The sequence below is a fragment of the Rutilus rutilus genome (assembly GCF_951802725.1).
Source record: "Rutilus rutilus genome assembly, chromosome: 6".
In the NCBI taxonomy this organism is placed as follows: domain Eukaryota; kingdom Metazoa; phylum Chordata; class Actinopteri; order Cypriniformes; family Leuciscidae; genus Rutilus; species Rutilus rutilus.
In genome coordinates, this window is record NC_140214.1 from 7753142 (window position 1) to 7825230 (window position 72089).

Here is a 72089-nt window from a genome sequence, read left to right on the forward strand (position 1 = left end):
TAAACATACAGGTAAAATGCAAATAATACCAGTTACAGTAATATTAGGAGACAATATTAAAGAAATACTCCCATACAATCCTAATGGGGTTAGATGTCATTATCAAACTTCATGACATGGTTTTAAAACTAAGATACCGGTGAATCCATGAAGGTTGTTTTTTTCCTCAGCGCCAGACTCACTGCTGTTTACCACATGTCAGCCCAAGCTGGCCCCCGTTCTCGCGATATTGGATGCATTTCTGTTAGCATAATCATTGTCTCGCGAGATCTCAACCAGTCATCCGCCATCGCTGTAGAGACAGAGGAAAAGAGTAAGCTACAGGGACTGAAACCTGGGGGGGAAAGAGGGCGAGATTTGTCCGTGTTTCCCCTCAAAACACCCACCCTAACATCTGTTGATGGCATCGCTCCCTAACCCAAACATGTCCAACCTCAAACCCGGCACCAAGAAGGACACCAAGATGCGGATCCGCGCCTTTCCCGTGAGTATCAGCCGGGTTGAACGTACCTCAAGCGGCCGCGGGGAGAACTCGAGAGCCGTGGATCGGGCAGAACAGCAGGCCACAGCGGGTTTAGATCTTTTGAGGCTGCGTTTGAGAGATTTACTGAGACTATGGAATAGAAAATACGTTACGTGTAATCGTGATAATATTAGCTCCGATGTTCTAGATATGTATAAATGACTCAGTTAATAGAGAGATGAGCGATTTGAATCAATAAAACAGCCAGTGTAGAAAGTGATCAAAACTCAGTGATTTTTTTTGTTTTGTTCAGTCCATATGTTTTGACCATAAAGCTGTAAATATGTTCAGCAGTGTAGATTCTGCAGAGAACATGGAGTCTTTCCTTATGATTTGCATGTTTTCTTTCAGTGTTTTGATCTGATTTGGGGTCTTGTGATGTCAGACTGGCGGTTGATAACGTGTGTTTTGTTGAAACTGATTGTCTGTGGTGTTGATGGTTGATTTTGTTGTTATTGGTGCTGTGCACATTTCCAAACTGACTGTTATGGCCGTGTTGCCTGGTTAATTTAGTTTCTAGTCATTGTTTGGTTTTGTGTGTTGTTGACATCCTGGTAGGTGTTTGTGTATTTTTTTGTTGTTGGAAATTGTGTATATTATTGTCACTCGGTGTAAATAAGGGGGTTTCAGGGACTCTCAGAATATGATCATCCTTAGGTGAGGGACCCCATTCTAAAATTTCAAATGCACCTAGGCCTATATATTTAGCCTATGTATGTCCATGTATAATAAAGACACAATTTATTCTGTGAAATTTATTTAAATATATAATTTATTTACTTTTTTAATGTTTATTTTTTAATTTTTTTATTTATTAATGTAACTTTTTTTCCCAGTGGTCTTCTCTAGCACTCCCAGTTTGAAACCCCCTGTATTATAGGTGTTGTCTAGATTGTCACACTGATGGTAGATGTCCTTTAGCAGCTCTGCTTTTGTTTCACAGTCACTGCAGCAGCATGACGTGCATCTCTGAAATTTTCTGCAATTTTCTGTTCTTTTATTAGCTCCACTCAGATCAAATTCTGTGCATCGCAGGATTGTTGGTGTGTTGGTGATGCTCTGATGGAATAAATTATGAATAATTTGATTTATATGCAGTTAAGTGAAAATGTTGGCATGCAATTATTGTCCTCTCTTGAAGGTCTGGAATACTCCTTAATCTTCTCAGAGTCTTGACACCTTTCAGCAAGTCCACAGGACTAAACGAATGTCGTTTTGGTTCAGATAAGTGGCAGTGAGATAAGAAAGACATTGCTCTCGTGCAGAAGCTGCGTTTGCTTGTGGAATCTGACATGTCTCGTCAAAGGAATTCATTAGAAATCTCACGGCTGGCTTTACTTCTTTCGTCATAGAATTACCTTCTCGGTGCGTGGACCATATTCTCATCACCTGTTGTGCTCTCGGCTCTCTTCTGCATTCAAACTGTCAAGTTTCTCTTTAGCTTTTTATAGTGTCAGTTGCGGTTTTGCTATTGTTGAACTGCAGTTCAGTCATGCAGGTCATTATTAAAGATCAGACTGGCACAGACATATTTTGGTCAGAAACAGAAGTGTAGGAAGTTCATTTTAAAAACCCTTTACTGCGCATCCCTCAGTTAATTCAGACCTAACCAGTGCAGTTATGATTCTCGTGATTGTTTTTGCTTTGTTCTTCTTCCAGAACTACTCTTACTGGAGATAGTCAGCTGTTATTGAGATGAGTTTCGTCATTTAGCTGTGTTGACCTTCCGCTTACAATCTCAATGGCTCACTGTTCCAGGATTCATCATTTTGTAGAAATGTGGAAAGTTGTTTTATAGTTTTTACACACTACCATTTGAAAGTCTGGGGTCAGTACAATTTGGTATAAAAAACAAAAAAAATTTATTCAGCTGTGATGCATTAAAGAAGCAGCACAACTGTTTTCAACATTGAAAATAACATGAAATATTTCTTGAGCAGCAAAACAGCATATTATTAAAATTTCTGAAGGATCTTGTAACACTGAAGACTGCTGAAAGTCTGCATTTTTTAAATATATTCGAACGCAGTCATTTAAATTGTAATATAAATAATGTACTGTATTCTTGATAAAATAAATGCAACCTTGATAAGCATAAGAGACTTCTTTCAAGAACATTGTAAAATCTTCTCCCCAAACTTTTGAGCGATAGTGTTAGTTTATATAGTATTTGAACCTGCTTTCAGATTAAAAGTGTTTTTTAGGGTTCCTTTAGCTGAAACGGTAGAGGACGTCTCTAGGAATGCCAAGGTCACGGGGTTTGATTCACATTGAATGCATGAGCTGATCAAATCTATACTTTGAATGCAAACTAAGTTGCTTTGGATACACTCAAGACTCACACATACATTTTTACTACGGGGGAAAATTCACCAAAGTGTTCATCTTGTCAGAATCCACTGTCCGTTAAACATATTTTGCTGGACTGAAATACTTCTACCCCTTTGAGGAGCTTGAAAAGGCATTTAACCAAGTAAATTTGAATTTAGTTGTAGTTTCTTTTTTTTTTAGGTTTTATTTAGGTTTATTTTTGAATAACTAAACCTGGCTTTCACCATGAACATAGCCATAGAAACTGGCGTTAAAAAGGAAAGAAAAAAAGTTGCTTCGGATAAACGCATCTGGCAAATTCATAGATGTTAAATGTGTTGATACTGATATGATTAGGGTTTACTGTTGTGGGTTAAATGTACGTCTCTCTGGTCTCGTCCCTCATCAGTGCTTTTGCATCGACGTGACCTGAGCCTACAGAAACCCAGTTTTGGAAACCTACTTGCTTGACACACATGCACACGTTTTGCTTTAGGGATTCCTGTTCATGGAAAAACTGGTTTCTCTTTGTCAGTTTAACTTTTCAAAAGTGAAACGGTCTTCTGCAGTATCCAATGATTGCCAAAGCAGGTGTGATTCAAGTAGCCTTTTAGCGACATGTTGCAAGAAGTCTACATTCCCACTCACACCTATTCCTACCAAGTCAGATTTAGCTACCTAAATGGCTTTAATCCACTGACTAGTCTGCACAGGTCCACGAGCATCAAGACCTGTCTGTCTGTAGGCTTAGTAGACGGAGAGAGACGGACAGGTGCGAGCGAGGCGTTCTCTACGTCTGAATCTACAACGTGTGTCAGTTTATCACATAGCAAGAGCTGTGTTACTAATATCGTGACAAGCATTATAATTAACGTGAGCTGTGCTGAAGTTTTGACATGCGTAATTAGTCACAGTTGTTTAAAAATGTAATTCAATCATATGATTAGCCATCAGCCTCTGCTGAGTCACTTGGAGCTATCAAAAGCTCTGAAGTTGTTGGACTGTTGGTTTGGTTGTAAAAGGAATTGATCTTCTTGCTCCAGTTTGTGCCAAAGCTTGAGTGTATGTGCGAATGATCTGCAGTCTCATTGGCACATTAAATGCAAATTAAAAAGTTGTAAGTGAGTTGTTTTACTTTTAATGGGCCCGTAACACATCCTGCGATTTCCCATGCTGAATAAATTAATATAGTCTCCTCTTTTGTAATTCCAACAAGGTTGTGATGTGTGCAGGGAGCAAAGTGTGTCACTCTAAAAGCTTCTGTCGATACACTACCATACATAAGTTTGGGGTCTGTACGATTTTTTTTTTTGTTTAGCAAGGATGCATTCAATTGAAAGTGACAGTAAAGGCATTTATAATGTTACATTCGATTTTTATTTTAAAAAAATGCTGCTCTTTTGAACTTTCTATTAATCAAAAACTCTTGAAAAACTATCACGGTTTCATTCCTAAAATAAATTACGCAGCCCGACTGTTTTCAACATTGATAATAACTAGATAAAAAAGTTTGTAGACATGTCAAATGGGCTTGCTGCTACTGTCTGTGTTGCCGGTGTTCAGCCGCAACTTGCCAACCGTGGCGGTGCCCCCATACCGTTGTTTTGATTTTTATAGTAAAATCATTTAGTTCAGTTAGAGAACAGACACTACAATTAAAAACTGAATCGCCTGCTCTATTCAGCGTGAGCCGAACAAGGTTCGCTGCACAGATGAGCAGCAGGAGTCAGATTTCATTTATCACAAGAGTGAGGAGCTGACTGACAAGACGTTGGCAGAAGTTTTGGTTTCAAAGCGAAATGTAAAAGCGCCAATTTAAGAGTACTGTTTTGTTTTGTTTTTTCATTAAGAATAAGAATGAACCAACCATTCAAGCGATTGGCGCTAATTCGAACGCGAAAGTAAAACGGTTTTGCTTTTTTTTTTTTTTTTTTTTTTGCAGTAATGGCGCAATCGTCAGCATGTTTATTAGACTGCTTCCCCTTTAAGACCGAGTGCAGATCTTGTTATAGGCTACTGATGCACCATATTTTCTCCCAACTATTTCCATTACTACATCCATTTAAGATATAAACTGTGTTTAAGTGAATCTCAGTAGCATTTTACAACAATCACCGATCGTGTTGATTCTGTCGTTAAGTTTGGGTTTTAGGGAGAGATGACAGCGTACTGCTGCGAAGGGAAGTTGCGCTAGACAGAATGCGGCTATAGTTTTTAATGGTTTTACCTCAATATATTATTTTTTTTATAATCTTTGGAAGCCGAAACTAAAATAAAATCAAACTAATATCACAGATCTAAAGTGTAACCAGGCTACATTTGAATGTTTAGTTCTGTCGTCCGTCGTCACTCATTAAGCAGGGCTGTCGTGCTGTGGCACCGCGTCATAGAGATCTCTCCACTGATCTATATAATGATGTCATTCTATATACATCAGTGGATCTCTCTCTCTCTTCGACTGTAAATAGTAAAAAATGCATCACTTACAAATGGTTTAATAATATTAGCCTATACATAGAAATTGCTGGCGAGATTAAAATAAAATATCGTCTTTATAGCAATAATAAATAGTATGTGTATTTTCTTCATTTCTCCAGTACCGACAACAGAACCGATAACGTCCGAGCTTATCGATACAGCCGTCTTTCAAAATTCAGCCCCGGGGGCCCGTTTAATACCGGTATTACCGGGTTTCGGTTCCCATCCCTATTTAAAAGCGAGGTGCAAAAGAGGGAAAAACTCCAGCTCACTCTGTGTCCTTCGCTATTTTCCATATGCGTTTTATCCATAGAATTGTGTTATTCACTACTGTAAAGCGGCTTGATTGGCTGATGGTTTCAGAGCACAAAGACGCGAATAATCAAATTCATTATCGATTATAATTGATTTGATCGATTAGTTGTTGCAACCCTACTTCAGTGTGTTTAAATTTGAGTTTTGACAGTTGGAGTTTGAACAGTCTTGGCTCATTTGAACAATCCTTCAATGTAAGAAAGCAATATTGGTCAATACTAGGGGTGTAACGGTTCACAAAATTCACGGTTCGGTTCAATACGATACACTTGTGTCACGGTTCGGTACGTTTTCGATACAGCAAAAAGAAAGAAATGCCAGAGATTTTTTTTTTTTTTTTAACTAACATAATAAAGTATGATATATATATATATTTTTTTACTTTGGGCAATGATGGAGCTATAATAGACTCTTCTTAGGAGCATATAAAACAAAACAGCTCCTTGGAAAAAATGAAATGTAGCCTAATATTGTAGGCCTAGTAGTTATAAACAAAGGTCTATTTTAGTTCAGATTAACATTTGAGGGCAGCAATTTTATTCATAATGTCAAAATAAAACCAACGTAATGTTACTTGAAAGCATTATAGCCTACTATTCCTGCCAAACTTCCATGGTTGCAGTTAGTGTTACTACAGTAAATCCATGGTAAATGTTGCAGATGGATAGTTCGTTCATGGTACAGTGTTTCTTCCTGGCTTCCACGCACTGTTTGATCCATTAATAATGGAGAAATGTGAATGTTTCTCACTAGATCTCGCAGCGATGTTATTACTTAAGTGGCGAACTCATATGATTTCTTTACTGGATCTCTTAGCGCTGTGTAGTAACAGTGTCGCTTGATCAAGATCGGCTCGCGCTGCTTTGGTCCAAACTGATAAACGGTCCGTCAACCACACAATAACGAGTAGCTCAGTTTCGTTCCGCTTACATTACGTTTGCCATTTGACGTTGGACAATGTTGTGACCCGCCTTCATTTGAAATAACTAAATTTTGGTCGGCAGGAAAAATGGTCCAACGAATCGTTCGGTTTGAAAATGTGTACCGAACACCGAACCGAAAGCCTCGTACCGAACGGTTCAATACGAATACGTGTACCGTTACACCCCTAGTCAATACTGATAAGTTGCATCCCTCCTAAAACGTTTTGTATCAAATTGTCATAATGTTTCTATGTTTATTTATTTGTTGATTTGTTTGTTTTTGCAGATGACCATGGATGAGAAGTATGTGAATAACATCTGGGATCTTCTGAAGAACGCCATCCAGGAGATCCAGCGGAAGAACAACAGTGGGCTGAGCTTCGAGGAGCTCTACAGGAACGCCTACACCATGGTGCTGCACAAACACGGGGAGAAGCTCTACACGGGCCTCCGAGAGGTGGTCACCGAACACCTCATCAACAAAGTATGAGCTCCTCTCTCGCTCTGAGATCTTTCTTGAAATACGTTAGAGAAAACCCATGAGGTCCTAGAGATTAAACTTCTCACAGGCTTTAGCAAGGAGTTGCTGAAGTTAAATGCCGTTTAATAAGCAGTGAGCCTCAAGAGATGGTGTTTTACGATAATATTGATTTAAAAGACCTCCTTAACTATTTTGATGGTGTAAGTGATGTGAATTTAAATTGGAACAGCTTGATTTGAATAGATCTGAAGGACGCTGTCTCACATCTTCACTATATATATATATATATTTATATGTAGCTTAATGAAGACTCTGGGGTTTTATCTCTGGTGCTGGCTGGTAATGATGTCAGTTCTGGAGATGAAGCAGATGGAAACATGCCCGTCCCAGTGGAGTTGTTCGCAGGGTGATGTCAATGTAGATACAGGTGGATGAAACCCATGTGCTTGAGCTGCTATCATAACAGCTTTGAATTTGTTTTTCCTGTCTTCAGGTGCGAGAAGACGTGCTTCTCTCGTTAAATAACAATTTCCTGCAGACGTTAAATCAGGCGTGGAATGATCATCAGACTGCCATGGTCATGATTAGAGATATCTTGATGTACATGGTAAGTTGTTTATTCAGACTTTCTTAAAGTGGTAATCGAGTGTGTGTGTGATAGATATCAAAGACTGAGTTGCAAGTTTACAAAAATGAGTCTGATGTCTTTCGTTCATGGTTCAGAACTTATGGATCGCACAACCAAAAAATAATAATTAATAATCCTTATCCTGTTAACTGACATGACCATAAAGTGCTGCAGTGATGTATTTTTGTAGCCCAATCCTGAAGTTAACGTAGTTTTCTCGACAAAAACCCAATGTTTTTTCTGTTTGCTTTTGGATAATTGCAGAAAATAAGTACTTTGACCAACAAAAATGTATGATTTTTACACGTTTTGTCCATTATGATAATCTTCACAAATTAACACATTACCAGGAATAAAAAGCTCAACATAGGCTATAAATGAACTACACCAAGGTTGCAAGCCTTTTCAGCATAACCACCATTCACACAGAATGCGTTTTTCCATTCCACTGCGCTACTTTTCCACAATTTTTCAATGTCAACACGCTATACGGACGTGTATGATCGTTGCGCTCGCGTCTTTTGCAGCGTCTCACGCATGCACGCGGCGCTCAAGCTCAACTCAAGTTGTTCAACTTTTACAAAATTGCATCTCAAGACCTTGCGTTTTTCCCCCATTCCACTGCCTGCATCAAAGCAATAACACGTTCTGTGTGAATGGCCTCTTAAGCTTCCAACTCTTTCAGTGTTTATTTAAAAAAAACATTTTCCCTGAAAGTTTGAGCAAGAATAGTTTGCAAGAGCGTTATTATATATACAACGAGGCTGTGAAAGTGGACTAGAGTGGATGAGTTCACTTGTTCAGCCTGATGATGTTTATTGTCCCAGTCAGACAACCTCTAGTCCCATTTAGCCACTTGTTAGCGACTGTCTTTTTGAAGACAAGTAAAAGCTTTAAAAAAAATCTCAGAAAGGGTATTACTGGTGTGTTTTATGTCATAGAATAAAAGGTGAAAATATCTTGAGCTTGTGTTCACCACAGACCTTATTTCAGGCATTTAACCAAAATCCCAGACGTGCTAAAATGCTAACTCGTTTTTGGATTTGGCCCTGCAGAAATTCGTCATCCCTGCAGCACTCTATTTCAAAATGTTGTTATTGTAATAAAAGGCATATCATTGTTTATAAAAAGGAGAAAATATGTTTGGAAAGCAGAAAGATGGGAGAATGGGATCGGGATGCAACAGAGTCTGGATTTGAACCTTGTGTTTAAACATTTTTCTTTCTCTCTCTGTCTAGGACCGTGTGTATGTTCAACAGAATAATGTGGAAAACGTCTACAATCTCGGCTTGATCATCTTCAGAGATCAGGTTGTGCGGTATGGCTGCATTAGAGACCATCTCAGACAAACTCTGCTGGACATGATCGCTCGAGAACGCAGGGGAGAGGTGGTCGACAGGTGTGTGACTTTTGTCCTTCGGTCTCTCTTTACAGTGTTTCAGTTAGGGTGTGTTCACACTTGTAGCTCAGTTCGCTTGGCTCGTTTGGTCCGGACCAAAAAAAGAAAAAGAAAAAAGTGTCCTGGCCCGATTAACGTTCACATTGGCATTTTAACACTAAACCTAAAAATACAGAAACCTCAAGGCATAGGGGTACGTTCACAACCTGATTGGTTGGCTTTTATTACGTATATTTCGCGACGGTACTTACTGAACTTCCAAAACAATGCTGTGTGCAAAATGCACTCGTTGTATGTGCGTAGCCTACATACATATGATGACATTTTGACCAGAGAACTAGTGAAGAGTTCAGAACAGCGGCAGGAATCCCACGCACACAAATGAAGATCTGCAGTGTGGAGATGTGGTTGTGATGCCTGTGTGATGCTTTCCGACCAAGTAGTTACAGGAACTTAGTTATAGGAACTGTCCACTTCTAAACAGTTCTATGAACTACTCTCCCCCTAACTCGGTTTTGCTGTTTGCGTTCGCACTGGTCAAGTGGCCATAGGAACTGGTAGGAGGGGTAAGAGAGTGACGCAAGCACGGCGACTTTTATTTTGACGGAGCGAAGGACCTTTATTTTGACGGCGCTGAGAACGCCAGAGCAAACAATGCTCGCATTCTCGGTGTTCATTAGTTAGCGATCTGTCTAACAGTACTGTTTAACATGTTATTAGATAGAATTGTTATAGCAAGTACACAGTATATGAAAAAAAAGTTATTAGCCTATGCCTTGTGGTTGATGTCCAGTGTTGCTAGCTGAGCAGAAATACATAATCATGTTTGACTTGGTCCCCTCAAAGTTGCGTTGGATTTTCTCCTCAGCATAGGCTAAAGGTTTAGAGGCCCATCTATCACTGTTTTCCATGTTTGTATCTAGTTTCTGGAGTAAATATATAGGCTATAATCTGTGTGTTTACATATAGCTGTTTTAAAAATGGCAGGTGATGGTGTTTTGCGTGCGTTCGGTCATCAGCGTATACTAACGTCACGGGTAGTTCCTATAGTGCTGGTTTAGACCCTACTCTGAAGTAGGAGCTAAATTAGTTCCTCCAAATGGAGTTCCTAGAACTAAAATCGTTCCTAGTTCCTGCGGTGCGAGCACGCCGACATCCGGGAACTTCCCACAATAGTTCTAGGAACTGTGAAAAGGTTCCTCCGGTCGGAAAGCGGCTTATGATGAGAAAAAACAGGTATGCTTGAGCATTCTGTCCTTTCTAGGGTCGCATCTTATGATGTCATTTTGGTTCGTTTAGATGTTTTTGGTCCGTGTTGCGTTCATATTTCAGTCGAGCCGTACCAGAGTTATTTTGGAATCGGACCGAGACCCATCTTTTCAGCGGTCTCGGTCCGCTTATTTGGTTCGGATGGCAGCATTCACACTTATTCAACTGAACCGCACTAACAGCAATCGCACCAGGGTTCATTTTTAATCAAACCAAACATGCCAAGTGTGAAACACCCTTAAAGAATGAAAGCTTTTTGCTGTAATTAGTTGAGGAATGCATTTTTATGTGGTTTGTGGTGTCATGTTTTGTGGCAGGGGGGCCATCAGGAATGCCTGTCAGATGCTGATGGTTTTGGGGTTAGAAGGTCGGTCCGTCTACGAGGAGGATTTTGAAATCCCGTTCTTAGACATGTCTGCTGAGTTCTTCCAGGTGGGTGCTGCTGTAATACTGCTTTTACTCTGTTTGCTTGTCATTTTGGATATTACAAAAACATTTCCTTGTCACTGCCATGGCCACAGATAAAATAGTAACGAAATCTTTCGTTTAGGTCTTCCATCACTATTGAGTTTATAATTTCAATCAGCTCCTTGATTGGTTGACTTGATGTGCAGTTGTGCGGTCATTTCACTAGGGTTAGCCAACGTTTTATAACATTATTGTTCAAACAGACACTGACACAAATTGACACATCCTTACAACTTCATAATCACACTCACAATGACATTTAAGCAACTAAATTGGGTGGGATGTAATTAAAGTATACATTACCGTTCAAAAGTTTGGGTATGATTTTTAAAAATGATTTTGAATAAAGTCTCTTATTTGATCAACAAATATTAAAAATATTCTTTTCTATTTTGTATATCCATTCTTCAGGGTCACATGATCCTTCAGAAATCAGTCTAAAATGCTGATTTGGTGCTCAAGAAAGTTCTTATTATTATCAATAATTTAATTTCTTTAAAATAAATTGACCCTAAACTTTTGAACTATAGTGTATTATGTAAATTATTCAAATGGCTAAAATGTTATAAATAATATTTTAATAAAATATCGATTTTCATATTCTATAAAAACATTTGCAGCTATTCTTACAAATTAAAAGCATAATTATTGTGAAAGTTTTTAATGAAAAATAAATGTGACACAAAAATCCACTACTAACCTGAAATAAACCCTCATTGTTAATAATTGAATTGATTGATTTGATCATTTATTCTTGACTGGCTGTCTTTAATTGTTGTTAAGTATAATATATTAATAAGTGTGTGTGTGTGTGTTTGTCTGTGCAGATGGAAAGTCAGAAGTTCTTAGCGGAGAACAGTGCCAGCGTCTACATCAAGAAAGTGGAGGCTCGGATAAACGAAGAGATTGAGCGCGTGATGCACTGCCTGGATAAAACGACAGAGGAGCCCATCGTGAAGGTGGTGGAGAGAGAGCTCATCTCCAAACACATGAAGACCATCGTAGAGATGGAGAACTCGGGACTGGTCCACATGCTCAAGAACGGAAAGACAGAAGGTGAGCAATGAATTAGGAATAAATTATGCTTTTCATTGTTCCTCTCTTGCTTTGTATTTAACTCAATTTCTCTCGTCTTTTCTCTCTCAGACCTGGCATGCATGTATAAGCTGTTCGGTCGGGTTCCTAATGGACTGAAGACAATGTGTGAGTGCATGAGCTGGTACCTCAGAGAACAGGGTAAAGCGCTGGTGTCAGAAGAAGGAGAGGGCAAGAACCCCGTCGACTACATTCAGGTACACATTCACCAACATGAAGCAACAAAGAGAGAACTGCACCGACAATAGAGGCTTGTTCAGTTAATACAAATCCTACCGGCTGAGTCAGATCCTGAATAAACAAAGAACAAATCTGCCAAGGTTTAAGAGTTCAGAGTAGTGAGAATGTGTAACACAACAACCTTAATGAGCTTTTGGTTTGTAATAAGTAGTAATAATGTTTTTTTTTGTGTGTGTGAATCATTCAGGGTTTGTTGGACTTGAAGTCGCGCTTTGACCGGTTCCTGCAGGAGTCCTTCAACAACGACAGGCTCTTCAAACAGACGATCGCTGGAGACTTTGAGTATTTCCTCAACCTCAACTCCAGATCGCCCGAGTACCTCTCGCTCTTCATCGATGACAAACTCAAGAAAGGAGTGAAGGGGGTAAGAGATTAGTTTAGGCCATCTCAAGTTCTTCAGATGAAAACTTCCTATGAATTGGGCAAATTTAATCTTTTTTTTCACTTTTGTCCAGTGAAAGTGAAAATATTATGAATATGAGTTATGTTATATATTATATATTACAGATATAGACTGATGGATGAATGTACACCTACACAAACAAAAGTTTTGTTATTGCCAACTAAAATGAAAACTATTCAAACTAGTAATACTGAATAATCAGAAATTTTAAGTTTTTTTTTTTTTAACCTGTTTTTTGAAAACTTACAAAAATTCGATTTTGCTTTGACAACTAACAAAAATAAAGTAAGCTGAATTATTAAAAAATTACTAAAAAAAACAAACAATCTAAACAAAAGCACTTTACAAAATTATTTAAATTAAAATTAAAACTGAAAATATAAAAACGAGCTAATTCACTATATTAATAAATAAATACAATAATAGCATATACATAATTTAAAAATAACACTGAAGCAGAGTTATTACTGATCTTATAATTGTGTTTGTGCTCAGCTGACGGAACAGGAAGTGGAGTCCATCCTGGATAAAGCCATGGTGTTGTTCAGGTTCATGCAGGAGAAGGACGTGTTTGAGCGTTACTACAAACAGCACCTGGCCAGAAGACTCTTAACCAATAAGAGCGTTTCAGATGACTCCGAGAAAAATATGATCTCCAAACTAAAGGTGCACGTCCATATCCTTTTCTTTTACTCTCTTTCACTGTATTCCTCTGTTACTAATGTGATACTCGTGCTTTCTCTCTCAGACGGAGTGCGGATGTCAGTTCACCTCTAAACTGGAGGGCATGTTTAGAGACATGAGCATCTCTAATACCACTATGGATGAATTCCGCCACCACCTGCAGACATCACAGGTGCTTACACACACACACACACACACACACACACACACACACACACACACACGTCCCTTTGACTTGTGTTGTTCTTAAAATAAGCTAATTATAATTGCTGCACCCTGAGGGCCTATTCACACCACATCCAACTTTTCTAAAAAAGAACAATTTTAATTGAAGCGATGCAACCCTTTCACACCAAATGTGAAAATGTGTGTTTTGTCTTCATGTTGCAGGTGTCTCTCTGTGGTGTTGACCTCACAGTGAGAGTACTGACCACAGGTTACTGGCCCACACAGTCAGCCACACCAAAATGCAACATCCCACCCTCCCCACGCCACGCTTTTGAAGTCTTTAGAAGGTATGATACACCCTCATACAACCTTTTCCTTATTTAATTATATGCACATTTCCTTATAAGGTGAACAATTGTCAGGATTTTTTTACATATCTGTGGAATATAATCGAACAATATTTTTTTTGTTTTGTTGTTGTTGTAAGTATATGACAGAAACTGTCAAGGTAAAGATAAAGTTGATCATCTCTGCTTGTCATGTCTATATCTGAGTTTTCACCACTGGTAGCTTGGTTTCATGTGTTTGTTTTAACTCTGTGCAGGTTTTATTTGGCTAAGCACAGCGGCAGGCAACTCACACTCCAGCACCACATGGGTTCTGCAGACCTCAACGCCACCTTCTACGGTGCCATTAAGAAGGTACAGACACCTTTAATACCCAAGTGAAATATATATTGTGTGTGCACATACACACTTTATATAAAATCATAAACAATTTAAAAAAGATATTATAATATAATAATTTATCAAAAGTATATTATATAGTACGGTGGCCGAGACAGCTCAACTTGCTGTAACTCAAGAAAACACATGCATAACTCAGCAAATTAAGTTCATTCAGTGCAACTGATGAACACATGTGCAAATACTCACAGCGCAACCAGATACAGAAACACGCTGCAAATTCTCACAACGAACACACGATCAGGATGTTAAAAAAAATCTCACCTTTCAGGTCATCGACAACACCACTGACAAGTAGACATTGAACAATAAGCATGTCCCAGCCAGGTTCGTCCCTTTTTGGGGTCCCTTTGAAACATTTCTGTTGTGGTCTGTGCTATTTGCAGCGCGTTTCTGTATTTTGGTTGCGTTGCGAGTATTTGCAGCACACGTGTTGTCAAACTGATGAAGATGTTTTCTTAATTTGCTGGTGTTCTTTCTATTTGTATGTGTTTTCTTGAGTTGCAGCACGTTGAGCTCTCTCGGCCACCTAAATATAGTGATTAAATTGTAAACTTGAAGCCTAAAATAAGATAGCAAGAAGCATGACTAAGCATAAATCGTTCCATCTAATCTGTATTGTTGTCCTAACCAGCCGTGACCATGACAAGACGGGTGACATGGCGTTTTATCAGTCACTTCTATTAACATAATAGTCATTTCTATTATGTTAACTCCACCCACAGTGGAATCTCATAGGTCCAAAATCCATATTAAAGGGATAGTTCACCCAAAAATGAAAATTCTGTCATCATTTACTCACCCTCAAGTTGTTCCAAACCTGTATGAGTTTCTTTGTTCTGCTGAACACAAAGGAAGATATTTGGAAGAATGTTTTAATCAAATAGATCTCGGTCCCCATTGACTACCATAGTAGGAAAAAATATATACTATGGTAGTCAATGGGGACCGAGATCTGTTTTGTTACAAACATTCTTCCAAATATCTTCCTTTGTGTTCAGCAGAACAAAGAAACTCATACAGGTTTGGAACAACTTGAGGGTGAGTAAATGATGACAGAATTTTCATTTTTGGGTGAACTATCCCTTTAAAGAAACACCAAGTATATTCCGATTGGCCGATTTTGTTGCTATTTTTAATAAATGGTTATAATTATTTCTAAAAATGTTCAAAGGCCGATTTGTATTGACTTTCTCTCTCTTTAGGAGGATGGCTCAGATGTAGGTGTGGGCGGAGCTTTGCTAACAGGCTCAAACACACGGAAGCACATTCTGCAGGTGTCAACCTTCCAGATGACCATCCTCATGCTCTTCAACAACAGAGACAAGTTTACCTTTGAGGTAAACCCCCCCCCATCCACATGTTCCCGATCCGAACTCCATGAAGCCATGCATATACGATCCGTTTAACCTTCACCCTTGTTGACCTCTAACCCCTCAGGAGATCCAGCAGGAGACAGACATCCCCGAGCGCGAACTGGTCCGGGCCCTGCAGTCTCTAGCCTGCGGGAAACCCACCCAGAGAGTTCTCACGAAAGAGCCCAAGAGTAAAGAGATCGAAAGCGGCCATGTGTTTACAGTCAACGATCAGTTCAGCTCCAAACTGCACAGAGTCAAAATACAAACAGGTATTGTGCTGCCACACGGGGGCGCTGTTGACTCAGAATGAAAGGACAGAGTTATTGTCTATAGTCTTGACTTTTAGTTCATTTTTGTGCCATATATATGCTAGTGTTCTCCTAAACGTTGAGAAAATAATGTATATTTTTAGCAGGTAATGTGTTTAAAATAGTCTTAATTATCATTTCAAGAGTTCTTTAAATTTGGGGACAGAAAAACAGGAATCCTTTTTCAATAGGAATGCTCTTGTCAAAGCAATTAATGAGGCCTTTAAATATTTAAACCTCTAATTTGGAGATATAATCAGATTTTATATCATATTTGGTGTAGATAATATTTAAATCAGACTTGATATTGAGATGGCCGTCTCAAGTGATCTGAAATTAGATTTCGAAATGTGCTTCACAAACTCTTTGACTCGGTCTTCTGCAGTTGCTGCGAAGCAAGGCGAGTCAGACCCAGAGCGCAAGGAGACGCGGCAGAAAGTAGACGACGACAGGAAACATGAAATCGAGGCTGCCATCGTACGTATCATGAAGTCCAGGAAGAAGATGCAGCACAACGTACTGGTAGCGGAGGTGAGCGTGTGTCCTTGTTCATGATTTTGTACTATGTTTGTACTTTTGTTTATCATTTCAAAAATGATTCAAATCGTATCTGCAAATTTCTAAGTATCTGATTGGTTTGTCTCCTGTCAGGTGACCCAGCAGCTGAGGGCGCGGTTCCTGCCGAGCCCCGTGGTAATTAAAAAGCGCATTGAAGGACTTATAGAAAGAGAATATTTGGCCCGGACGCCGGAGGATCGTAAAGTCTACACGTACGTCGCGTAGTGGATCACATTTGAGCAACACAAAGACAGGAGAAATATAAAGATTTTGGACTGCTCTTCGCATGGACTGGGAAGTTTCTTTTAAGCAAAAGATGACCTCTGGGTAGCGGACTTCATTTAAAAGAAAAGCAAAGCAAGAAATCAGAAACCATACAAATTGGGAAAATAATCAGGAAGCAAAATAAGAAATCCATAATTGTGTTGTAGATTATTTTTAATTAGATCAATCCCACTCTTATGAGAATCTCAGCTATGAATGGATCCAGCTTCAGTCTCTTCACCGTTTTACCCTCGTAGAGATCAAAATCAAAAGAATCCCTTGGGAAAATGTGAATGCACATGTTGTTTTTTTTCGTTTTTTTTCAATACTGTATAAAAGGCAGAAATATTAAACACCCTTACAAAATAGCCAAAACGTGGCTACGGAAAATAAGACAAAAAGTTCAATAAAAATGTGGATATTGAACCGCTTGCTGCTTTCTTGCAGATGCCGTTTTGGTTTCCATGGTAACATCCAGGTGTGGAGACAACATGTCAATGTAATTTCATTTTTGGGTTATTAAACAAATACAAACGTTCCACACTGTCCCAGGTGGCATCGCCTCCCGAGACGCATCAAATAAAAAGCAGCCAAAGGACTCTGAGAATTAGACGGTACATCACTATCTCCAATTTCCTGCTATTAAACCTCTAAAATGCCATTACTGCCAAGCTTGAATTATGTGTGTCCCTGGTCCAAACAGAATCAGATTGTTTTCAGAAATGGGCAAAGCAGATGTGAGTGCTGCACATGTGAACAGCGGGTAACAGGTTTGAAAAAAAGAGTAACAGCATCACTGAGACTCCCTGATGAAATAAATGTTTGCTAAAAAAAAATAAAAGCAGCAGGGAGCAAAATTCACGGCTTTGATTTCCTTCTGTATCGACAGTGTATGTAGTGATAGACCAACTAATCAGAGCCCAGTTGCATAAGATATACCAGCTAGCAGTTAGTTAGGGGTAACCGGTCTTACTTTTCGTTATCAAATAAGATCAATCTATGTTTTTATGTAACTGACTTAAAGTAATGAACAGTCTTAAAGAAAAAAAATGTGATGACTAACTTGCAAGAAGTCTTTTTGGGACTATTGGGGTTAAGATTATTATTTTCATAATTATTTTAAGTAGCTATTTTACAAAATGGTTAGTTTCAACAAATCTTAGTCTCTCGACTGAATATCACCCAGGCTGACTTAACTATTATATAAATATTGAGTGAGTGAATGTGTGTGTGTGTGTGTGTGTATATATATATATATATATATATATATATATATACCGGTATTGTCCAAAAGTCTTTGATTTTAAGCCAGTTATTTATATATTTTGCTGTAGTGTGTCAGTAGGAAATATCAGTTCCCCAATCATTAATTTTGCCATTTATGATAATAATCCAGAGGGATTTTTGTATGTGCAAGGAGTCTGACAACAGCCGGTGCTCCACACGGAGATCTGATCTCACCATCATCGAGTCTGTCTGGGATTACATGAAGAAACAGAAAAAACTGAGACAGACTAAATCCAGAAGAACTGTGGCAATGTCTCCAAGACGCTTGAAGAAACCTTCCTGCAAATCTACCTGAAAAACTATGTGTGAGCATACCAGGACAAAAGCTGGTTTAAATGCAAAGAGTGGTCACACCAAATTTTGATTTGATTTAGTTAATAGAATCGCTTTATGACATTATTTTTAAAAGCATCCTCACTACTGCATTTTTACACAAGTGCCTAAAACGTTTCACAGTACTGTAGCTTTCCATGAAGGTTTCTTCAAGCATCTTGGAGAAGTTGCTGCAGTTCTTCTGGATTTAGTCTGTCTCAGTTTTGTCTGTTTCTTCATGGAATCCCAGACAGACTCGATGATGGTGAGATCGGAGCACCGGCTGTTTTCAGATTCCTTGTGCGTGGAAAAATCTCAATGGATTATTACAATTAATGGCAAAATGGATGTTTGGAAATGTAAACTGATATTTCCTACCGACACACTACAGCAAAATATATAAATACCTGGCTTATAACCAAGCTGTTTTCATCATTGATAACAAGAAATGTTTCTTGAGCTGCAAATTAGCATATTATTAGAATGATTTCTGAAGAATCATGTGACACTGAAATCTGGAGTAATGATGCTGAAAATTCAGCTTTGATCACAGGATTACATTACATTTTAAAACAGTTCTTTTAAATTCTAACAATATTCCACAATATTACTGTTTTTACTGTGTTTTCATACTCCGCTTGGACACTTCATACATCTGCTAAAAATCATCTTAATTGAAAAAATGGCTTATCACTCGTAAGCCTGGTTTCACAGACAAGGCTTAGACTAAGCCAGGATTAGGCCTAAATTCAATTGCGACATTTAAGCAGATTTTACAAACTTGCCTTAGAAAAAAAACATTACTGGTGTGCATCTTGAGACAAAACAATGGTACTGATATATTTTAAGGTACTTAAAGTTACTTTCAGGTAAAACAGCTCAAACATGCATTTTAGTCTGGGACTAGCTTAAACCTCGTCTGTGAAACCGGCCATTTGACACACATACCCTTTCTGACAACACAATCCAGCAAACGTCTGTTGTTAATTACTAAAACACTCTTACTGCAGCAGTCAGATGATCTGAGAGAAGACAATGGTGCGTGTCTCTTTCAGTGCTCGTTTGGCCCAGTAGTAAGATGATCATGTGTTTTGATGTTTGGTGATGTGAGAGCATCATATGCGTCATACAGTGAGTGTGATGAATCATTTACCAGCACAGGAAATTAAGGATTTACATTCGTTTCATCCTGTCACAGCGACCACTGGGAGAAACATACTCACGGAGAAATGATGATGCAGATGGATGCTGTTTATTATCAATTTAACACAGTTTTTTTATGAGCAGCTTGTTAGTTATGTTGTGCTAATTTCATTTTTACATAACTAAAGTGTATCTGGAGGTTATGTCACATCAGGATGTTTTCAGCATGACAATGACTGACAAGGCCAAGAGCCCACTTATTTTCGTTTTATTATTTATGAGATTTTTGCCTTTATGGGATAGTGCAGTGGAAAGTATTGGAGGAGACAAAGGAAAGGGACGGGAAATGACACAGGCTGCATACTTTCTAAGCACCATTTAAGTTTTCTCATCCAGATGGGGTTTAAATCAGTGTGTTGTGGCCAAACTTAAGGCTAAATATAATATTTGCTTTGAAATGTTCCTGATTTTATTGTGCATAATTCATTGATGCATGTTATTCTTAAGACAAAATGATTTTCCTTTGACGCCAACAAAACCACTTTGATTCAGACAGAGACAATGGGGGCCTTAAAGGGATAGTTTACCCAAAAATGAAGATTTTCTGTCAATTTACTCACCCTCAGGGCCATCCGAGATGTAGGTGACTTTTTTTCTTAAGTTGAACAGTAAAGAAGATTTTTTAGCTGAAACCGTTGCCCTTGCTGATTTATATAATGCAAGTCAATGGTTTCCGTCACTTTAAGAGTAAAAAACGTATACAGGCAAAACAAAATGAATACCTGTGGCTCCTGACGATTCAGTGAGGTCTTATGAAGCGAAACGATCGGTCTGTGCAAGAAACCGAACATTATTTACAACATTATTACCTGTAATCCACAGCCTCGGTAAACGGTTCACGTCAATCTGGAGCGCAAGCTTCCTGTCACATGATGACGTATGTGCTGGATCAAACTCGCACGTGAGCTGACGCGGTGTTTGTTTACAACAGAGAGGGAAGACGTGTGTGTGTGGTATTTTTCATCAGTGGTACTTGTGCTTATCTTCCCAGACAGCAACATAGTGTCGGCCCAGATCCGGCCCACATCTGTGTACCAGTGTACCAGATGTTGGCCGGATCTGGGCCGACACTATATGTTGCTGTCTGGGCTGGATGCCGCAACCTCTTGTGCGATCTCAATCGGGAAGATTGACTTTTTTCACAGATTCCCAACGTTTGAGCTCCTGCGCATATGCCATAATGCGACAGGAAGCTCGCACTCCAGATTTCCATGAACGCTCATGCCCGTTTGCCCAGGCAAGTAATAATGTTGTAAATAATGTTCAGTTTCTTGCACAGACCGATCGATTCGCTTCATAAGACCTCAAAGAATCGTCAGGAGCCACAGGTATTGATTTTGTTTTGACTCCTTGACTCTTAAAGTGACGGTAACCATTGACTTGCATTATATAAATCACAAAGTACCACGGTTTCAGCTAGAAATCTTCTTGACTGAAGTTCAACTGATGAAAAAAAAGTCAACTACATCTTGGATGGCCTGAGGGTAAATTAACAGAAAATTTTCATTTTTGGGTGAACTATCCCTTTAATGGAGACCGCTTTTTACAGTCCAATCAGTTGTGGATGGATAAAATCATATCCCACACTCCTTTAGTTTCATGTTAACCCTATAAAGCCTTCTGTATCTCATTTCTAAAGCCTATAAATTATTAGCATGGTCAAAAACTTTGCTGATAAACCTGTTGAACACAATCTACAACATGCATTCTGTCGTGCAAAAGGCCTTTTAGTATAATTCTATTCCGTCCCCCTTCAGATCATTGTACATGTGTCTTATTGCTGTGAAATCATATTAAGTAAACATAAGAAACTTTTATATTATTAGTAATATTTCTAGATGAACAAAGGATGAAGCAACATAGGTTTACTCGATTATCCATACATCTTTTTTTTTTCTTTTTTTTTTTACATCATGTTGAAATGTATCAAATATGATCAGGCTTTTGAGGAATGTTTTTTTGTACATCTCTCAATCAACATTATATTGCATTGCATTATATGTTTTGCCTCCCTACAATAAAAACTACAGAGCTTTGATCATAAAACTAAGAATTTAAATATTATTGCGAGATATAGCGTGACAACAGATACATTTTATGCAAGTAGTCTGCTATAATGTACTGTAAAGATCTCGATGATTTACAAGCTATCAGTACTTCATATTTCTGGCCATATAAATTAATGCATATTTTTTCTCAGTTTGAGCCTCTGAATTAAATTGAGGTTTTTTTTGTTTCCTCCTTGTGTATGAGCTCCATATTGTCATATATCATACTACATGAGCCATAAAAGTCTGATGTATCAAATATGGTACTCAACAAAAACAATTTTGTCTAAAGGTTCGATAAACTGTTCCATTTCAACAAATTCGATTTTTCTATTATTTCATCTTACAGCATTAAATACCCTATATTACGCAGAACTATATCACGTGTCTTTAGGCTTACTTTAGTGTCTGTATGATCATTCTAGAGTTAGTTTTACAGAGAAAAAGCTTCAGATTTCATATCATGGTTATAAGTTCCACATAGCATTAGTGTTGTTTGAGAACATCTCAGTTATCTGACACGTATAATCTCTAACACATTGTTTAAATTCTCACTCTGAGGGTTTTACAGCCATCGCCAAAGTCTCCAACCGGCGCATGAACACTTTGACCTCCAGTCGAGAGCTGTGCGTCCACGCGAGGGGCAAGTGGGCCGAAACCGACTGTCGATCTGAAACAAACAACCTGTGATGATGTTTTCTGAGTGCTATTGGACAAATCTAGACACATGAAAGCAAATGTGATCATTTTTAACCAACATGCACACCTTGGAAGAAAAGGCCGCTGGGAAATGCAGTGGTGGCGCGGGACACCGCGAGCCAGATGACCGTGTCGGCTCCCTGTTCCGCTGAACGCAGACGATCACGCATCATCTGATGGAACTGAGGCATCGCCGTGGCAACCGCTGAGCACAACCAGAGCCAGAGATTACAAGTGATGAGCTGGACAGACAAGCTTGTAAAAAAAAGTATTAGTTAACTGAAACGTTTATGCAGCGTATATATACTTATGTTAGCATAATTAACAGCCAATGTTACTGAATGGGGGATTATGCAATTTCATTTATACTTTTATAAATGATTTAACCTATTATGTAACATTAAACTTTTTTTTTTTACAGTATTTATTCAACTTTTTTTAATGTTAGTTTATGTTAATGTTTAAATAAAAAAGTGAGAGAGCGCGGGAGAAAGAGATGTGCTTTCCGTATATAATAAAACGTAATTTTGTGTGGGGGGGGAACATGGAAATAATTTGTCGTTTTTATCCTATTTACTATATTTATTTGCTTGGTCAATGTCGTTGTGGGTTTTGGTTATTTTTCCTGGTCTAGGCTGTTAAGACCTTTGAAATAACTGAAATCATTTGGCGAAGTGATATGGACCTGTAATGCGGTCAAGACCCGTCTGGAACTACTTTAGCCGAACGTTTAAGAACGTTAGTCAACCGATCAGATTAAAGCATTCAACAGCCATGTAGGCCTAGTATAAATAATATACACTAAAAACATATGTGGAGTTGCTCTTTTACAACTGAGAGGCTACAAATCAATATTGGGGACAAAAAAAAATTTACTTAAAATTGTAAGTAAACAAAATCATCATGCCAAACTAGCATAACAACGGTGCCAAATGAAATTAGCCAATTAAAACAAGCATATTTTGCTTGTTGACTTATAAAATCAACAATACCTGGTGTGTCGGCCCACCCAGGGTGCATCACAGAGAAATTAATTTTGGGATTTGCTTTTGCCCAGACCTCTGTCATCACTACCTGCTGCCTCTGTGGACACACACATGTACACACACAGAGAGAGAGAGAGAGAGAGAGACAGGTGCACATAACGAGTGTTTAGTAAAAGGTCATCATCATTACTGCATCAGATATTGTTTAATGGAGACTCCACTGCAGGCACTTTGTGTCACCTGTTGCTTGGCAACAGCTGAGAGAAAGGTAACCCCGCTCGTCTCAGTTTAATAGAAACTGTTCATGACTTTGAGTTCCTTTTCATGAATAAAATTATTTAATCACTAATCTTTTTTACATGTTATCCTTGTAAATTAATATCATAAGAAAATGTCTGCCAACACTTGACTGAAAAAACTCCCATGGTTCAGTCTCAGATGGTAGGCTAATACTTTGATGTATTACATTGTACTGTCTGATTACCATATTTATATACCACAGTCCTTCAAAAAGAATAGTATTACCACCCTGCTAGTGGCCAAAAAACATAGAATTAGCTTTGTTTTGAATGGTGTATTAAACCCATTAAACTATATTAAAATGGATAAATGCAAATATATAAGTATGAGTAATAAAAATAACAATGATTCGCTAATAAAACAAACCAAAAAAATGAAGAGGCAAAATTCTCTAAATACCTTGTTCTGTGCGTATACCATGGTAGCATCAAACTGAGCTCTCTCTGTCTGCAGATCGTCTGCGTTCAGTTTCTGTACCAGCATCCCTCCCGATGACACTGTTATCTACAGACATTTTCAATATCATGACACATTCATACCAAACATGGCACATCAAGAGAGAGAAGCAGGAACCTCTGTGGATCTGCACATTCCTGTTATGAAAATATAAACACATCTATCATAGGTTCATAGGTATCATCTGGTTCCAGAAGTAAAAACTCAGTTTCTCCATAGGGAAATAGATTTTTAACGATAATTTATGAAGCTTTAAAAGACAGCCCTACTGTGAGCTAGGTTGTTAATCGATAGCATTTGCTTCTGTTGAAGCTGCCAGCCGGAATTATTTCAGCTTAGTTTTTAAAATAACCGTGTTTAACAGCGGAATTTGTGGTGAAAAACTACATTACCCATGATGCTATACAGAAAATTAAAGCAATCAGAGTCAAACCAAGCAAAATGTGTCAAAAAATCTCTTTAGTCCCGCCCACTTCCATAAAGCACTGCGAATGACAAAATCAAGTCGGTTTCCCTACACTCAAAATATTTTAGGGATGCACGATATATCGGCCACCATATCGGTATCGGCCGATATATGCTAATGTTTAATGTTATCGTTATCGGCCTGATAAGAAAATGTGTCCGATATATTAAAGCCGATAAATATTGTAATATTTCCTTCAGCTGAGACTCTTCAGATTCGCACTGTTCACCATGATGGCTTTAAATTGCTTGAAATATGATTGGAATCACTTCAAATAAGGAAAATACAGTTATGTGCTGTGATATCGGCTACATAAAATTATATAATGAGAACATTATAATTGTGTTTTGGGACATGACTTTTAATGGTGAAACTTTTGTTTTTGTAATCAGGCTCTCAAAAAGTATATACAAATTTGGATTTAGATTTATCGGCCAATATATCGGAATTAAAATTTTCATATCGGTGCATCCCTAAAATGTTTCAATATTTCAATATATATGCATATTTTGCAATAAACTTAACACATATTGTTTATATATAGGCTATGGTCAATTCAGGGTGATTAGGACACTTTTTGCCATTGAGAAGACTTGGAAAAAGTGTCCCAATACAACCTGAATTCACCCCTATATACAAATGATATCAGTCCATGAGCACATGATTTTATAAGGATATACATAAAATCAACATTTTTCAATGCATAGTTTTATATTTCTCCCTATCCTGTTCGCAATGCTTCATGGGATTGTAGTTCTTTCCCTCACTTAAGTAGTTAAGCACACAGTCTTGTAGTTTTGTATTTTTGTCTGATTTTCAAATACTTTTTTGCTTTCAAATGCTGAAAAAGTGGGCAGGCGTTAATGCACTCTAAATGCAGTCATTTTTAAGATCGGTGTTGTTTTTCACTCACAACTCGGGGGTCCCTGCTCTTCTCCAGCAATGGGATCAGACATTTAGTGAGAATATAAACACCTGCAGAGGACAAAAAATTTTTTTTTATGAAATACTACATGCAACATATATTCTAATCTAAAACAGAATATATTTTCCACAAAAGAATATTATATACTACCATTCAAAATTTGGGGGTCAGATTTCATTCAGGAATAAATTGATAAAAAGTGACAGTAAAGACATTTTTAATGTTACATGCTATTCTTTTCAACTTTCCATTCATCAAATAATCAAAAAAAAAAAAAAAAAACGTATCATGGCTTCCACAAAGATATTAAGCAGCACAATGTTTTCAACATTGATAATAATAAGGAATGTTTTCTGAGCAGCAAATTAGAATGATTTCCAGTATCATCCTAAACCAGCAACCCTTCGCTCAACAGCACCATCTACAGGCCGATGAGTGTACAGTCACTAAATGTGCACATAAATGAATTTATTTTATACCCCCCCATGGATGAAATTCTACGAAACTTAGCATACCCCCAGAGGATGTCAAGTTAATCATACACATGAAATATGGTGCAGTTCTGAACATCTCCACTGAAGATAGGGGCGATTAAAGCAGAATAATATTGCATTTTCATTTTTTATGGGAGGGGCGCAAATCACAAATGAGTGATTATGGGCTAGGTTGATGTGGGCCCTTAAGACCAACATACCATAAAAATTTCTTCATCCTCGGTTCCACGGTTCAAGTAGTTATTTAGGAAAAACTGCATTTTTTGGGTTTGGGGGGGCCCAGCGCGGGGGGGGGGGAGTGGCCCCCGGGGACCAAACGAAATTTTTCCGTAAAAGTCTAGTGGGGCTACATGCCCACCAAATTTCATGTTCCCCGGTGTTTCGGTGTGCCTGGTATCGTTGACGGAAAATTCAGTAGATTGAAAACCCCCCAAAAAAACCTTTGACAATCCCTATATGACGGTCATAATAATGTTTCACAATATTACTGTTGACATGACATGCAGGAAAAAAAATATATGTACAGTATCATGACCACAAATTAACAATTCGTTCCCACGACTTACTAATACATCAGCATCAGCATGTACTGTTCATTCACTATTTTCAAGTAAATAGTGAGCAGGATATAATAATTATGACCGCCGCTAGTGTAGCTAGCGAAAGCGGTCATATAGGGATTGTCAAAGGTTTTTTTTTTTTTTTTTTTGTCAATCTACTGAATTTTCCGTCAACGATACCAGGGACACCGAAACACCGGGGAACATGAAATTTGGTGGGCATGTAGCCCCACTAGACTTTTACGGAAAAATTTCGTTTGGTCCCCGGGGGCCACTCCCCCCCCGCGCTGGGCCCCCCCAAACCCCAAAAATGCAGTTTTTCCTAAATAACTACCTGAACCGTGGCACCGAGGATGAAGAAATTTGCAAAGTATGTTGGTCTTAAGGGCCCACATCAACCTAGCCCATAATCGATTGTCAAAGTTTTTTAGTTTTTTTTCCCCGTCAATCTACTGAATTTTCCGTCAACGATACCAGGGACACCGAAACACCGGGGAACATGAAATTTGGTGGGCATGTAGCCCCACTAGACTTTTACGGAAAAATTTCGTTTGGTCCCCGGGGGCCACTCCCCCCCCCCCGCGCTGGGCCCCCCCAAACCCAAAAAATGCAGTTTTTCCTAAATAACTACTTGAACCGTGGAACCGAGGATGAAGAAATTTTTATGGTATGTTGGTCTTAAGGGCCCACATCAACCTAGCCCATAATCACTCATTTGTGATTTGCGCCCCTCCCATAAAAAATGAAAATGCAATATTATTCTGCTTTAATTGCCCCTATCTTCAGTGGAGATGTTCAGAACTGCACCATATTTCATGTGTATGATTAACTTGACATCCTCTGGGGGTATGCTAAGTTTCGTAGAATTTCATCCATGGGGGGGTATAAAATAAATTCATTTATGTGCACATTTAGTGACTGTACACTCATCGGCCTGTAGATGGTGCTGTTGAGCGAAGGGTTGCTGGTTTAGGATGATACTGTCACACACACACATGCAGGAATACAAACAAACGCAAGCATGCACACACACTGACATCCACACGCACAGACACACACCCATACACACACATACAAATCCACATGCACAGACACACACACACACAAACACACATGCGCATACACAAACACACACAACACAGACATGCACATACTACTACTTTTTTTAGGTATATACATAAACACGCAATACAGCCAAATTGCTCCACGTCATTTATTTTTGTGGAAAGCCAGTGCAGGCCTGAGCGGCGGTCATATTTTGTACCGCCATGCGGTACATCTAGTTATTTCCCTCAATTTACTAAAGCGTGACCATGTTGTACTAATTTGTTACTTTGTTTTAGTTAAATCGAAATGATTAGTTCAACGTGGCCGCGATTTACTAAAACAAGGGAATTCTTAATTTTTGTGGCCACGATATATATTTTTGTCCACAAGTCGTGTGTCGTTTTAACTGTATTTTTTTATACAAAAAAATGCAGCCTTGGTCAGCATAAGAGACTTAAAAAAATTTTTTTTAACAATTGATACGCAATGCAACAGAGCATCGTGTCTGACTCTTACCAAGAGTATTGGTCGCAAAGTTTTTCTCCAGTCCGTCGGAGTTCATTTCCCTCTGGTTCACCATACATCCGGCATTATTGATCTGATGGGGGTTAGTGTGGGAGACAGAGGAGAGGATGTTTCTTCATCTGCCCTGCACCTGTAACCTTCAGCGGAATGCTGTATTTTCTTTAATATACTGAGGTATGATGGGAATCTCCAAAAGGAGCTCTCTAACACTCATACCAAAACATTGAGAGACGAGTGCTCCTTCTTAAAGACCTCTGCGAACTCCCACACCTTTCTCGTCTCAGAGAGGTCCAACACGTGGACGTAAACCTCCTACGGTAGATGCACAAGAAACAATACAAATCATTCAAAATCAATACATTATTATAAATAGTATCTTATAATTCACAGGACTCCCTTGTAAAAGAGACTGTGTCTCAATGGGACTTTTCCTGTTTAAATAAAGGTTATATATATAATAAAACACTGATCTTTTTTTTTTTTTTTTTTGTTCAAAGTTAAACACTGATGCATCATCCGCAGTTATTAAAGGGATAGTTCACCCAAAAATGGACTGTTGTCATCATTTACTCACCCTCAAAGAAGATATTTTGAAGAATGTTGGTAACCAGACAATAGACATTGACTGCCATAGTATAGGAAAAAAAAAATACTATGGCTACAATGGCTACCGTCAACTGTCTGGTTACTGACATTCTTCAAATTCAAAATATCTCCTTTTGTGTTCAGCAGAAGAAAGAAACTCATACAGGTTTGGAACAACTTGAGGGTGAGTAAATGATAACATTTTCATTTTTGGGTGAACTATTCCTTTAATGACACTCACAGTATTTCCACTTGCTGAGATGATTTCTTCTCTGGCTTTCTCAGCTCGCTCTTTGTTTCTGCAGACAATATGGACAGTGCCACCTTGGATAGGAAAAAAACAATTACGAATTACAAAATGAATGAAGGAATGAATGAAGGTACCATATTTTTCAATGTTAAATGGCTCTGGTCTGATTTACAGTATTTTTCTATGCATTTCTAGCAACCACCTAGCAATTCCATCAAGCAAGTTCTGAACAACACCCTTGCAAATGCATTGCAACCATGATTGCAACACATTAAAATGCACTCAGAACAATTGCAAATGCATAAATGTAGAACACTTTAGCAGCCATACAACACCCTAGTACTATAACAATGAGTTTTGCATGGGCAGCATCACTCACATATCCTTCTGAAAATGTAAAAATGCAGTTGTTATTATTTTTCTTTCTCACACATGACAGAAAGCCACAGGAATGCAAATGGCTCAACTTGGCAATGGGTAAACTATGTAAAGAAGATTACTTAACAGTGTACTGTAATAAATATATTTAGATATTGTATTATTTTGTTATATATTTATTAATCTTATGAAAAGTTAAAAAGTTTTGGGTCAGTAAGATTTTTTAAAACTTTTATTTGGTAAAGATGACAATAAAGATATTTATAATATATATATATATATATATATATATATATATATATATATATAACATTTATTATTATCAACATTGAAAACAGTTGTGCTGCTTCATTATATTTTTATAATATATAGTTATTTGATGAACAGAAAGTTTAAAACAACAGCATTTCTTTGAAATATTGGTCTTTACTGGTATGTATATACATATAGCCCCAACATGTAGGCTATATGTAACATGTATATAACAACGGTAATCACTCAATATGATATTTACAGTATCAAAGCATCATGGTACCATCTGCTGCCATCTTTGTACTATAGTACCTCCACAATAAATTAGTGGTTGGAAACATAATACTGTGACCTAAAAAGTGTGTTAATATAACTGTAAAATGAACCTTTTTTTGCTATGGCCATGGCTGTCGCCTTCCCTATTCCACTGTTGGCTCCAGTGATCATGAAGGAACGCCCCACCATAGACACATCCAGGTCCTTTTCTACAAAGCCCTTAGAAGCATTCTCAAACCCAGACCTGCTGACGACATCAAACAAGTGAAGCAAATCAGAAACATGACCAAAATGAAACGCTGTGCTATTATCTCTATAAGTGTCAACACAATTCTTGAATTGTTATGTGACCTCTGGTCATCTGAGACAGTGCTCCTAAGATCAGGGGCCAAAGGAGCTTCTGTGTGGGATGACAGGGCATTAGAGAGAGAACGGCAGGGGGCTCAATAGGGCCCATTGTGATGCAATGATGACTGACCTTAAACTGAGGGCTTGGATGAATGCATGTCAGAGGAGATGACTTAGGAAACTACAAAAACAACATTTGTGCAAAGAAACCACGCCATCTAACAACATTTAGCTTGTCAGGACACAGTTTAAAGCTGTGTTTTGTAGCAGTAACTAAATGTATACACAGGCCAGAATAATTTTGTGTAAAATTCTGAAATGTTCATATTCACAAAAAAACATCTTATTCCAATTAAAAACAGTGCAACAAACTTTCAGAGACTCAAAAGTTATCAGCAAGAAAGCAACCCAGGGATCACAACAATACAATAAACTGAAGAATTCAGAAATGATAAAAAAATAAAATAAAAAAAAACTTTACCTTGTATACTCCCTCATTCCTTTGATAAACCACACTATATTCCTGTAGAGAGACATTGCACTGTTGTTTCCTCTAAACTGGACTGGACTGAAGTGATATGACAGCTGACAGTTTCATGTGACTACTGTAGTTCCAGAGGGCTCCCTCTAGTGTCAGGTTATAGATAATCAATTACACACCAATAGGGTCATGCAAATCAGTTTTGGTAGGCCTATAGTATGGGGTTTCCATTTTTTAGCCTTTATGCACACAAATTATCTTCAAAATGACCCCAAAACCCCCTCCAAGACTCACTGTAACTTGCAAAAACTTTGGAACAAATGTAAGTTTGTAACTGTAAGTTTGTTTTTAATTCCCAACATCTTTAACATCTCAAAATAATAATTTCCCCCCAAAAAATGTCATTTGTCAATCTACATAAAACTAATTTCAAAGTGATTTTTTAAGTACTTACAACACTTAATGGAAAAATAAAGTATAATTTTATGATAATTCTTGAGTCCCTAAGGGATGAAAATATAATAATATTGATGAAAATAACAAACAATACTTTATTATTTAATATATTTTATACAGTTATTTATATTACTATAGTTTAATTCTTTAATCCTTGTTTGCGTTTTTAAGTGGTTTATTTAACAACATAGTAATTCATGTCATATCTTTATTCATAATGTCAAGGCTGCATTTACACAAGGCGTAGAGAAAAATATATTTCCCCGCCCCTTTTCAAGCCAGGTGCAGTGCTTCGACCAATCAGAGCTCAGATAGTGGAAGCGAAAACAGAGCCGTGAGCTCAGCTACGCATCTGCGCATGCGCAGCTTCACTCGCCTCACAGTTTGGGAAGGGCAGAGATGATTCCGGCCCTGACCAGCCGGGAAGTGAGTTGGAATTTAGTGGATTTCGACACGCCTTCTTTATTTCTTACTTCAAGATGGTAAGTTAGACAGTACTTTTTTCACTCGCCTAAAAGCTCAATTTAGGATCCCATATGTTGGGTGACGGGTCATTTCTTCCACAGGTTGTGCTCGTGCACCTGTCCGGACGTATACGCGAGTGCACCTGCGGACTTTAATACTTCCGTTCTTCATGCTGCTTTTATTACTGACTAAATAAAACATAGTCATTTCGAGCTGCTGAAATTCACCTAAAGCTGTTTTATGTAAAGTTTAAACAAATGAATCGGATGTCATTTAAATGTCGTAGGACTTAATAGTGTCGTTTCTGTGATGTCACCTCATCTGTCTGGATAAACCGGTTGGTTGGCTGGTTTGTTTCCCTTGATATTGAACGTTTGTCTCTTGACACTCGTAGGAAGATTTTGTATCTAGATAACTTGTATGCAAAGTCCTGGTTTAAGTGACTTGGCGGCCAGGTAAACCCTATTATCTGTTGTTCAAATAGGGCCACTGTGTGTTTGACTTCTGCTGAGGGACTTTCTGTTCCTCTGTAAAGTCAATTTTCTGGTTAATGTTTGCAAGAATGGAGAAGACTGAGCGAAGAGTACTTTACAAACCAATTATTTACAATATTATATTACTAATTTAATAGTATTTGTTATTATTAAATATTGAGTAATAATAATATAAAAACAAAAATATATACCCCCAGCTTCACAGGCAAGGCTGAAGCCTAGTCCCAGACTAAAATGCATGTTTGAGCTGTTTTAACTCAAAGCAACTTGTACTGGCATATCTTAATATGTCAGTGCCATTTTTCTCTCTCAAGATGCACACCTGTAAGGTTTTTTTTTTCTAAGGCATGTTTATAAAAGCTACTTAATTGTCCTAATTAAACTAAGGCCTAATCCTGGCTTAGTCAAAGCCCTCTCTGTGAAAACAGGCCATTATTTATTAATGTCATGTACTTTTTTATTGCTGGTTTTATATCAATACATAAAAAAAGAAAGCTTTCTCTTTCTCTCTCTTACATATATATTATGTGTGTGTGTTTGAAGAATTATGAATGTTTTTTATTTGGATGTATCTGTTTTATAATGTACTTAGAAATGCCCAACCAGGGACAGGAGTTGAAAATTAGCATTAGCTATAAACTCTATATGCTGCGCATCAGTTACAGGCTTTGTATTGTTACTGTGTTTGACTGTATGGTCCCTGTTAAATAAAAAATAAAAAATATATATTTATAATAACAAAAAAGTGTTAAACATACAAATACATTATTAAAATATATAATTTAAGTTTTTAGCTTATTTTAGCTTTCAGTTTATTTTTGTTTAATTCTGGTAAGTGTTTGCAAAAGCTCACCAGATTAATACAACACAGCTCAATATAATGACAATGCATTATCTTATACTGTCTGTATACTTCAGAGTAATTACAAGTGATGCAGAAGTGGCCCTTTTAATTTCGAAGAGATAACAACACACTGCAGAATCTCATTTAAACCACAGCGAGTGTGTTTGTGAGCACGTTCTCCTGTGTGCCGTAGCCGCTCGCAGCTGCGTTGACTCCCAACAATAGAAGGAAAATGAAATCAGAGCATCAGAGAACTGAAATCAAAGCAGGAACTCAAGAGGAAGCTCAGAGCTTCTTTCAAACCTTCCCCCAGCGAAACTTTGTGTGTGGGAGAGTGTGAGAGAGGAGTGTGTGTGTGTGTGAGGAATGTAGTAATAAAGATGTGTGTAACTTAATAGCTGTAGCACGCTATTTCCTATCTCATTTCTTTTCCTGTTGTCGTGTGATGGGTGTGCCATGATAAAGAAAGGCTTCAGAGAATCGTTTTCCTCCGGAGCACAATAGTAGACCAGACGCAGTGCATACTTCTGTTTCCTTGTTTTTTCCTTGTGTTTTCATCTTTCGTCCCTCGTCTGGATTTTCTTAGGAAGCAAATATACTCTTTGCCAGCATGCTTCTGTCGTAACAATGAAGCAGCTGACGGTTCAGTTTCCCCACCTGGTGTTTCTGCATCTGTTTGCATATGTGTTTGAGAGCAAACTGAGTTGCTTGCAGCATCAGATTCATTAATCGGTTGCTTCTTGATGGTCCGAGCCCCACGGGGCATGAGCATTGACTGAGTCACCATCATTACGTTTTTACACTTACGTCTCGTCACCTTTATTTATATAGCCCTTTATACAATACAGATTGTTTCAAAACAGCTTTAGAGGGATGAACAGGAAAATAATAATTCAGAGATGCAAACATAATTCAGTTCGGCTGTAAAGCAGGTCTAGAAAAGACATTTTTCAGTTCAATGTTGGTTCAATTCAGATCAATAACTGTGTTCATCAATTTTGAAATGAGTTAAATTGAGCTTTAAGCAGCTCCACAGAAGACCATAATAGTACCGTTATTCACTTTGAGTCAGTTCAGCGTTGATTTAATTCAATTCTGTAACAGTTTTGTTCTCATCCAATAGTTTCAGATGCAGTCAGATCAATAATATTAATATACATAACCCCAGCTTGCTCCAGGAGAATTGTACCTGTAATTCAAGTGTAATGGGATAGTTATACTGTGTAGTTGCTGCTTTTGTAACAGTTATGCTATGCAACAATCAATAAATATTTAGAACAGTATTGTTGTCATATGACCTCATAATGTTATGTTTAATTGAGCAATTGGCATCCAATCAACATCTTGGAAATAAAAACAATAATTTGCACTTTTAATCTAATTTTGAGTTGACATTTTTTAACTTTTGGCAGTCATGAAAACAATTTAAAGTCACCATGAAATCAAAATGGAAAATTCCTATTTTTTTATGGAATATTGCAGTATTATAAATTATTTATCCTTGATTATGTTTTTTAATTTGTGTGCCCTCTTTTATCAAAGTAACTTATCCTCCCTCTTGCAGCGACACATCTTCTTTTCTCTGATGATGTGTTCACTGGCGTGAGGGCGGGACAGCCTGTCACTCACATGACATCACAGCAATAGCTAACCACATTGATCCGATCAATTCCCAATGGACAATATCTAGTCCCACCCAAGGTTTTTTTCTTGTTAAAAAGTTTTTTCACTTAGATCTACTAGTTTTATTTAACTTGTAAAGTGCTTTCAGTTCATTAGTCACACTGCAAATCAAAGGTTCAATGACAGTGTTTTATATTGTGCATCTTTTGTTGTGTATATATATATATATATTTAATGGCTGTTGCACAGCTCTCATCTAAAGAACTATTTATTAGTTGCCCAATTCTTATGAAGGTCTTTGTATTGCATGCTGCTTTATTGCACGTCATTACTCATTTCTGTGAAGTTTTCTTGTGAATTACCCTTTTCCAGCAATAAAAGTGAACACCCCAGTTCTAGTTTTTGTTTTTTAATCTTGTTTCAGAAGTGTGACTCAGGTTTCTTTGTAATAGTTTCTGTTCATAGCTGTCGGTGTGGCTTGTGACCTGAGAAGTCAGTGAAAATAGCAGCTTATTGCAGGTTTGTGTGAATCACAATGAGAGACTCACATATTCTCTGCCCAGTCGTGACGTTTGTCTGTGTGAGTAGACGAGGCTTTTTCAAGCGTTGCCAGATTTCTGTGCAAAAGTGAGAGGAGGGGGAGGTGAAATTAGGATGCGTTCCCTGAGATTTTGTTCTCAGTATCGTTGCATTGAGCTGATTAGTTCTTGTGTGGAAAAGATTCACATCGAAGTCAATCCTGTGGTTGACAGTGGCTCTTTGTTTTATGGATATTGAGTCGTGCATCGATTTGGTTTGTGTGACGGGGAAAGGTTAGCCATAGTTCTCTGTCTGAGATGCAGTTTGTCTCTTTCTCTGTATTTCGTGGTTTCTGAGTGAAATCGGATCTGCGTGCTTTTTTTCAACTGTTGTTACAAACACAGAAGGACAGGGGACAGGAAATTATGAAAATGTGATCAGAACAAAATGCAGGCCAGATGTGAACCCGCTTCTCTCGCATGAGCACCACAACTCAACATGCATGTGTGCGCTAGGCTAGCTAAAATAAAGATTATTTTCGCACTTTTGAGAGAAAAATATTTGGAAATGACAAATGCGTTTCATCAGCCCTATTTTTCAACGCGACTCAAAGTTGTAACACTGCCAAAAAGGTTTTATTTCACCGATTGAGCATGTAAAAGTTTAGTAAGCTTTGAAGCATGAACTCTGTTGTCAAATACTTTAAGCCAATCTGAAGAAACTGGTGCAAGAACTCCTGAAAAACTGTGAAAGAAGTCGTCAAATTGGACAGATGCTGAAATTAAAAAGCTTCTCTCAATCCAAGACGATGATGAAATTAGTTGACAGATTGGTGTAAAAGATTTCTTTAAGGGTCCTGCTGTATTTCCAGCACAGCTGGTCAAATGTAATTGTCAGCAGAGTTTTGGTGCATACGTGAAAAGTTGATCTTGGACAATTTTATGGCGTTGTTCATGTGAGAAAGTGGCTGATGGCATGTAAAGACTAAGGAAACAGGTGCACTTTATAATATTCACTATGATTTTACAAAGTAGGCACAGAATAAAGTCCTCCCGCTTGAATATTTTTGTCTTTGGTGTGAAAGCCCTTTGTTCACCTGCAGTGTTGCAGAATTTCTCTCACCATCTGCTTCCCAGCAGCATCTGCAGTAAACCCCTGCATAAAGATTTTTATTTAAAATGCACTTTTGAACGCATTAAAACAGTTGCAGGTGTCTGTGATGTATTAATTGTATATTTAATACAGACCAATACAAAAAAACATTAATTTAAAAATGAAAAGTAAAGGATTATTCATGCATAATTTAGCAATGGCACTTATCCAGAGTGACTTTGTATTTTTTACTGCAGGCTTTCTCATGGGTGTGCTCAAAGGCTCAGTGTTAGTAACTCATTAACCTCTGGGGTTTGAACCTACAACCTTTGTGCAACCAACCTGTGTCATTAACCACTATGCCAGACCCTTTCCAAATGAAGAAAGAATGAAACCGTCATTAGCAGAATATGCATTTTAATTGGATGGTTTCCCAACAGATGCATTTCCTGTTGCTGTTCAGTCGTCAGGGGAAGTTACGTCTGCAGAAATGGTTCCTGCCCCTGCCGGAGAGAGAGAGGAAGAAGATTGTGAAGGACATGACCACTATGGTGTTGGCACGGAAACCACGCACATGCAACTTCATGCACTGGAAGGACCTGAAGATTGTCTATAAGAGGTGAGCATTTAACCCAGGCCGAAGGCCAATGTCTCGTTGGAATACATTTCGGAACAAACACGTGTTCCTCGCATGTGTATTGTAAGAGAACATGCTGGCTTCAAACAAAATGACGGTGGCTTTAGATTCAGCATTAATTAAACCCCCAGCTGCTAGGCTCTCATGTTTGGTCATTAGTCATAAATAGGTGTGAGCAGAAAACTAAATTCTTGCAAAGCAGACTCCTAGTCTTATGTGGTCTAATTAAAATACCACATGCAACGTTTTCTACGCTTTCAACATTTTCTAATAGGGTTTGTTACCCCATCCTGTGTTATAGTTTTTAAACCAGTTCAGTCTGGTTCTCTTGCTACTACTGATGTCATTAACTGATGACATGCCACTATCTAAGTCCTCCTTGTTTTCCAGTGAAAACTAGTGTCTGCTTCCTACACAATGGCCTCCTATTACCCCACACAACCAGGGCTTGACATTATCTGTTTTGCTCACCAGCCACTGTGGCTAGTGGTTTTCCAAAGTTAATAGCCACTTAGCATTTTCACTGGCCACAATTTTGACTTCGACACCATGGGGAAAAACTGCCTTATATATTTTTTTTATATTATCTCATAATTTGGCAGCAGGTATATTAGGCTGCTGTCACTTTAAGATCTGACACACGGATCCATCATTCTGTTACAGATGTGTTTTCTTTCTCAACTGTTTACGCTCTCTGAAAACATAACTGTGTTTACATGAATACTCGCCAAGACCGGTGTTTTGACATTATTTTGTGTGTATTTGACTGTTTAAGCGCAATAAGCAGCGAAAAAAAGAGCATTTCAGCATTGATAATAATAAGAAATGTTACCTAAGCAGCAAATGAGCATATTAGAATGATTTCTGAAGGATCTTGTGCCACTAAAAACCTTTAAATCAGTATTGGAAGTATTTCAGATATTTTAGTATCGATATGTTTTCGAAAAATCAATATTTTTGACAACACTACGTTGCACGTAGTTTAATATTGCTGATGCTTTTTTTATAAGACTGCAATTGAAAAATGTATATATTATGTATAAAATGTATTTCGCCAAAGTGGATAGTAGGAGTAACTGCATCACATGTCACTGCTAAAATCCAACCGCATTTGGCAGGTTGGAGGTCGTTAATGTCAAGCCCTGATTCATGATGAAAGTGTCTGAAAGTGGACATATATACTCAAACTTGGAAATTGTAGTGTTTTGCTTTAATTCAGTTATATATTATAATAAAAATCTTTCCTTTTAGAGCTGTTGTAAAATGAACTTATTTTCCTGTTATCATTGTAAAGCTGCTTTGGAACAATCTGTATTGAATAAAGCGCCCTTAAAATTAAACAGCTGTACGAGAAAATGTTTAATGCCACCTCTGAACATTATGGTCACCATAAAATGTAATTTACAATCCATTTCACTGATGGTTTGATCATAAAAAGTGAGTGTTACATTCCTGAATGTATGTGTAACTTATAAAGAACCATAGTCAACCCTATATAGTAGAAAATGTCTTAAAACGGTATTTGCTGAATATAAGATGTGAAGAAAAACATTGAAGAAGTATTTTTGAGACAATATGTTTAAGTTTGCTTCTAGACTTGAATGCTTCAGAACCTGGCTATATTCTTGGTCACAGCCCAGATTTTTATGCTGCATCAAATCCTTCTGTCAGGCACTGAAACTGTCGTGTTTCTGAGAGCGAGTCTTCACACTTGTTCCTGAGAGCCTGTTACTCACACTCGTCTGGTTCAGATCAGTATTTCACACCTTTTTTAACCTGTTTCTCTGTTCATTCCTGTTGTTTTCCCAGGTTGACCTTTATAAATATGGAGGTTTGCTATGCCAGCACTCGTATTACTGGGACTGTAGGTGGCAATTGTGAGGATAGTGTGCACTATTTTCAAATGAACTCTAAAAGCAACTGCTGCTGTCCATGTTGTGTCAGATCATGGTTGGGTGTGCCCTTCGTATAAGTATAAATAAACGTTCGTCTATATGTGTTTTTCCACTTGTTTCTAGGTATGCCAGTCTGTATTTCTGCTGTGGTTTGGAGAATCAGGATAATGAGCTTCTGGCTTTAGAGATCCTGCACCGTTATGTGGAGCTACTCGACAAATACTTTGGCAATGTAAATATATCCGGTTTCTTTATTTCTCATCTCTAGAGCAAATATTTGATATACTTGATAAATGACACGGTACAATATACAGTATATAGTACTAGTACCTGTCAAAAGTTTGGAAACATTAATTTAAAAAAAAATGTTTTTGAAAGAAGCCTCTCATGCTCACCAAGGCTGCATTTATTTGATAAAAAAACAGTAATAATGTGAAATATTATTACAATTTAAAAATCTTGTTTTCTATTTTAATAAATGTAAAAATTCCTGTGATGGCAAAGCTAAACTTTCACCATCATAACTCCTGTGTTTAGTGCCACTTCAGAAATCATTCTAATATGCGGATTTGCTGTTCAAGAAACATTTCTCATTTTTATCAATGTTACAGTTTTTGTGGAAACAATGATACCATTCAAATATTTGTTGTAAGAGAGAAATTACTTTTATTTATCAAGGATGCATTAAATTGATCAAAAGTGACAGTGAATACATTTATAATGTTACAAAAGATAATAAATGCTGTTCATTGAACTTTCTATTCATCAAAAAATCCTGTTTTCAGCATTGATAATAATAAGAAATGTTACCTAAGCAGCATATCAGCACATTAGAATGATTTCTGAAGGATCATGTGACTCTAAAAACTTTTAAAATACATTCAAATGGAAAAGTTTTTTTTATTTGTAATATTTCGCAATATTACTGTTTTTACTGTATTTTTTATCAAATAAATGTATCCTTGGTGAGCATAAGAGACTTCTTTTATTCATTTATTTTTGCATAGACCTCACTGAACACAGAATTTTATTCTTTACTCTCTTATTTATTTATTTGTTTTACCAATTTCTGTCTGTGAAATATTATCTTGCAGGTGTGTGAGCTGGACATTATATTTAACTTTGAGAAGGCTTATTTCATCCTGGATGAGTTTCTGATGGGCGGAGAGATCCAGGAGACGTCTAAACAGTCTATTGCGAAGTCTGTAGAGGCATCAGATATGCTGCAAGAGGTGAGACACTAAATGTTATCTGCATTCAGTTTAATTCCTTTGAAAAATGAAGCTAAAAATGAAGATTCCTTTGTTCAATGGTATTGAAAAAGGATAAACTTGTGCAAAATTCCTTAACATAATTAACTGCATTAATTAATGTTAGGTAGGACATAGGGCAATACAATCTCAATCATCGTTTCTGAGCCAAACATTTCAGATTGGAGAACCTACGGCTGTTTTAAAGGTGCTGCCCACTTATAGAGTTCTACTTTAGCCATCACCTTCATAAAACATTATTGATTTGACAACAAGAGAGAGAGAGTGAAACGGATGTCAGTGCGATAGTGTGGTTTTACAGAGCAGCGCTACTAAACTCCAGTTTTCCAGCATGCCTCAAATAAACCAGACCACATTAAAAGAATAGTTCACCCAAAAATGAAAATGTAATTATTTACTCTTATAGGAATATGGCATAGGGGGTATAAATGAAATGAGGGTGAATAAATGAAGACAGAATTTTAATGTTTGAGTGAACTGTTCCTTTAAAACCCATATAGCCATTCATTTGTCGTCCATATATCATTCTAATAAGCAGGGTCCATACATCTGAAGGAGAGTTAACCTCTGTGCGGCAAGGGAAGCTGAAAATGTCACTTCACATTATGGTAATCAGTTATGTGCCTGTTTTCTTCTCTTCAGACGATGGAAGAATACATGAGCAAACCAGCCTTCTGACAGCAGCAGACGTGATGCGAGGTGACAAAAGGGAAAGAAAAATGCCTCCGCAGTGTAGGTTGTGTCCTTCACTCAGGGCACAATTTTTCATTGCAAGTTACAGACTTTATTCATGAGGGCTGCATAAGAATGTTTTTATTTATTGTTTTTTTTTTCTTTTTTTTTCTTCTTCAGTGCTGGTATAAACATCCTTCTCTATTCCACTCAAGTTTAATATAACTGAATCAGGGTTCATGTGGTATTTTTGAATTTAATTTAAAAAAAATTTTGTCAACTTCTAGATAAATGTAATACAGAATTTCAAAGATGATGCACTAAATTTCAACTTTTATACCAAAATGATTTTTTATATAATAATCATATATTTGCAATAACCTTAAAGCTTAGTTAAGTGCCTTTTCATGTTATTGAACATGTTGCATGTCTCAGGAGACATTTAGCACAAGAAAAAAGAAAGAAAAAAAAACCTTTTGAGGAATATTAACGCTGCTTTGTGAGCACACTTTGTTGATATTGTCTTATTAAAATTGTCTTTGTGATATGATTCAGTCTCAGTCAAGTGTTTGCCTCAGTTTTCTTTAATGAAATGCATCAGGTGCTTTCTAAAATCCTTCCAGCCATTTTTGTGCACTGCAGTGGATTTGTTTTTCTATTAATGTCTCTTATTGTGAGACTAAACTTGCCACTATTTTAGGTCCTGGCTTTTTCGTGATATCAAAATGTGAATATTAATATGCCATTCATATTTATTTTTCTTCTTTTTCATAATCCAGCTCGGCACAGACAGGCGTCATGTTTCTTAAGTTTGAAGTGTTTTTGTGTTGAATCATGCATAACTGTAATAAGGCAGCACAATACAGCGAGAGGAAAAATAATACGGTAATGCTTTATTCATGTTTCTCTTCTCACACTTTGGAACACGTACAAAATGATTTATAAATGGGAATCACATCCATCTTTATTGGTTTGATAATGAAATGGCATGTAAAGATTGCAGCAAGCGGAGTCCTACGACTACAGGAACATTCTCTTGATACCAACAAAAGGAACAAGAAAACATTTCGAGGACCACCAATTCATAAACGACAAAATACATTTGAACTCCCGCATATTGATATACCATATATGTATTTACATCATATAGAATTCCATGAAAACTAAAGCACTTTAAACTGTTTACCTTTTTTTTTTTTTTTTTTTTTTTTTATCTTTTGAGGAGAAATAGGCATGTCGTCCCACAGGTCACCGTCCCCCCCTCCCCCCGTTCATACTCGTACAAGTCCCTTCAGTGGCAGGATTGGCTAGTAGGTGCTTCTTACAAGCAGTTTGCAATTTGGACAGTTCAGAAGTCGTTCAGGTAGCCATGGCAACCATATCAAAGAGTTAAAAGGTCAAGGGGCGGGACTTGTCAGAATAGGAGCGGGGGGGGGGGGGGGGAAATAATGCACGCTCAGGCTCTTCACATTCCTGCAACCATTTTCCCATGATACTCTTTACCCTCTTCTGTTCCAGACACTGGTGGGGTTTGGTCTACGGTCTCCTGTACTGAATCTTGAGTGGGTGGCTTTTGGGGCACCTCGGCCTCCTCTTTCCCTTGGGTGTCTCTTTTGGTGAGCGTGCTTTTCCCGTTATCAACCTGATCAAAGAAATCTTTCATGGCCTCTTCATACATGTCATAAGGCAACTGTCCATTCACGGTGGAATCAATAGCTCTCTTGCGATCGCTCGAGCTGGTATCGGGGTACTCAGTCAAGAGTTTGGCTGCGAGGAAGGTTGACTCTTCGTCCTCATCCACTGCATCATCATCGTAATCATCTTTTCTTTTGCTTGGAGCTTTGTTTAACTCGGACAGGAACAGGCCTCCCCGTCTTCCGCTTGGGTTGAAGTACTTTGCCATGGCTGTTTTGTAGGGCCTTTGCTTCAGCAAAGAATATTTAGCATTCTTGTTGGCCAGATTCCCTAACCCAAGCACTTTCAGGATATCCTCAGTTTTGACATCATGAGGGATATCGCTCACTGTGACTTCAGGCTGTCGACCGTTGTAATACTTGATGACCCGGCTCTTGTACCGAGGTTGGCTGGGCTTCCTAGCCAGCTGGTTCTCAGGAAGGCGTTGTTGTTGTTTTCTGGTTTCCTCCATGAAGAGCATTCCAACCAGGTCCTCTGGAGGCACCTGGAGCTTCATTGAAATGGCAGACAGAAGTTGTTTAATTGCCCTAGGGTCCATTAGAGAGGGCCGGGATTGTAGCCGCCTCCGTCCTTCCATCAGGTCCCGTTTTTGTGCTTGGTCAGTCATCTCCAAGACCTTCAACAGGTAGTAATCCACGAGTTTTGTGTCATCGTCTGGGTTCTCATCGTCCTCTTCTGTGGGACTAGCTCGTCTTTCAATGACCTCGCCCTGCTCGCCGTTGTCTCCTAGCCCTCGTTCATATTCTTCATGGCTTCCTTTTACTACTTCCTCCGTCTCGAGCTGCTCCTCTAATGGCACCCATTCCTCCCCTCCAGTCACGTCCTCGTACGCCAGGCTCCTAACCCTGTAGAGGTCATCATCGTCTTCGCCGTCTTCGTCATCCTGGTTCTCTCGCTTCTGGTTCTGCGCGGCAGTCAGTTTACCAAGCTCTTCGAATATAGAGCGCATGTTGGCGAGGCTCTGAGGAGTGTACTGCTCATCCAAATCCTCAGTAGCCCGCTTGTTATCCCTGTGGTTCTCCTCATCCTCAAACATCAACGGGTACTTCTTGTGCGGCTTCACAAAGCCCGCGTAGTCTCCAACAGGGCTCTCTGTGTCTGCCAATGGGCGCCTGCTCTTGTGAAGACGGCGCTCACTTCCAGGCGCTGGCTGGCTTTCCGGGCTCTCTCCAGTCTGTTCCAGCATCTGCAGCAAAGATCGAACCCACTGTGGCACCTTGTTTTCAGGCCAATGGGTGGCATCCTCACGCGTCGGCGCGTTCTCGTCCTGCAGGGAGGCGAGCTGCACTAGAAATCGGAATTTGTCCACCTCGTCATAGTCTCCGGTAGGGCTCTCTGGTCCATCGGCTCTCTGCTTCAAGCTTTCGATGTACTCCAGGGCTTTGATCATATCAGAGCTGGGTGCGAGGAAGCCACCCTGGTCTCCGCCTCGCAGGCGATGGTGGCGCACTGAGGCGCCCTGCACGGTTAGTGTTTGGAGGAGGGTAGCGAGCAGGACCACCACCCCTCTGACGGACAGTTTCGGTAGTGACATCATCATACCACCTAGGGATAAACAAGCATAAAACTAGTTACCCCATGCGATCTTTTTATTTATGTTGCAATCTTGGTTTAAAAACAATGCATGCAATGTAACTAAAATCTTGAAATGTAAAATTCTGTTTAAGTTTAACTACCTATGCGGAGAAACTACTTTGAGTTTTTTTTACAACCCAAAATTGTTTCCAAGACCGAGCAGAAGAGACGCTCCAAGCGCCAGAGCAGCAATGAGCTCAGTCAGAACACAACATGTTTTTAAAAGACAACAGCACTGGATGAGTCACCGCCTGTTGTCAAGGTAACCTTTCACTTGTGGCTATACGATTCTTTAAGAACAGATCTATTGATATTTTTCAAGAACACATTCTAAGAGCTAATCTCGATTTAAAAAAGAAAAAAGAAAAAAAGAGATGGAATATATTTCACTGATCTCTGCGCGACGAAATCGAGCCGATAAGCTCGAGATGAGAGATGCTGATGATGAGTGATAGTATCTAATCAAGCAAAGCCGTAAAGAAAAGAAAAGAAAAAAGGCAATACTTCTTATTAACCCTCTCAAAGCAGATTAATCATACGTTAACTATCTTCACACAGCATCATTTCGTGATTGCAAAAATTAAAATGAGCCGTCGTACCTTTTGTGTAGAGCTCAGAGAATGTGAATGAGCGTGAACAGCATGTCCTCCGTGTTCTCAATGCGCTTCGGTTGTGTTTCAGCACCGGACAGCTCCTCGCGCTATATGAGGCGTCACCTGATCAATGCGTCACCGATGCACACGCAATACCGAGGCTGTGCATGCATCCGTACCGACGGTAACCATTCACACAAAACTGCAGAAAAAAAATCCGAAGCCCATTAACAGTTTTAAGGCATATTATTATTTTACTCTTATTTGATTATTTTTTACAATGGTGAAAAAACACAAACTATGGTAGCCTAAATGAAATTGCAAAATGAAACATTTCTGTTGTAGATATACATCAGTGACTTTTTATTTTCATCTTATTAGTTTAATTGAGTAGGAATGATATTAGGCATAGGCGTGCAATGTAAAAAATGGTTTCTTCATTGTCTTTCTGTACACACAGGCGTCACAGAGTTAAATCGTAAGGCGATGAGTCACACACACGCATACGCACACCGTGGGACTCATTGGGGAGAGGAAGGCCTCTGATAAATATACAGCTGTCGGTTGTGGATCTCTCTCACTGTCCCTAGACACATACAGTCCAGAGCATCCGTCAGATGGGGGCCCGTCAGCGGCTGAATTAGGTGCCCTAGTGACATTAGTGCCAAGATGACACTCATCTGTGGTTGATCGATCACTTTTCCTGGAACACAGACAGAAGTCTCTGCGGAGAAAGCTTTGTCGCCCCCCAAGGCACATTATTTGAAGTATTTTTAGCTGCAGTTTCCAAGTACAAAAAGTAAAGAAAAGAGTTTGTTATTTTTGGCATGCTTAGACAGCCGTGTATTGTTCTGTAATCTTAAAAATAAACACCCTATTTAGAGCCAAAAAGGATAATGCTGCATGAGAATGTTTAAAGAACTTCACTAGAACTTTTTTTCTTTTTGAAAACCATCCATGTTATGGTGCTTTAAAGAACCTAGAAACCAATATGCATAAAAGTCATTTATTATCTGCTGTATGGTTCCATGAAGAACCAGATCTTATGCATAAGCATTCTTTTCCCAGTTACAATGAGAATTTTTATTTAAGTTAATTTTTGTATGTCACTCCATGCTAAAACTCGTAGTCAATTGCCTAATAAATGAATAACACATATAAAATTTTACACTGTCCTCGCCATCCCCACATTTTTCTTCATTTAAAAATAAATAAATAAATCATGAATCATTATGTCTGGTCACCCTTTAGGTCTGTCTGTGGGTTTTGCGAATATGTAACCAAAAAAAAAAAAAGAAGAAGCTTGTGACTATACCTCATAATTCAATTGGTTCCTCAAACTGTCAGTCAAACCTCATAACTCCGCCCCGCCTCTATCGTGACGTGATCGAAGAAGGGCCGCACGCAGTTTGGATCGTCTCTGCCGGTTTGCAATGCAAAAAGGTAAATAAAGAACTGTTTGTTTGAATAAGTACAGCGTTTTCTTTACTCAAAACAATATATAGGACTATATAAAGGCTAATGTTGTGTGTATTTGAGGAGCGGAGAAGAGTGTCTTAAGCCGGGTGGACACTGCGTCTTAAACAGCCTATCACTTCATAAATAACATGAAATTTTGGCCAAATGACAGAAAACACGGAGCGTCCACACATAGCTACAATAAACTTAATAACTTGTGTTGATGAAAACGTAATTCAATGCCCGTTCTAATGACGGACAAAACACTTATCAGCTTTAGCTGGTCAAAAACCTCCTAACTCCATTCGAGCTTGATTGTGGTAAATGTGAATAATATAATGAGCATTAAATATATGTACACACACACACATATATGGCTGGTTTAAGCTGGAAGAAGCTGGTCTTCAGTTGGTCTTTTAGCTGGTCTCCCAGCTTGACCAACTAAGACCAGCCTGGTCAGCTAAAAAAACTTTACCCCTCTAAAACCAGACTGGGAGATTAGCTAAAGTCAGACAACCAGCTTAGGCTGGTTTTAGATGTTTTTTCAGCAGGGATTGCTTTATTTCTTCAATGGCATCAAAACCCCCCTTTTGGAACCTTTATTTTTAAGAGTGTGCTGACCTGAAGAACCTGTAATTTAACACCAAGATCTTTATTAATCTCCAGAGAACCATATACAGCAAAAAATCATATTAGTCCCTGACAGCACAGAATTAGAACGGTGCATATATTTCTTCATTAAAAGCGCCCCACAGTTTGTTTTTAGCACATACTGATTCTGGACTGGTAACCCACAGTCAGCTGACTGCTCTCTGGGGAAAGAGGGGTGATGAGACAGGCCCTCCTGACGTTAGTGGAGCAGTCACATGATCAGATGAGTCATAAGCCTGTGTGTGTGTGTGCATTTGGGGATGTTTCCATGGCCGTAAAACCAAACAATCCGTTCTATTTCTGCTTGTTGATTCATAAAAAATACATATCTACTGACTTCCATTAGCAATTAGAAGGAGTGCTGGGTTTCAGCAGAGCTGTTCTCCTGAAAAGCTGTCTAAAAACTCCTCCCTGCTTTCTAAATAAGATTACAAGGAAATCAATCCATAACTCATTGAATTTCTCCATTTTCTTCCCTTAATGATATTAGTGTTTTCTTCTGTTGATGTGATGATCATTCTAACTGAACCTAGACAGCGTGAATGGGGAAAATCACGCTGAAGAGATGACTCTGAAACACGTCTTGCTGGAATTGTCTATAAATAGGCGTTGTGGAGGTGTGAGCAGGAGGTTACAGTCATGTGTGCGTGGACTGTGACGGATGATCTGATAGGCTGAAAGATGTGTAGGCGAGTTGACGAGGGATTCTCTGGGTATAAGCAGGATTCTGCACATTAATCACTTCGAATGAGATGCATGAATGAATGCTTTTATGTTTTCACATGAAACTGATTTATTTATTTTTTGTCTAGTTCATTACCTGTTACCAGCTGAGTGGCTAAAATAAGATCTGTTAAACAACGTGCATTTCAAAGGCATCAGAATGAAACTTAGATTTACATTTAGTCATTTAGCAGATGCTTTTGTCCAAAGCGACTTACAATTTAGGACTAAATTAAGCAAGTCATCGTGAAGATGCAAAAACAACGCAAAAAGTGCTCAAAATACGAAGTTCAGGCATTGTTCAGAGTAGCATAAGCCTGATAAGGGAGGATTAAAGGAAAAGGAAAAGGATTTAGATGTGAACATAGTGTCATAATTTATATGCGAACTTAGAATGAAACTTAGACTTGTAGTGAGCCAGGGTCCTGTATCTTCTTGTACACAACCTAGGAAGCTAGGGAGCTTTTTGAAACACACCCAAAGTCAAGAAGTCATAATTTTGGGCCTATTTCATTCCAAGCATTATTTCATTCACTTACAGAATTAATATTGCATCTCTCTTCAACATGTCTCATGATTTGAGTTCAATCATGATCATGTTTGTAACACAAACAATGCAGGTTATTTGTTACTTGCCATTTGTTAAAATCAGTGCTATCTTTAATCTATAGCCTACTAAAACTAAAATAGGGGTCATATAATGCCATTTTTGTATAAGCTAATATGATTCTTTAGGGTGTAAATTAAAAGTTTGTAATATACTTGAATTAAAAATTCTCATTAGTATTGTAAGAAAACACTCATTTTACCTGGTCAAAAACAGCTCTGTTTTCAGCACGCCGTTTTAAGTGCATGTGTCTTTAAATGATAATGAGCTTTGCTCACCCCGCCCCTCTGTTCTGTGCGTACACAGTTTTAATAACACAATAACCATAACGCGTTGTTCATTATAAACGTGGGATTATGAATTATATTGAGAACGTCGTACATAGAAAACATGCCGTAATGTACCCTGAGTGTAAACAGCCGCATTCATCGTGAAGTGTGAGCGATTTGCAAAGATTCATATAAATATTAATATAAAGGTTAATAAAACGTTACACTCACTTCTTCTTCTGGAGGTGCAGCAGGAACACGAATAGTTGGTACCGATCCTTTTTTCAGGAGCAGCTTCTTAGCAAAACCAGCTTCATACTGACCTCGTTTGTAAAGCAGTCTGGTGTGTGAAATGATTCGCGCAAACATGAAAGCATTGACGTTGATCGTGGGGAATATTCCCTTCGAAAACACACTCAGCCACTGCGTCTTCAGCGGTTCGGATTTAGGAACATCAAAATGACTGCTGTGTTCGTTATTACACCCAAGAACAGAACACCACAATCGCTTAGACGCCATTCTGCTCATAGACAGTGCTCCAGCGTATCAACAATGACGCGCGGACTATGATTGACAGCTCGCTCACGAGCGAGGGCGGGTCTGTGTTGAAACGCTGCTGTCAATCAACAATCGTGGGAGGGGCGTCGATTTTGTGACGTCACAAAATCGAACGGCTTGATTTGAGATGGAGGAAAACATAAGAAGATAATTTTTTTTAAATCATTTTATGATGGTTGTGTACAGGCACTGCCAACACACATTTCAGTACAATCAACTTGTAAAAGTGCATGTACCATTATATGACCCCTTTAAATTACATTTTTAACCACACGTCCATATTTTACGCAAAATTGGGTTAAAACAACCCAGCGTTTTGTAGAGTAATTCTATTAATGTAGCTGAACTGAAGCAGCAGAGCTTTGAGAATACAGCAGATTTTTTCTTTTCTTTAAACTGACAGTTTGAGTTGAGATTATATGCTTGGCCTGTTCTGTTGATTTGATTCGGCTCAATGAAAGCATCAGTTATCCAGAGCTGTGTTCAGTATGCTGGGATGGGCTGACAGCACGGCGGAGGGAGGGAGAAGAGGATGAATGTCAATGAGAATAGAAAGGGAGGGCTGCATCGTCTCACTGCTGTCATTCTCATAAATACAAGCAATGAAATCGATCACTCAATTAATTCTTTTACTTTCTGTGTCCCCTATGGTGCTCCTTGCTCTCTTTCAATTTTTCCTCTGTCTTTTCCCCCCCCATCTCTAATATCTCTGGTTGCCGGGGAGATTGACAGCGGCGTTGTGTGGTTCCTGGAATCTCAATCAAGGCTTGTAATTCCGGAGTCAACAGAAACCGACAGGCACTTCAGTGGCCCTCGATACCCAGCGGTCTCTGTGTGTCATGGAGTGAATATAACAGGTACTAAAGTGTGTGGGAATGACTCATAGATGTTTGTTTTTCTGCATTAGTGTACCCACACTTTGCCGCAGAATGGCCATTTTATATTACTAAATAATATAAAGGATATTGGTGACTTCAGCCGGAACAAAGACCTTGAGCATATAGGCTTTTAAAAAGTAAATAGGGTCCGTGGGTTTCATGTTGACTTTAAGGAGATCTCATTTGTGATATGTCTTTAGGAGACAGTATAATGTCTCTATGGTTGTCTAAAGGCCAGTTCTGCCCTTTAATCTCTCTCCTCCTCCCTCTTTTTTTCCATCTTGCTTGACTCCTTGTCTCCATGGTGATCTTCTGCTTTACGTCTTTCACTCATCTCTCTTGTTCACTTGTTCTGTAAGTGCTGAGTGTGTGTGGCAGCAGGTGGGTTGTAATAAGGATGGGAAAACTACTGTTTATGTCATTTGTTTCTCTTCCTTTCTATCTCGCTCGCCTAATTGTGTGCGCTAAAACAAAAAGGTTTTTTTGGGGGTTTTTTTGCAAAAAAACAAGCTCCTGAGGAGAACATGAGGGGGCGGGAAGATCGAACCCATCACCTTGGCGTTGTTAGTGCTATGCTTTAATTGCTACTAGTTTACCAAAAAGTTAATTTTGTCATGTAATCTCTCTCATGTTGTTGCAAACCCATTTCTTCAGAGTTTCATAAAAGAAGATATTTTGCTATATTATGTTTTTGTCACACCACAACACATAGTGACTAGGTGGTTTTAATTTCCAAGAAGGTGCCATAAGAGTGTTAGTTATTCATAAAATAATAATAAAAAAATTGTCCCTTTTATTTGAAATTGAATTATTTGTACTTATTTTTAATAAATTGTATTATTTTTTACTTTTATTATTCTGTATTATATAAATTATATTATTATATACTATAATTATAAATAATATTATTGTATAATATTTTTTAAATAATTTAATTTAAATAAAAACCATTAATAATAATTATCATTTTATTTTATTTTATTTTGTATTTTATTTATAATTGTATTATTTGCTCTTATACAAAATAGTTTACATGGATTATTTTATTCATAACTATTATTCGCATTTATGCAAAATTATGAAAACATCAATAATGTTTATTTATTTAATAAAAAAAAAATCTTTATCATTTTATTTTATTATTTACTGTTTTTGTCCTGCTACTCACGAGTCCTCCTGCCCCTCTAAAAACAGACCTGAAACCCATTTTTGGTTTTATTTTCTGTTTTAATATACATAAACGTGAAGATCCAAAACCATCTTTCATTGATGTTTTCTTGTTTATTTTGCTCTAACTCATCTTTAGACTTATTAGCCTTCTCTCCATTGATTCATTCAGTCTCTCTCTCCCCACCCTCCATACTCCTTCACCTTTCTCTGACTCATTTCTCTGACGTATTCTCTTACGTGTGGAGCGGGGGCTCTTTTCATTTTTCTATTTCTTAACAATACATCAGTATTCCTAATGAGAAGAAATGAACATTGACGTCAGCCGGTTTCTCCTAGTCTTTTTGTCTCTCTTGCAGTCTCCTGTGCTATCAATTCTGTTCTGTCCCTTTCAGAACTCTTTGGAGCATTGAAATGTCCAAGCGCCTGCATCTGATGGTGACCTTGTGTTTTTGTGGAACTATCCGCATGTTCTGTGGTCAGATGTGTTGGGTGAGCTGCCACATTCACCAGCTGTGATAAGCCCGACACCATCTGCTTCATTCTGGAACAGTTTATCACCCTTTTTGAGCAGCATTCAGGAAGATTTTAAAGCATTTAGGAACCTTCAAAGCATTCTAGCAGATGGTACAGTCTTTAAGATAATATCTTCAGCTGGTACAGTCTTTAAGAGTCACTGATATTGAGAATAAGTAGCGTTGCTGGTCAGGGTTAGGGTTATGTTGTGTTTTAGAAGCTGATGTTTCCACCAAGCTTTTTAATTGACTTTGTCAAGACCAGTTAAAGGTGCAGTAAACGATTTCGGAGAAACACTGTGGATATTTGAAATCAACCCAAACAAACACACTTCTCTCTTCATTGCTCCGCCCCCAAAATGCTCAAACACGCAATGCAAGAGCGGATGTCTCTTTATGTTTGCTGAAGCGAAGCAAAATAAAGCGAAGGAAACGAACGAACGAACAAGGAAGAATAAAAAACATCCAAGAGTATATACAAGCAAGAGTTGGTTGACTCTCAAATCTGTCCTGTTACTACAGCTAACATTACAACTACAGCATATCTTGGTTCTGTGAAACATAGCAAAACCAATGTTCTCACATATGGAGCAGAAAATATGCAAATTCAGCGTCTATTTTCACATGTCACAATAAAAAAAAGTCCATATCACAACAGTGCAGGTGAGCTACCGAGCAGTTTTCTATGTCAAAAGAGCTGGTTATATGTTGCAAACATCAAAATGTGTTCGTTTACAAATCATACACTATGGTAAAAGTATTTTGAGGTCAAAACAAGTGAACCAAGTGAATATATATATCGATAATTGCCACATAATCATAATTTGTGTGAAAATGAATAAATGTTGTTGGTGTTTTACTCTGACTCAGTTGGAAACTGTAGCGAATTGTATGAATTGGTATGTTTTTGGAGTTTAGCAAAAAAATGAGGTAGACGCACTTTTTCCAATGAGCCCATGTTGACTTTTTGTAAATAAAACCAGCATGAAATTTCATTATTGGCTAGTAATTTCAGCAGGTTAGAGACTGGTAAATTGGATGTATTATATATTTGTTGTATTGAGATTCTTGTGAATCTCTGGCTTCGAAACTCCCTCTAGCCCACGCGAAACCAGCGTGAACACACTGTTGTTATTATGGCAGATTGTGCGAATTAGATTCCTCATACAGTGCATCGCAGAGACGGTTATAATTATAAACAGTCAAGAAATGAGCCAAGCAACTGCTTAAGTGTGTGTGTGTATGTATATGCAGGGTTTCATGAAAAGTTTTCACACCTTTAATGAATCATAGTTCTGAGAAAAACACTGAGCAGTGAGGAGAAAACACAGTAAAAGTGACCTTTGCTTTCATAGCCGAGCGCAGTTGGAGTCTCTCTGTTCATTAAAATCATCCAGCTCTACATCTGCACAGATGGAGAGAGAGAGAGAGCCAGAGGAGGCCTGTATGTAAGGGAAAGAGGTGACAGCCCTGTCACAGTGCTAAAAGTGCCAGAGTTTGACCGCACAGTGAGTTTCTCATTAGATCTTGCCTTCCCACATGTACACAGAGCTGCCCGCCTCTCTCTCTCTCTCTCTCTCTCTCGGTGGAGGGGCTATAAATATATCCCAGTGATGACTCATCTACCAGACATATCAATATCTCTAACTACACACACGTTGGGTTTCCATGTTTTATGGGGACTTTCCATAGACAAAGTGATTTGTATACTGTACAAGCTGTATATTCTGTCCCTTACCCCTAGACCTACCCGTCACAGAAATCTTTCTGCATTTTTACATTTTCCAAAAAACAGTTAGAATGATTTATAAGCTGTTTTCCTCATGGGGACCAAAACATGTCCCCACAAGGACAAGGATTTCAGAATGATATTGCCATCTTTGTGTTGATTTTTGTCCCCATAACGTAGTGTATACCTGAAACACACACACACTTATTCACTCCAACAGAACACACATCGTTAAATATCGTAGCCACAATTACATCAACTGCTGCTGTAGTTTGAAATTGTGAAATACTAATGATACTATTTATAATTTTTGTCATGTTTAGTCTTGTATTGCATCTTTATCCTTCTTCATTATTTGTTTCATTATTATTAGTAGTACTTATACTTAGGGACTTGAAGAAACCCTTAACCAGGGATGAACAAATATCCATCCATCCAATCTATCCTGTCAATCTTGTGTATGTATATGGACACATTTGTTTCCCTCATCTTCCCCGATGATTATTTTGTTGATTGCTTTTCTTCTGATTTGTCATTCTCCAGCTTTCACTGCTAGTGTCACAGATGGAGAAGAGCAAACACATCCCGACAGTCAGTCTGCTGTCTATCACTCTCTCTACCCCTCTCTCTCTCTCTCTCTCTCTCTCTCTCACACTCACTCACTCACTCACATACACACACGCACACACAGACTCAAACTCACACACGCTCAATTTGGCGATGTGTAACTTCTAGTGTCGTACAACATCTGGAATTCAAAATCTAATTCAAACCAGTAAGTTCATTTCTCGAAACAATTCGTACAAACAGCACCACACAATGGACTACTTGCAAAAGCCTTGTAATGAACACAATGACAAGTCCTTGAGTCACTGTTTACATACAAGATAGTCAAAATGCTGTCGTGTTTTCATATAACAGTGTACTCTGTCAGTATTTTCAGATGTAAATTATGACAATGATTGAAAATTCAACAGTACAAATTTACACGATGTGGGATATTGATGGCAAGATACTGGACAGTATTCACAGTTACACTTTTACTGTTGATCTATCAGCAAATTACAGTACAATGTAATTGAAATATAAAGAAAAAGACAAGACTCTCTCTCTCTCTCTATATATATATAAATAATATGCATTGTATATATGTATGCGTGTGTGTATTATGCCTCTATGAAGTATATTTACTGTATAATGTAAAATGCAAGTGGACTACTGTAATATAGTATTACAGTAAATATTCAGTTTAGTGAACATTGTCTGATTACTTAACTGTTCTGTCTACAAACGTTTGAATGATTGAGGATATTCGGCTGTACCTTTCGACCCGCCTTGGTGGCCCTTTATTTAATCAGAAACATGTCTGCAATCTTGGCCTCCTCTACCTCTTCCACTGTTTTTCCTCCGTACCCTTTCACCACACATCCTTACTCCTTCTTCCCGGCTGTTGACCCTGTTTGATTCCTTGTTGTTCTTTCATTATAAGAAATTGTAACTGTGTTTTGTCTATATATATATATAACCCTGTCTATATATCAACCAGAGAACTAGTTGATCATTGGTTGATCTAATGCTTTGAATTCCCCGTTATTAGTGAAATTGAAGATTCATCTGCGCAATTCATCAATTCAGGACACATTTACAAAAAAAGTTGAATAGAAATGTATAGAACATATACTTTATGCATTATGACAACTAGTTCAACTATTTTGCACTTAATGCAATGAACTAATGCCTAGATGTTTTTTAGGGGTAAGACTATTCAACAGAGAATGAGTATAATAATATATAAAATATTATATATTTTGAGCAACATGACATTAGCGATTGATAATGGAGGAAACAGCAGATAACTATACGTAATCAATTGCGTGAATGTACCAAATACCAAAGCATTTGCAACTTGTTCAAAGGAATTACTTTTATGATGTGGACAAGTGACTAGATGATGTAGAGGTTGAACACGTATAGTTTTGAGAATTTCAGCTGTGATCTGAGAAATGTGCCAAAGCGAAAAACTGTAAAAAAAATAAATGATGTACAAGAAATGAGAAATAGAAAATAATATTAATCTGTTAGAGGACAAACCTACTGAGACGTTAATCATTTTCATTCTACTGTAAATCAACTTGTCACTCAAATTATGTTGATATACAAATTTTAAATAACATTTCATTTAAAAAGAAAGTATGTTCATAAATGTTCTCAGACTTTTGGAGCCCATTGTGAGAGGAGGACTGAGACACTGACAGTAATCCATACTATTGACTTGCTGTGTTTGATGTTTGCTGAGATTTTAATAATGGGGTTTTATTGAACAGTAAATGTTTTGTGGATACCGCAATATTCATTAAGGCCTGATTGGAACAGAAGGTGCACGCACGATAGGGTGAGGGAGAGAGGCTTCGTAGGATTAGTCATAAATTGAAACTGGGAGAATCATGATGTGTTTGGCACTGGCAGTGATACATGTTTACCACAAGCTCCAGTGGATCCTCTGATAGAATCCCTTCTCTTGCTTGTCTGCTGATTTGCAGCCAGTGATTCGAGTCAAAGAGCCTGAAATGTACCTAAATATATCCATGCAAAAGTTGACACATGATTTTTATATTTTGCACTACAATAATTGAGTAATAATAATAATGATCTATCTATCTATCTATCTATCTATCTATCTATCTATCTATCTATCTATCTATCTATCTATCTATCTATCTATCTATCTATCTATCTATCTATCTATCTATCTATCTATCTATCTATCTCATCCATCCATCCCTCTGTCTGTCTGTCTCATCCATCCATCCACCCACCCATCCATCTACCATCCATCCATCCGTCCGTCTGTCTGTCTCATCCATCCATCCAACCATCCATCTACCATCCATCCATCCGTGAGTCTGTCTGTCTGTCTCATCCATCCATCCATCCATCCATCCATTCCTCTGTCTGTCTGTCAGTCTCATCCATCCATCCATCCATCCATCCATCCATCCATCCATCCGTCTGTCTCTCATCCATCCATCCACCCACCCATCCATCTACCATCCACCGTCCGTCCGTCCGTCTGTCTGTCTGTCTCATCCATCCATCCATCCAACCAACCATCCATCCATCTATCTGTCTCATCCATCCATCCACCCACCCATCCATCTACCATCCATCCATCCATCCGTCCGTCTGTCTGTCTGTCTCATCCATCCATCCGTCTATCTGTCTCATCCATCCACCCACCCATCCATCTACCATCCATCCATCCGTCCGTATGTCTGTCAGTCTCATCCATCCATCCGTCTGTCTGTCTGTCTCATCCATCCATCCACCCACCCACCCATCCATCCATCTACCATCCATCCGTCCGTCTGTCTGTCTGTCTGTCTGTCTCATCCATCCATCCATCCGTCCGTCCGTCCGTCCGTCCGTCTGTCTCATCCATCCATCCATTCCTCTGTCTGTCTGTCTGTCTGTCTGTCTGTCTCATCCATCCATCCATCCATCCATCCATCATCCATCCATCCGTCTGTCTGTCCCATCCATCCATCCATCCATCCGTCCGTCTGTCTCATCCATCTGTCCGTCCGTCCATCCATCCATCCATCCGTCCATCCATCCATCCATTCCTCTGTCTGTCTGTCTGTCTCATCCATCCGTCCGTCCGTCCGTTTCTGTCTAAGATTTTTTGCAGTGTTTATAGGTGATAGCAGTATGAAATGTGAGATTTGACAACCCAATATCATAAAAAAACTATTGTTTTTATAAGGTGGCGATTTCGTATGAATTTGTATGATGTGAAAAAAGTAAACATGTAGGTCCTCCCCTAATCCTACCCGCCACTGAGTCGTAAGCAGATTGTACGAACTCGTATGAATTAGCCACCAATCCACCAAACCAAAAAAAGTTTCCATGAGATTGTCTTGGGTATAATGTAGCATGACCGATGCGCGGTCGAATTATTTATCTGTTCCTGATCCACAGCGTTTGACTCATTCTATTTAATTAAAACAATGATGCTTGATTTGATGTTTTCAACACCTCTTACCTCTTCCATTCACTGACTTTATTTTCTCTTGCACAAAGCTATGCTGACTTGTCACCAAGTTTCTAAGAATTTCTTTGTCTGCATCCCATCTCCACCTCCTGATGATCTCTAAAGACAGTCGCTGTCAGCTTGTGGCCTTGGTTTCCATGGACACCGATACTCGCTCTAAGCACTGACTTGTTTAGTTGACTCTAGTGTTATATAGGCGCGCTTTGAAGCAGCAATCCGCCGAGCATTGAGTGGCGCACATCACATGAGGATTCAAGCCCCGGATGTTTAAAGAGTAATAATTAAATAGTCTGACGTTTAACGAGCAAGGTCACAGATATGTGCTTTAATTAAGCGTACTTGTTCAAAATATCTTGTCCCACTCTTGAATTTGCACAATTCTGATAGACCATTGAGATTTGTTTTAAAAAAAGGAACCTTACTTTTAGTTGTATCGGGAAATGTATTTTTACATTCTTTAAAATTTGGACATGCATGAAAGTAAATCTAAATTGCCTTTTGCAAACCAATTTCCTGCTGTAATGGAACATTGAATATTTATTTAATGTTGACTTGCTTTGGAATATGGCATATCTTAAGTAAATATTGCATTTTTTTCATAAAATGTTTACATGAACAAGATTTTTGCATAAAAAAAAACAAGTCATCAAGGACTAGTCTATTCTGAGCTATAATAAAGAACATTCAAGCATATTATTATCATTACTTTGACATTACTAGGCAAAAGGTACTGTAGATATGGAGTTCAGTGATTCTCTCTAGGGTAAATTATATGATGCTGACATCTACTGGTGAATCACAAGAGATCCACCTAAATGTACTATTAAATGAAATTACACGTTCTCTTATAATTTATATATAGACAAATCTATTTAAAATCATAAATATGAACCATTCTGATGATAATTTCTTAAAACTAAAAACATTTTCAGAAAATAATGGCACATGAATAATACTCAAAAGATCCCCTCATAATTCACAAAACTTTATTCCGTATAACATAGTTTCAAGGCCAAATCACAAATAAATAATGGAGTTGTTTGCTATGACCTGCTTGTCATAAGACACTAACCACCCACACAGAGGAGAAAAGACCCCAAACCCAGTCAGTAACAAAGACTAAACATATTTAAAGGAGTTAATACATCTGCTAAATGCAGTTGACCTAAAAGTTATATTTAGGGAGCGGGCAACAGAAGGAGAGAGAATGAATCCACCAAACATCCTCTTTGTGTGTCTGAAATGCTCAATAGATCTGTGTGCAGACATTAAACGTCATTCTGAATCAAGAGCTTCAAGAACGTAGTTCTAGAATGTGGTTAGAGAGACATGTTGATGGTATCAGAGTCCTGAACTCTGCCATTCATTTGGGTTAGTTGTTGCCAAGGACATGACTGACAGGTGAATGCACCAATCAGATTACGGTTCCCCTCATAAAATCAGAAATAAGGAGGAGCTCTCTCTGGACTAACAGCTGATTGGCCAGCTGCTTGCGGCTGGAACCAATGATATTGCAGGATGTAAATGAAGCACAATCAAGGTGAGCAGAATAGCAGCTCTAAGAGGGGATGAGTCACTCCCTGAATTCAAAGAGAAAAATAAATTAATCAAAGGTATAAATTCCTATAAACCACTTTTAATTTCCACTGTGTAAAAAAAGGCAATCAACATCCTCCATCGAGCTTAGGAAAGGCAGACTTGTCTAGCTTAGGAACACCATTTGCTTTCAGTTCCTTTTAGGACAAAGAAAAATAGTAACAATAATAAAGTACTTTCATTAAAGAGCATCGTGTTGTGATGGTAAAGCTGGAGTGTTTCTACAACAAAAGATTAACCAAAGCTGTGCCTAAAGGAATCCAGAAATATAAAAAAAAACAAAGGTTAAACTATTTGTCTTGAAAATGTTATGTGCAAAAAAAAGAGAAAAAAAAGTACATTTTCACATAAATAATGAATAAATGTACAGATTTAGAAACATTTGTCCGAGATATTCGAAGCTTGTTTGGTTTACATCTCCTGAATCATGCGAAGTCAAATGCGAATCATAATGCATCAGTTGTCAATTCATGTTAGAGATCTGCACAGTCCGAATCAGAATAAATGCGTCTCTTCCGTTACATCACAGAGGCTGGAGACGCTCTTGGGGCCGGACTGTGCGTATCATTTAATGCATCTCCGAATACATAACTCTATTGCACATTCAAATTCACACATCTCCTCTTTGTTGAAGTCAATAATCATTTCATACAATGACAATATCACAATATAATAAAAAATGGCCATTTAAGAAAACAAAAAGGGTACCCAAACTACTCCACTTAAACACTTCATCCATGCGACACAATGGCTGACATCATACTGTACATGACATTTTAAAAAGGAATAAAGGCTTTACAAATTCAGACAAAAAAATAAAATCAAAATGAGTTCAAAGTAATATACGCTGAAAGTATGGAGTCATACATTTTGTGTGATCCTTAGGCAAACCCTGTAGACATGAGTAAAGGAACATGGGAGAGCAGAGCGGTACAAGGAGTGAATTTTTCAGATGAAGAGCAGATATTAAATGCAAAGGATACACATGACATTTGGATGATGTATGGGAGTGAAATTGGAGTTTCCCTGACAAAAAAAAAAAAAAAACCTCAGTATAGCTTTTTCTGTATTAGAGCACATCTCTGGCTTAAGACTGCTCTCCATAACAGCTCTTTGCAGCATTTAAACTGCTTTGGTGTTGAATTAGAGCTTTTCTTCTCGCATTAGAACAGCTATCCGGTTTAATACTGGTCTCGCCTGGTCAGGATCGTTAGGAGTTTTTGCAGCTCTTTCTAGGTACACAGTCCTCAATGTGCTCTAGCACTTGAACTACATTAATAATTTCACACAGGGCAACCGTAACAGACTTTGGATACAGGTAAACAACAGAAGCCGAGGTTCAAAAGTAACAAAATGTCAAGTACACACTCCAGAATTCCATTTTGAGAAAAAAAAAGTTACATAGTAACAGATACATTTAGAGCAACATTCCATACACATCCAAATCTTGCACGGCTCACAAAGCTGTTTCAGACCAAAACATCAGTCCTTGAAAAAAAAAAATCTAAGCTAACAAAGAAATAAGCAACAAAAAATGTAAAACGCTTCCCTGCATAGACTCGAGATGACAATTCAGTGTGACTGATTTGCAGTAGGGTGGAATCATCAAGCGCATCCTACAGAATAATGTGAGGGCGGGGTGTCTACCAAAGACAGCCAATGAGAGAAAAGGAAGAGAGAAGTGGGTGGGGTCCAAAGTCTCACAGTCTGTAGGTTGTATTGTGTCTTTTCCAGGAGTCACTCTCGTGAATCATCTGAGAAAAGTGCGCTATTCAGTACCTGCTTCAGCAGGTGACGTTTGCTTTCGCTCGGTTCCCTCTCATCAAACCATAACCAAAATTCAAGTGTCACTGTTTTGATCGCAGAACATCACAGGAAGCAGGAAGGCAGAGGATTGTGGGTTGTTTTTTTTGTCGTATATAGGCATTGTGGTATGGTGTGTCCTAAACCCCTTACCCCCACATCACACCACCGGCTGACCCCTGGTTTCATTCACTTGCCGCCGTACATCCTCTCGATATCGTCCTGATAGTGCGTTTTTAGTTCCTTGCGTTTGAGTTTGAAGGCGTCGGTAACCAGGCCCGTCTCGGGCGTCCAGGGTTCGGGGCTCAGACGGATTTTCTTTGGGATCTCAAAGCGCTCCAGCTTACCTGTGAATCAGAACAAAGAGATTATATTTAAAATTTACAACTAAAACAAAAATGGAAAACATAGAGAGAGACATTTTAAGTGAATTGTTTTTCACTGGAACTGGGCCAACGGAATCACATGATCCTTCAGAAATCATTCTAATATGCTGATTTGTTGCTCAAAAAAACATTTCTTATAATATCAATGTTGAAAACAGATGTGCTGCTTATTTTTGAGGAAACCGTGAAACATTTTTTTTCCAGGATTCTTTGATGATGGAAAGTTCAAATGAACAGTATTTATTCGAAATAGATGTTTTGTGGCATTAGAAATGCCTTTACTGTCACTTTAGATCAATTTAATGCATCCTTGCTGAATAAAAGTATTGGTTTCACTTTATTTTGATGGTCCCTTTAACACTACATGTCTACTAACTCTCATTAGAGTGTTAGTAGAGTATTAGTAGACTGTTAGGGTTAGAATAAGTTGACATGTAGTTGCAAAGTTACTTATAGTCAGTAGAATGTCTATTGGAGGAGCATCACAGTAAAGAGTTAGCAGATATTAAGCAGACCGTCTACTAATACTGTAAATGAGAGTTAGTTGACATATAATTGCAAAGTTACTTATAGTCAACAGAATGTTCAAAAGGGACCATCAGAATAAAGTGTTACCAAAGTATTCATTTCTTTCAAACTAAATCTATATATTCCATTTTCCCAATTGTGATTTTGCCCTGTTGTTGACAGACCTGTTATAGCCGCTTCTGTGATGATACGTAGAACCTCTTTCTCCATCTCTGCATGGTTGCAGATCTCTTCCCATGATCCTCTGATGCCCCTCTGCGCAGCAAGGGTGGTTAACTGCTTCTGATTGGGCACCACAAACCCAATCACATAAGACTCGTCACTGTGTAGAGAGGGAAAGATTTATGCATCTCATCTATGAAGCATGTGTGAGTGCTGAATTGTCACAGTATGTATGGGCACATTTGCACTCACCTGTTGGCATAAGCACAGATGTTGTCGATGAATGAGCAGTTTTTGAGCACAGCCTCCACTTTGCCCAAAGACACGTATTCACCAGCTTGCAACTTCACCAGGTCCTTCTTACGATCTACACACACACAGGCCAAAACCATTAAAAGAAACGTACATAAAAACTACTATGAAACACTTAAATAGTGCTGAGATTTTATTGCCTGGTTTCACAGACAAGGCTCAAGCCTAGTCCCAGACTAAAATGCATGTTTGAGTTGTTTTAACTCAAAGCAACTTGCACCGAGATATCTTAAAGTATGTCAGTGCCATTGTTTTGTCTCAAAATGTACACCAGTAGTGTTTTTTTCTAAGGCTAAAAGCTACTTCAGGCCATTTTCAGACCTACAGATGGTTTGCTTTGTTCTGAAACAGTGAATTAATGTTACATTTTCTTCTTTGTTCGGTTCGCTTTCACAAGGCAACATTTCATAGCATACCAAATGTGTTTATGCAAGTCATATGTGAGTAAAGCTGTCCTCTTCTTGATCAGTTTCATCTGCGTCATTCATCAAGATGGATTGACAAGTTCACTCCGCGAGCTTATTGTGGCTTTATCTGTAGCTGTCCTGACACGCAAACACTTACGAATATAGCAGTCATTCCCGCTGATTATTAACTGATTATATATATTTAATTATATAATACAATATTTTCCCCTGTGGTGAAAATCCAGCTTTTAAATGTTGTTTATATGTGTCTATGTGGTGTTTTTAATAAGCTTTAAGACAAACCATGTGCAAATTCACAAGTCGATACCATTGCCGAGTATTTAAAACTGCAGTGAACCAAAGACAGTCTCAAAAACGCGGTTCGAAATCGCTGGTGTTTCTGACGTCACAAACTACCTTGTAACCAATTACGTCAACATGTGGATCTCTGAGCTGGTGTGAGTGGAGGCGGGGCTAATTTGCATATTCATAGAACCGCGTATACTAAATGAGGCAAGTGTGTAGAGTTACATTAAAACTATTTTAAGGCATGATGATTTTTTTTTTTTATCAAGGAAACAAATGCTTAAATATGTAATTTGGATGATCAAAGATGAGTTTTTAAGGGATGAAATGATTGAATACAGGGGGACTTTAAGATGAAGAGACGCTCTTTGGTTTTCAACTGTGATAACTAATGTGCTCACTCACAGAATCAGACACTGCTTCTTTTTATAGAACAAATTTCCGGTTATGAATTATGAGACCGCTTGATTTGCGGGTCCATTGGGTCGGATTGCTTTCTTACCACCCCAGAGCTCGTTTTCAATCGGGCTGAGACCACCTTGTTCAGGCGATCTCGGAGCGACTGTTTTGGTGCAGATCAGAGCGTGATCGCCATGTTCATATATGCTTAAACCAACCGAACTAAAGGAGGAAATGCACCAGATTCCAACACAAAAGCTCCAAATGAGCCAGATGTGGCAATACCCTAAATGTCCTAACTGAACAAAGGCCTACTCCTGGTTTAATCTAACCAGGCCTATGTCTTGAAAGAAGGTTCGTGTGTATGTGCGTCTCTCCACACCGATAATCTTGAGGCAGCCGTCAGGGTGAAACTCTCCGATGTCTCCGGTGCAGAACCAACGCTGGCCGTTTGCATCCACAAAGAAGTCCTCTCGATTCTTCTGCTCATTTTTATAGTAACCCATTGTGACGTTGGGACCGCCAATCACAATCTCTCCTCGTGGGTTTGGTTTATCGGTGCTGAAATAACCACCTATGGACAGAAAGAAAAAGACATTAGAATGGGCAATATTTAATAAGATTTAAAATCTCAGTATCTTAATATTTAAAAAGCTGAACTGGCCTTCCTCCCAGTCCTTCAGCATGATCTCGGAGCACACCAGAGGAGCTCCAACACGTCCGGTGCTGTAATCAGAAACTAAACAAACACACAGTATGAACACACTTTTATACATTTACATCATATGTTTATATGAGCTAGAATTTACCCTCTCTTTACTATTAATACTGCCTTTGCAGGTTCCTGTAATCTAATGAATCCCCATTAACCCAATGGATTAACCCAGGCTTTTATTCAAGACCCCATGCCATTGATTAAATGTATTAATCCCAAGGTTCCAATACTTTTTGACCCATGAATTCCTATGACCTTTTTCTTAGTCGTTTGTGATTGCTGGATAATGATTTTTAATTACAAAGAGACTGCAGTCAAAGAGCAATTATTTCTGGCCAATTAAACATTTCAGAGCTGAACATAACACAAAACATGGTTTTTTTCCTGAAAGAAAATTAAGGAATAAATTGAAGGGAATACATAATGTAAGTGCATAAAAGCATAAACACTTAATTTTGTTAAAATATTCATTTTACATTTGCATATCAAGTAAATGTATCAAAGATACATTAGATATTTGTATTGGAAAACAGGACAAAAATACTGAGGAAGATTGGAATTTAATGCCAATACTTTATGAATGAAAGACTTTCTGCTCTGATTTTTAGACCTTAATTTGTTAGGGAGAATTAAGACTTTTTAAGACCCGCAGAAACCCTGAAAAATAAATTAATAAATAACTAAATAATTTTCCAAGCCTTTATTATGACTTCTCCCAATATTTCTAGGTTTTCCATGAGCGTGGGAATCCTGCAACTAGGGGGGCAGGTTCACAAATATCTTCTTAAAGAAGTTTGATTTAAAGATACATTTTAAGTACATAATAAATGTTTTTTAAGAGCAGTTCCTTAAGTTCACATTTTTTTATGCTGCCTGCATATTGTAGTAATAATCATAAAAAGCATGCACTATATTTTCGTCGCAACTAGCTCCAGCACTCAATGTAGCATTTTTTAATGCACCGTTTATTTTAAAGTTATTTTACGACATGAGGGTGAGTAAATGATGACAGCATTTTAATTGTTGGGTGAACTATCACGTTGAGAGGTTATTTACAAAGATTTTTAAGAACATTCTTTTCAGGAATTTGAATTCTTCTCAAGTTTTGCCTTTGGAACAATCTTAAGACAAATAATAAGAACATTCTTAAGAAATGTTTTTAGGAATACAAAATATTCTTAAAGTCACCATGAAAACAAAATTGACCATTCTTGTTTGCTATGATATATTGTAGCATTTATTATAAATGATTTATCCACGCACATAGTTTTTGTTTTATTCATGTGCCCTTGTAATCTTTAATTAAACTAACTTTCCCTTCCTCTTGCAACATCATCTTTTCTCTTTTCTGATGACTTGTTTACCGGCGCGAAGACGGGACAACCTGTCACTCACATGAGATCGACCAACAGAAAACCACAACGATCCAACGAACCAATCAATTCCCGAAGGACAAAATCAAGTCCCGCCCTACATGTTTCTTGTTCAAGAAGCCGTTTCTCTCAGATATACGTCACAATAAGGGTGAAAAGACTAATCGCAACTCTGTTTGATGATGACTTTAAGTTCAAAAATAAGAAAACATCAGTTAAGAATAATTTTATTCTTTTGTGAATCCGACCAAGCTTTTAATTCTATATAATTATTTCAATACTAGAACCTACACCCCTTGATTTGAAGTAATGATACACCTTTTAATTCTAGAGCTCACACTACGTTCGCCTTCCCTTATAAGTGAGCTTTGCTACAGCTGCGTTTAGTCCCAATACTCCTGTCCGGAGTCCTAGCTTCACTTCTAAGTGAATCCCATGCTTACACTCGCTGATGGTCCCAGCTCCGCAGGTCTCGGTGAGACCATAGCCTTGTCCCACAGGACAGCAGAAACAGATGTTCATGAAACGCTGAGTAGCTGCGGATAAAGGAGCTCCGCCAGACAACAGCACACGCATGTGACCACCCAGCAACGAGCGAACCTTCTTGAACACAAGCCTGCAGAACACAAAAACAAGATGACATTGGACATTAAATAATATAACGGAGAAAAATATTCCTGAATCTAAACAAACCCAGCAAGTTTTGGAAGAAATCACGTTAATATTATTGTATTATACCTGTCACAGAGAGGCGTGCTGTATCCTTTAGAGAGCTGCTCCATCTTGTAGTTATACGCCAGAACAAAGAGAGTTTTCTGCACACTGCTCATCTCATCAACTTTAGTCATCACGTTCTTATAGATCCGGTCCATAATCTCCTACACAATAGACATAATAGCTGTGAGTGAAGTGTTTCTCTCTCATTAAGACCAGGGCTGGGTATTTGACACAAATTTCGATTCGATAAATATCCGCTCTCAATTCAATGTGATTTGCTATCGATTCATTTGGATATAAATCAGGTACAGTACATGTCAGCTTTTTCTCATGGAAAACAAAGTCTCAACTAAAGCTGCATCAACTGAAAACAGCACAGACTAAAATATTGATTCCTGGGATTTAAAGTCCCCTTGTGGTGAAAATCAAGTTTTAATATTGTTTATATGTCTATGTGGTGTTTTTTTTTAATAAGCTTTAAGACAAACCATGTGTAAATTCATAAGTCAACACCATTGCTGAGTATTTTCTCGTTAAAACTGCAGTGAACCAAAGACAGTCTCAAAAACGTGGTTTGAAATCTCTGGTGTTTCTGACGTCACAAACTACCTTGTAACCAATTACGTCAACGTGTGATCATCAAAGAGTGGATCTCTGAGCTGGTGCGAGTGAGTGGAGGCGGGGCTGATTTGCATATTCATAGAACCGTGTATACTAAATGATGCAATGGTGTAGAGTTACATTCAAGCTATTTTAAGTTAAAGACATTTTTTCAATGAAAAAACATTTAAATGTGTCATTTTGGTGATCAAAGATGATTTTTAAGGGATTCAATTATTACTACAGGGGGACTTTAAGAATCGATATAGGTTCATCAAAATAAGAATCGATTTAAATCGAGAAATCAATATTTTCAACCCAGCCCTAATTATGACCACTGTGTGCGTTTATGTGGATGTGAGTTCTTACAGGAACAGCTGCCATCAGTGTTGGTCTGAGCATACTGGTGTCTCCTTTACTGCCCTTTTTAATTTTAGATGACTGTGGGAGAAGAGACAAAACAAGACAAGATATTGCACATTAGCAATTTTAGTTTTTCTTCGCATTATCATCATTGTTTGCAGTTATGATGCAAATGCTTTGGCAATCAAAAGTATTCTGAGATTGTAAAAGAGCTTGACATGGTGTCATGATGTCACAATAGCATGACTAAAGTGTCTGTGTGTGTGTTTGTACCTGGTCAGCAAGAGTCTGAGGTGACGAATATCCAATCCGGCAGCCATGTGACACGCATACTAGTTCAGCGCTGAGCTCCAGGACATGAGCAAGTGGCAGGTAGCCAATATAGGTGTCATTCTCACTGTCACAATAAAAAAGAAACATTGTTAACAGAAAACCCTATGCCAATAACTAAAGCTACTGCAGACACAGAAAGCATCAAAATGGCTAGAATACTTTAAGTACAGCTTTAAAAGTGTCTCTATACTGCACCCTCTTTAAACTGTGAGCTTTTGCACATCCTGCACTGATGTACAGTTAATGCATCTATTTTTTATTCTTCCTGTTTATGTTTATACTCATAGATTTTCATTCTGGTAGTTTATTTTTTATTTATGTTTCTCTTTCACTTTCTCATCTTACCTTATAGATGTCTATCTTATTATTAATATAATTTCCCCCCCTTGTTTTTTACTTTTTCCTAGGCACTAGTGTCCAAGACAAATTCCTTGTACATGTAAAAGCCACTGTACTTGTGATTCTGATTCTAAATGGGAAAACAACTTAATTTCACAAAATATTCACACAATGTCAAGCGTCACATTTTGGAACAGTAAACAAAGTCACCTGAACCGTCCAGTAACACATTAAAGAATAAATACATAGGAATCAAACTTTCATTCGAATTTATACATTTAAATATACAATATTGTTCGTATATTGTAAACGTATATTGTTTACAATATAAACAATAAGTTTGGGATCGGTAAGATTAGTTAATGTTTCTGGAAGCACTCTCTTATGCTCAATCAAGGCTGCATTTATTTGATCAAAAATACAGTAAAAACAATAATATTGTTAAAAAATTATATAAATAAAAAATATTGAATTTTTTAACTGAATTTTCAGCATCATTACTCCATTCTTCCGTGTCACATGATCCTTCAGAAATCGTTCTAATACGCTGATTTTATTATTATGCCGAAAACATTTGTGCTGCTTAATTTTTTTGTGGATTCTTTGAAGAATAGAAAGTAAAAAAAAAACAGTGTTTATTTGAAATAGAAATATTTTGTAACATTATACATGCATTTACTGTCACTTTTGATCAATTTAATGCGTCCTTGCTGAATAAAAGTATTAATTTTACTGACCCCAAACTATAGTGAACATTAATTAGTGAATGGCAGTGTACATTAACCATAAGGTCAGGAGGATCATGGGTAAATTAACTAGTACCGCCAACATCATGGATTTGCTTCCCAGGTAACCATTTTTGAACATCGGTGTCTTTAATCATATCGCTGTGATCAGCATTTTTCGTTAACACCTTAATTAATGAGACATTAAAATGCTAATTTATTATACAGACATAAAATGAAGCACCTCCAATGAATAAAGCAATGGAGAACAGCTTTTTAACTGCTAAAAATCAACGGACAGACAGAATCACGCTAGATAGAGGCGTCGGAGAAACACACTTCAGGTTAGGAATGCGTTCAGCCATGCCGGTGATGCCAGCGATGATGTTGCTATGGGAGATCATGACTCCTTTAGGAATGCCAGTGGAGCCGCTGGTGTACATGATCACTGCGATATCAGACGGGACAGGCTGCCTGCGGGACACCATTACTGCACACAGAGAAAGACACATTCACATTCCTTCATTAGCGGCAGCCATGTTGTAGTGCCATTTAAGACAGAAGAGCTCTAAAAGAACTACTTTGAAGGAGTAAAAAACCCATTTTTTAAATGGGAAACTGGTGGCTGCCAAGATTTCTTGCACATCATCAGAATCTCTCTGTCCAAAACAGATGTCATAAATATGCAATGCATAAATATGCAAATTATATGTAAATTAAACCACGGGCACCAGGAAATGTGCTCTAGTTTAATAAACAAAAAGCTGTTAAACCCTTCACCTCTGTCGAGTTACTAAAAACCTTTTTGTTTAAAACCACAATTTGTATATATTTTGTATATACATTGAAATAAATTGAAATTAATATTTCGCATAATATTAATATTAGTCAAATATATTTATTTATTTATATATAAATATATGCTGACCAAGGTTGCATTTATCTGCTCAAAAATACAGTAGAAACAGTAATATTGTGAGTATACTTACAATGTAAAATAACTGTTTTACATTTTATATATTTTAAAATGGAATTGATTCCTGTGATGGGAAAGCTGAGTTTTCAGCGTCATTACTCTAGTCTTCAGTGTCACATGATCCTTCAGAAATCATTCTAATATGCTGATTCGCTGCTCAAGAAACATTTTATGTGTGTGTGTGTGTGTGTGAAAATAGTAATGTAAAATAAAGTATTACATTTATTAAAAAAAATATATATAATAATAATAATAAAAAAAAAATATATATATATATATATATTTTTTTTTTTTATGAAGCAATTTTACAAAAAAAAGTTTTTTGAGAGGCAGAATGTAGGCACAACTGATGTTCATCGGCATCAACGGCCATAACTGACACCTGTTAAGACTAGTTAGACAGGCTCTCATAAAAAAACAGGTCTAATAACTGCAGTGATATGTCTAAACCTTTTATCTCAGTCTTTCTGAACAGAGAAACCCTGCTCTAATAAAGATAACATCTCCCTCTCTTATCTCCTGAGGGGTTTTCTGAACAGTTGCTCTTATCTGACACAAAGGCTGAGTGTATGAGCTCTCAACACCGGTTCGCATGCCCTCAAGTCTTCTTTTCATCTGACAGGAAGATCCTGCTGTCTTTCTTCCCCGAACAAAATCTATGTTTACAGCTCTTTTGGTCCTTAGTCTGTTTATTGTGTCAGTACAGTTCAAAACATGACAAAGGGTGGTGTTTCTATCATCAGCAAGCATGGGCTACTGTGAATTTCTCTCATGCTTATTCTGTATTAGGAATCCCTTGGCTATATTTAGACTTTTTAGTATACTATATACTACAAGCAGTATATGAACCCATATGTGGCATGCAAATGTAACAATATGCGGTATGCATATAAACTAGCGTTCGACTGATATGGATTTTGTGTCGGCCGATGCTGATATCTTGAGCAGGGTGGCCGATATAAAGCCGCTATAGACCTTATGTAGCTCCGCCCCTTTTCAGCGCTGCGCTCGTTGCCTTTTGACTTCCGGTCTGTATTTTCACAGCGATCTTGCGTATTTATGAATGAACGGCTCGTTTTAAAATCTTTCCGGTCCACTGACATTTGTTAAGACATCTGCTTTAAACATTACAATCCTCATTAAACTTCCGTTAACTTTACATTAAGTAAATCCACTTTAAAAGCTAATTACTCCTGGACAGCAATGCCATAGAAATATACAGAGCGACAGCAAAAACGGAAGTTCAAAGACAATATTCTAAAGATGGCGGCACCCTCATTTCTCTGGTGCATAAGGTCTATAGGTCTATATAATATTAAAGATGGCAAATAACACCTGTATCATTTTAAACAACGTAGTATGCTACTTGAGAGTTTAGGCACTTACCATTTTCAGTTTTGCCCCCCAGTTCTTGCACTGCACCCATGTTGTGGACCATGATGCCTCTGGGGAGATCAGGCCAACTGGTGGTCTTTATATCAACCAATATAATGTGCTTCAGTCTGGGGACTTCCATCAGAATGGCCTGAGAGAGAGAGAGAGAGAGAATCATTCAGAGCAATAATCGACAGCAGCTTTGACACTTCATGAGCTCACTGGTGTGACGTCGGTCTCGGTCTCACCTTGAGGCGGCTCTGCAGCAGGTCTTTGCTTGTGATGATGTGCGTGACCTCAGTCTCGTTTAGACCATGAGCTATAGCTGCTCCTCCCAATGTGGAGTACAGGGTCACCACTGACACGGAGAGAAAGTTTAAAATAGTGAGAGATTATTAATATTATTTATTAATAATTATTGATTAATTATTTAATTATATATATATATATATTTTTTTTTTATCAATAAAGACTGGATGATTACAATTGCAATAAAATTGCACTGCATGTAAATAAAAATAGTAGTAGTAATAGTAATAATAATAATAATAATAATAATAATAAGGTAAAAAATAACAATAAAATACCAACGACAATTTTTATATTTGGCCCATGGCGAATGTTCATGTTGTTCAAGATGTCAGTAGAGAAATCAGATTTTTTTTTTTATTAATTTATATCGTTTTAAATCGATTAAATCTATTTATATTGTAAAGTTATGTTTACCACAGGCTTTATTTTACTCATAAAAAAAACAAAAAACAAAACACATTATAAAACCCCATAGGAAAATCTCGAAGGAATCAGTGGCGAATTAGTCTTCCGGGTTTTGACGTCATCCCTGCACCACTCTATTGACCTTTTCTATTTCTGCAATGTTTTGAATAAAACTCGAAACATCCAAGGGACAAGGGTTGTGGGTAATATTAATCGCATGCACAGATGGACATTTTGAGAATCCATCCAGACACCTTTGGCATACTATCTTCAACATCATAGTGCATCTAAAATTTTAGATGCACTAATTCACATCTTGCATACTTTACGCATATATAGTATGATTTAGCATGTGAACTGGAATGAAACCAGATCTGATTAATGAGAATCAGATTTGCTGCAGAATGCATGCGTGTGTGTGCTTGAAAAGTGAATAACAGTTCTGTTTTCAGTGTGATCTTGCATCTAGTACCACAGCAGTGCTGCCATTTTTGGCATGATATTTTGTCCTAGTCAGCACAATACAGCCGATATTGGAGACAACACTGTGTGTGCGTGATTTGAATACTCACAGGGGAAGTTGTACATGAAGCATGCCTGCGCTGCTACGATCCATTCAGCACGAGTCTCGCAGAAAATGGCGATGTTACAAAGAGGCTTCTGGCCCAGAGCGGCCAGCCCGCTACCAAACCTCTGAGACAGATGGAACGTTTCTTCATACGACAACCAGTTATAATCACCCAAAATCACCTAGAGAAGCAGAGAGGAGTCAGGGTTGCATTGTATTGAAATTCTCAGTGGCTTTCACAGCAGCATGAGACTTCTTTTCAATTTCATGTAAACAATTCTGGACAACAACAGGCCAGAGATCAACTCTGTTTACAGAGAGAAACTTCTTCCTGTGGAGCTCGAGAGAGAGAGTTCTCTCGGGATCTGTCCACTTAACCTTAGACACACTCTATATCTACTTGAATATTGTGTAAGTATATGTTTAGCAGAGTGTTTAAAGCATTTCTCACGGAAAG

At 38.0% G+C, this 72089-nt stretch overlaps 5 protein-coding genes across 6 annotated transcripts in view; 2 read left to right on the forward strand and 3 right to left on the reverse strand.

Moving 5' to 3' along the window:
• The first annotated feature begins 258 nt into the window (after window positions 1-258).
• Window positions 259-17284, forward strand: cul3a (cullin 3a). Its single transcript, XM_084411585.1, has 16 exons — window positions 259-484; window positions 6836-7033; window positions 7524-7637; window positions 8897-9057; window positions 10644-10758; window positions 11622-11850; window positions 11941-12086; window positions 12317-12493; window positions 13028-13198; window positions 13281-13388; window positions 13607-13731; window positions 13989-14085; window positions 15336-15470; window positions 15571-15757; window positions 16182-16327; window positions 16448-17284. Exons 1-16 carry the CDS (start codon window positions 401-403, stop codon window positions 16577-16579), a joined length of 2325 nt encoding a protein of 774 aa, XP_084267711.1. The 5' UTR covers window positions 259-400; the 3' UTR covers window positions 16580-17284.
• Window positions 17285-21328: 4044 nt separating this feature from the next.
• On the reverse strand, window positions 21329-30576 carry dhrs12lb (dehydrogenase/reductase (SDR family) member 12-like b). Its single transcript, XM_084412455.1, has 10 exons — window positions 30497-30576; window positions 29778-29911; window positions 28753-28835; window positions 28143-28238; window positions 27918-27999; window positions 25289-25350; window positions 23853-23957; window positions 23160-23250; window positions 22235-22372; window positions 21329-22138 (listed from the first exon to the last, which is right to left on the reverse strand). The coding sequence occupies exons 1-10, from the start codon at window positions 30550-30552 to the stop codon at window positions 22020-22022; spliced, it is 966 nt and encodes a 321-aa protein (XP_084268581.1). The 5' UTR covers window positions 30553-30576; the 3' UTR covers window positions 21329-22019.
• Window positions 30577-31316: 740 nt separating this feature from the next.
• ap1s3b (adaptor related protein complex 1 subunit sigma 3b) lies at window positions 31317-41023 on the forward strand. 2 transcript variants are annotated; one of them, XM_084412376.1, is made up of 5 exons: window positions 31317-31434; window positions 36430-36608; window positions 38645-38753; window positions 39616-39753; window positions 40435-41023. In XM_084412376.1, the coding sequence occupies exons 1-5, from the start codon at window positions 31432-31434 to the stop codon at window positions 40468-40470; spliced, it is 465 nt and encodes a 154-aa protein (XP_084268502.1). In that variant the 5' UTR covers window positions 31317-31431; the 3' UTR covers window positions 40471-41023. The 2 variants fall into 2 exon arrangements, with proteins under 2 accessions (XP_084268502.1, XP_084268503.1); XM_084412377.1 differs by lacking the exon at window positions 31317-31434 and adding an exon at window positions 31562-31754.
• Window positions 41024-41340: 317 nt separating this feature from the next.
• scg2b (secretogranin II b) lies at window positions 41341-44425 on the reverse strand. Its single transcript, XM_084412375.1, has 2 exons — window positions 44334-44425; window positions 41341-43704 (listed from the first exon to the last, which is right to left on the reverse strand). The coding sequence occupies exon 2, from the start codon at window positions 43697-43699 to the stop codon at window positions 41930-41932; it is 1770 nt and encodes a 589-aa protein (XP_084268501.1). The 5' UTR covers window positions 43700-43704; window positions 44334-44425; the 3' UTR covers window positions 41341-41929.
• Window positions 44426-57904: 13479 nt separating this feature from the next.
• The window catches only part of acsl3b (acyl-CoA synthetase long chain family member 3b), a 24984-nt gene continuing 10799 nt past the window's right edge, over window positions 57905-72089 (reverse strand). The window contains exons 5-17 of the mRNA XM_084410363.1: window positions 71637-71814; window positions 70596-70705; window positions 70360-70498; window positions 68337-68487; window positions 66874-66997; window positions 66607-66678; window positions 65659-65798; window positions 65364-65536; window positions 63497-63571; window positions 63215-63406; window positions 61661-61775; window positions 61411-61568; window positions 57905-60679 (exon numbers count right to left, since the gene is read on the reverse strand). Coding sequence (XP_084266489.1) covers window positions 60522-60679; window positions 61411-61568; window positions 61661-61775; window positions 63215-63406; window positions 63497-63571; window positions 65364-65536; window positions 65659-65798; window positions 66607-66678; window positions 66874-66997; window positions 68337-68487; window positions 70360-70498; window positions 70596-70705; window positions 71637-71814 — 1785 coding nt within the window. The 3' untranslated portion in view covers window positions 57905-60521. The remainder of the gene's footprint in view (window positions 60680-61410; window positions 61569-61660; window positions 61776-63214; window positions 63407-63496; window positions 63572-65363; window positions 65537-65658; window positions 65799-66606; window positions 66679-66873; window positions 66998-68336; window positions 68488-70359; window positions 70499-70595; window positions 70706-71636; window positions 71815-72089) is intronic.

Bases quoted from the DNA above. Each gene is read 5' to 3' on its own strand.
- cul3a (XM_084411585.1), top strand. From the start codon at position 401: ATGGCATCGCTCCCTAACCCAAACATGTCCAACCTCAAACCCGGCACC. The intron at 9,058-10,643 runs GTGTGTGACTTT...GTTTTGTGGCAG, and splicing joins AGGGGAGAGGTGGTCGACAG to GGGGGCCATCAGGAATGCCT. The intron at 14,086-15,335 runs GTACAGACACCT...CTCTCTCTTTAG, and splicing joins TCTACGGTGCCATTAAGAAG to GAGGATGGCTCAGATGTAGG.
- dhrs12lb (XM_084412455.1), bottom strand. From the start codon at position 30,552: ATGTCTCTCTACAGGAATATAGTGTGGTTTATCAAAGGAATGAGGGAG. The intron at 28,836-29,777 runs GTTCATTTTACA...TTCCTATCCAAG, and splicing joins CATGGCCATAGCAAAAAAAG to GTGGCACTGTCCATATTGTC. The intron at 22,373-23,159 runs GTATTGTTGATT...GGTTGTGCTCAG, and splicing joins TGGGTGGGCCGACACACCAG to CGGTTGCCACGGCGATGCCT.
- ap1s3b (XM_084412376.1), top strand. The intron at 36,609-38,644 runs GTGAGCATTTAA...ACTTGTTTCTAG, and splicing joins CTGAAGATTGTCTATAAGAG to GTATGCCAGTCTGTATTTCT. The intron at 38,754-39,615 runs GTAAATATATCC...ATTATCTTGCAG, and splicing joins TCGACAAATACTTTGGCAAT to GTGTGTGAGCTGGACATTAT.
- scg2b (XM_084412375.1), bottom strand. From the start codon at position 43,699: ATGATGATGTCACTACCGAAACTGTCCGTCAGAGGGGTGGTGGTCCTG.